The 69331-nt window shown below is 37.1% G+C and overlaps 11 protein-coding genes across 11 annotated transcripts; 4 read left to right on the top strand and 7 right to left on the bottom strand.

Annotated features, from left to right (window-relative positions):
• Positions 1 to 4647: 4647 nt before the first annotated feature.
• On the bottom strand, positions 4648 to 5513 carry LOC121049143 (nuclear pore complex protein NUP205-like). Its single transcript, XM_040505716.1, has 4 exons — positions 5505 to 5513; positions 5226 to 5356; positions 4998 to 5117; positions 4648 to 4813 (listed from the first exon to the last, which is right to left on the bottom strand). The coding sequence occupies exons 1-4, from the start codon at positions 5511 to 5513 to the stop codon at positions 4648 to 4650; spliced, it is 426 nt and encodes a 141-aa protein (XP_040361650.1).
• A 23985-nt stretch (positions 5514 to 29498) lies between these two features.
• On the bottom strand, positions 29499 to 31171 carry LOC112167768 (F-box protein SKIP19). The gene is made up of 2 exons (XM_024304843.2): positions 30675 to 31171; positions 29499 to 30363 (listed from the first exon to the last, which is right to left on the bottom strand). The coding sequence occupies exons 1-2, from the start codon at positions 31049 to 31051 to the stop codon at positions 29700 to 29702; spliced, it is 1041 nt and encodes a 346-aa protein (XP_024160611.1). The 5' UTR covers positions 31052 to 31171; the 3' UTR covers positions 29499 to 29699.
• A 1277-nt stretch (positions 31172 to 32448) lies between these two features.
• LOC112167676 (putative F-box/LRR-repeat protein 23) lies at positions 32449 to 34603 on the bottom strand. Its single transcript, XM_024304720.2, has 2 exons — positions 34204 to 34603; positions 32449 to 33430 (listed from the first exon to the last, which is right to left on the bottom strand). Exons 1-2 carry the CDS (start codon positions 34530 to 34532, stop codon positions 33073 to 33075), a joined length of 687 nt encoding a protein of 228 aa, XP_024160488.1. The 5' UTR covers positions 34533 to 34603; the 3' UTR covers positions 32449 to 33072.
• Positions 34604 to 35255: 652 nt separating this feature from the next.
• On the top strand, positions 35256 to 36827 carry LOC112167568. Its single transcript, XM_024304606.2, has 3 exons — positions 35256 to 35479; positions 35578 to 35669; positions 36485 to 36827. The coding sequence occupies exons 1-3, from the start codon at positions 35355 to 35357 to the stop codon at positions 36808 to 36810; spliced, it is 543 nt and encodes a 180-aa protein (XP_024160374.1). The 5' UTR covers positions 35256 to 35354; the 3' UTR covers positions 36811 to 36827.
• Positions 36828 to 37384: 557 nt separating this feature from the next.
• LOC112203106 lies at positions 37385 to 40268 on the bottom strand. Its single transcript, XM_040519647.1, has 5 exons — positions 40178 to 40268; positions 39683 to 39726; positions 39419 to 39475; positions 38296 to 39269; positions 37385 to 38201 (listed from the first exon to the last, which is right to left on the bottom strand). The coding sequence occupies exons 3-5, from the start codon at positions 39461 to 39463 to the stop codon at positions 37559 to 37561; spliced, it is 1662 nt and encodes a 553-aa protein (XP_040375581.1). The 5' UTR covers positions 39464 to 39475; positions 39683 to 39726; positions 40178 to 40268; the 3' UTR covers positions 37385 to 37558.
• Positions 40269 to 41015: 747 nt separating this feature from the next.
• Positions 41016 to 42106, top strand: LOC112202171. The gene is made up of 3 exons (XM_040505715.1): positions 41016 to 41180; positions 41392 to 42007; positions 42100 to 42106. Exons 1-3 carry the CDS (start codon positions 41081 to 41083, stop codon positions 42104 to 42106), a joined length of 723 nt encoding a protein of 240 aa, XP_040361649.1. The 5' UTR covers positions 41016 to 41080.
• Positions 42107 to 42239: 133 nt separating this feature from the next.
• LOC112202170 (protein BREAST CANCER SUSCEPTIBILITY 1 homolog) lies at positions 42240 to 48617 on the bottom strand. Its single transcript, XM_040507147.1, has 14 exons — positions 48434 to 48617; positions 48050 to 48103; positions 47887 to 47957; positions 47682 to 47795; positions 46708 to 47180; positions 46289 to 46402; positions 44928 to 46172; positions 44709 to 44809; positions 44245 to 44431; positions 44063 to 44160; positions 43847 to 43973; positions 43576 to 43741; positions 43313 to 43431; positions 42240 to 43056 (listed from the first exon to the last, which is right to left on the bottom strand). The coding sequence occupies exons 1-14, from the start codon at positions 48487 to 48489 to the stop codon at positions 42709 to 42711; spliced, it is 3273 nt and encodes a 1090-aa protein (XP_040363081.1). The 5' UTR covers positions 48490 to 48617; the 3' UTR covers positions 42240 to 42708.
• A 598-nt stretch (positions 48618 to 49215) lies between these two features.
• Positions 49216 to 51320, bottom strand: LOC112166862 (pentatricopeptide repeat-containing protein At4g21065). Its single transcript, XM_024303785.2, has one exon. The coding sequence runs from the start codon at positions 51230 to 51232 to the stop codon at positions 49391 to 49393; it is 1842 nt and encodes a 613-aa protein (XP_024159553.1). The 5' UTR covers positions 51233 to 51320; the 3' UTR covers positions 49216 to 49390.
• A 4693-nt stretch (positions 51321 to 56013) lies between these two features.
• LOC112168249 (BAG family molecular chaperone regulator 3) lies at positions 56014 to 58971 on the bottom strand. The gene is made up of 4 exons (XM_024305370.2): positions 58610 to 58971; positions 57968 to 58224; positions 56619 to 56765; positions 56014 to 56437 (listed from the first exon to the last, which is right to left on the bottom strand). The coding sequence occupies exons 1-4, from the start codon at positions 58821 to 58823 to the stop codon at positions 56297 to 56299; spliced, it is 759 nt and encodes a 252-aa protein (XP_024161138.1). The 5' UTR covers positions 58824 to 58971; the 3' UTR covers positions 56014 to 56296.
• A 2560-nt stretch (positions 58972 to 61531) lies between these two features.
• On the top strand, positions 61532 to 64738 carry LOC112202480 (mediator of RNA polymerase II transcription subunit 19a). The gene is made up of 7 exons (XM_040519541.1): positions 61532 to 61665; positions 62157 to 62187; positions 63275 to 63314; positions 63407 to 63558; positions 63686 to 63892; positions 64428 to 64492; positions 64654 to 64738. The coding sequence occupies exons 4-7, from the start codon at positions 63427 to 63429 to the stop codon at positions 64664 to 64666; spliced, it is 417 nt and encodes a 138-aa protein (XP_040375475.1). The 5' UTR covers positions 61532 to 61665; positions 62157 to 62187; positions 63275 to 63314; positions 63407 to 63426; the 3' UTR covers positions 64667 to 64738.
• A 2840-nt stretch (positions 64739 to 67578) lies between these two features.
• Positions 67579 to 69126, top strand: LOC112203105 (phenylacetaldehyde synthase). The gene has a single exon (XM_024344123.1). The coding sequence runs from the start codon at positions 67579 to 67581 to the stop codon at positions 69124 to 69126; it is 1548 nt and encodes a 515-aa protein (XP_024199891.1).
• The last annotated feature ends 205 nt before the right edge of the window (positions 69127 to 69331 follow it).

Raw genomic sequence — 69331 nt, 5'->3', positions numbered from 1 at the left:
TCTATAACCTTTATATATAATCATATATGTATTAATCATGTGCTTTACTTCATGTGCTTTACTTGATTGTCTATGAAGTCTAATGTATGCAGGACTATCGGAAAAGTCAGGAGCCATCTGCTAATAAACTTAAGGAACCAGTCTTCCAACCAACTCCGTAATTTTCTCACTTTTTTTATACATGTACAAACTGTTTACTTCTTTTTTCTTAGGTTGTTGGGTCAATTAAATGTCTGTGTTTTGGTTCAATATTCATGTTGTAATGTGATCAAGCTAGCTTTTGTCTGCAAAGCATGAACGGAGAGCTTTCTTTTAGGAATTTGCCAATTAGGGTTGGAAACATTTATGTAAGAGAATAAGAGACTATATATAAGACCCCATGGTTTTACAAAGCCCGTCAATGGTATACTTTTCTAAAACCCATGGCATCTATAGTTAGTGGCCTAATTGACACAAGATGAACTCTTTATATGATGTAGGGAGTCTGAATATGTATATATTTCAGAATTTCATCCAGAGAAAAAAGTGCAAGTTACTGTGAAAACTAGGTATTAGGGTCGTTTTAAAAAACCAATGTTGTACTTTAAATTTTAGGATACTTGGGTGAATGCGTAGATTTGAACAATGAAAAATTCAGAATACTTCATAATTTTTATTTTTTGGTGATTGTAAATTCATAATCTAGATTCTAGAGTGCCACATAAAATTTCCAAAATGTTATATAAGTTTTGAATTGGTAACCTTTTTATCTGAGATAAAAGTCAACTATTTTTATGTAAGAGTTGGTCCTCGATTGTTTGGTTTTGGTACTCATTGATCTATTTCTAAGGTCTTATTTAGTAGTACTATCATAGTATCATGCATGAGTAAAAAGAAATTGCAGACCAAATCTTGCATTTATGTCTATTGGTTTTTTGATGCTGAAAATTAAAATGACAAAGAAGAAGAAGAAAGAAGAAGAAGAAGATGCCTTTTGAAACCAAAGCCTGAGATGAAGAGAAATACATTGTGATCAATGATATCAAAAGCCAGCAAATAAAAAATGCATTCAACTTTTGTGTTTTATTATGTTGGTCACCTCTCTTTGTTTAGTTGATATATAGTTTATGTTAGACTTGCTTGACACATTGGTAGGCAACTAATTTAATGTCTGGATTATGTATCAAATTATGATATGAACCAGTAGCGGAGCTAGAAATCGATTGCAACTGGGGTACTCAAAAGTTAAAAAAAAAAAAATTGAAAGTTAAACTTAAAATATATCAAAACTGAAATAAAAATAAAATTAGAATAAGGTTATCGAAAGGATTTTTTTTTTTTTTTTGTTGCTAAAATAGATCAATATTTTTTTATTACATATTTTATTAACCAAATTTATAGTTTTTAGATTTTAGACAATTTTTCATAATGGAAATATAATTATCTTTGAATAGGGCTGTCAATGGGTAGTGTCGGGTTGGGTTCGTGTCGGGTCAAGGTATTTGTCGTGTCACAAGATATAAACCCAAACTCAACCCATCTAATAATCGTGTCACAAATTTAAGGGCTAAATACAGATTACTACCTTGTAGTTTGGGTCCAAAGTCAATTCAGTCCCTGAACTTAGAATTTCATCAAAAACACCCCTGCACTTTTAGTTTTGATATAATAGGTCCAATTTGTTAGTTTTTCTACAATTGAGTTATTTAACTTGTTAACGTGGCTCATATATGGCCTATGTTTTATGATGTGGTGTCGAGGTGGCCTGCATAGTCAATTTAGGAGTGAGTTCTACTATTAAAAATAAATAGTTTTTCAACAAATAATCCAACTATAACTTGAACCCATAACAAAATATTAACAAATTGGACCTATTAGATCAAAATTGAAAGTGCAGGGGTGTTTTTGATGAAATTAGAAGTACAGGGACTGAATTGATTTTGGACCTAAACCACAGGGTAGTAACCAGTATTTAGCCCAAAATTTAAACCCAAACCCCACTACTACAAAAAGTGCATCACACAACGGTGGAAATCTGTTGTGTGATTTGGACCATGTCTGTCGTCTATCTCGGTGTTGTGTGATGAGCACACTCCAACAACGGTGAAACACCGTTGTGTGTATACCATAGACACAACGCATAAGTTAAAACCGTTGCACCGATTCTGCACATGCCAATACCAGAAATTGGATGCGGCGCATTCAATTGTTGTTTCTATGGTGATCAGACAACAGAAGTAAGTACATGCTGTTGTTGGTTAACTTTTCACACAACAGAAGTAATATCATACTATTGTTGGTTAACTTATCACACAACAAAAAAATATGGCAACTGTTGTTGGTTGTTCCTTCACACAACAGATATCATGACGTAACTATTGTATGTGTGAGGCTCAGTGTTAAATTCTTCACAAGTCATACAACATATTGTTTCTATACCGTTATGTGATTTAACATGAGACAACTGACATCTATTGTTTCTGTTGTGTGAGTACTAATGAGACGACAAAATTTTATAGAGACCGTTGAGTGATTTTAGTGGTTTATTGTGTGAATGACGACAAATGTGTATTCATACAACGTTCGTTCATTATCGATATTCTACCTAAAATATTTGCATAAATATAATGCTCAATATATATTACATAATGAAGTATTCTAATTCAAGCGTCTAGTGTACCAAAAGAGCTAGCATTTGTCAATCATCTATATATACATTCATGTATCCAAAAGTGCTAGCATTTGCACAAATGTAATGCTCTATATACTTCCGATGACCTTGAAGCTTTTGCTAGGTCTAGGATCTGGTCCAGGACCTGCAGATCATGACAGAAGCTTGCAATGCTCTGAACAACATTATCTTCAACATAACCTCAAATGTCTCACTCACAATTGGCCTGCACCATGATCATATCATTGTTAGAAAACCAAATATGCAAAGAAAAACACCAGATCTTTAAGACCACCGGAATCAGTATTTTGCATCCATTTAATCTGAATAACCAACAAGATCAACGAGAACTCAAGTACCTTCCCAAGTTGATCAAATCCATCTAACTGGTTACGTAACTCCAGTACCTTCCTAAGTTGACAATGTCTACATCAGGCACTTGTGTGTATTCAAGCAATAACAAATGCAAACTCTACACAGTTGACAATTGACAGTTGTGAAAGACTATATATTCATGGTTAAGTATCAAAGAAGCAGTCAACTAGATAATCATATACCTTGGGATAGGTTGATATGCATTTTTGCACTGAGGAGGAGATTTCACATTTAGACCTTCTAGTATACCTGTGCCAAGTAGTTTATCTTCTTCCAATTGTGGGTCCTCATTTCTTGACAAAGTTCTAATAGAGATCATCTCTAAGTTGCAAATGCGGAGGCAAACTATGACTCACATGCCAATGCTCTTGCACTACTTTGCAGCTAAAACTATCAAAAACTTGTGCGGAGCCAACCCATAACGTGGTCTGTTAAAATCTACTCATAGTTAATTTCACCCAAAAAAAAAATGTTCATAGTCAATTAAGTTTTTAATTGCAATTGACACAATCATCCAAGTGAATGCATTGTTGGAAACTAAAATCATAGATGAGTAAACTTATCATGCACATTACCTGGAAACTAAAATCATAGCCAAGGCAGCACATTGATCCATGTGTCAAACTTGTAAAAGTACAAAGATGCATTCTCCTTCACATGACACCCGGGAAGGAGAACAAGACATGTGAAAGAACTATCCTCAGTTAAGAAACCATACACCCATGAAGGTATGATATAGGTATTGGTGAAAGTCAGATGCCAGGAATATTAAAAATGATTCACAGATTCAAATAAAGGTATAAATCCACCTAGAAGAAAGTCTGCCCAAGTTCAGGTAACAAAGTTTGTAAGGAATATTAGAGGTTTTTTTTTTATTTTTTTTTTTTTTTTTTTTTTTTTTTTATAACTAAAGTGGAGTAATTAGTTTAGATGTAAATACAAGTTGTCTTCCACCGGCATGCATAGCAATTTTATACAACCACCAATTGGATTCATAAATTACATTAAGTAGACAACTCACCTAGGCTGTTGAGCATGGCCACAACAATCTCGTTATTAACAGTAATTGTAGATCCATGAGCAGGCTGGTGTTCACCAATACATGCATTTGTTCTCAAAGCTTCCCTCTCACGGTCTAACAAAGAGATGCAAACTGATAATGAGCTAGTGAGAACAGATTTTCGTTGAGAGTCCTCCATAGCATGCTGAAGCAATCTTTGTATAAAACTCGGATTACAGATTTTAGTAGCAAGTCCAGGTGGAGCAAGCCTTGTTATAGCACAAAGGGTTTCTGCTGCATTAACATGCACCTCTAGAGAATCTGCAAGATATCTACCTGGTAAAGAGGACGCCAGAAATCAGAAAGAAGCAAATCCTTCTCCAAGACAAGGATTATAATCTCCAATGAGAGTTAAAATAGCTATGAATCTGCAAGATATCTACCTGGTAAAGAGGACGCCAGAAATCAGAAAGAAGCAAATCCTTCTCCAAGACAAGGATTATAATATCCAATGAGAGTTGCACAGCCTTCTCTAAGAGTTTCCCGTACACTTGATTTGCTCGTTCAGTTATAATAGTATTGACACTTGATTTCCCGTACACATGAATGCTGGATTTGATATTCAATGAGCAGCACATATGAACAGATGCACATGATGAACACATACTTTTAGAAATGCTAGAATTGGTAGCTGCATCTGGAGTGAAGATTGTGTTACTGTTGAAAGCTGAGATTGATCAATGACACCATCAATATCCTCTTCACTGATGTCATACAGACTCAACATCCTGCACATTAATTCATATGAGATAAAAAAAAATATTAAAAATTCATCCACATTCCATTTAAATCCAATTTCTACAACTTGACTCATCTCGTACACAGATGATTTTGGTTTAGGTAACAAAAGGCTGAGATTAACATATGTGAAATGTATAAAGAGAAGTCTTAAAAACTATAAGATATACTCACATATGAAAGTGCTGAAGACATGCAACAACTAATTGCCATTTCTCACAAGGATCGGCATAGGCTCTTTGAGGGAATGGCCTAAAACCATGATCATAAATGAACCTAAAAATTCCAATGAATCTGCAAAACAGAAGAACTCCTTATCATTATTCAAAATATAAGGAAAAAAATTAGACAAAGTAGAGATCAAAATTACAAAGAAATATTTAACAAATCAGCAACAGTTACCTGCGCCCTCTATCACTTAAGTCTCTTTCTTCAGATATAAGAGCATTTAACAGGTTAAGGAAGGATATTGTTGAAGGATATTGCTCTCTCCTTGCTTCTATTTCATTGACCTCAAATTGCATATCATACACCTGTAACATACATGAGTTTCAACATATACAGAAGGTATAGGAAAAGTAAATTTCCTGCCAAACTAGCCACCTGAAACCTAGCCTTAAAACAAAGAATCTAACTAGTGTCAATTTGTCAATAAAGTATGTCAGGAACCTAGCCTCTTACAATGTTCATTATCGAGAGTTCTCAGAAGAATCATTGAATCAAAAACTATCCAAAACAGCTTGAAGAATCACTAAATCAGAAACTATCCAAAATTAGTAATTCAGATTACCTATTAGTACACAGCAACTTCTTCTTCGTGTTCTAATGTTCGACTACCCATTAGTAAATAGCAACTTAGTAATTCAGATTACCAAGCTAATATACATAACAGAATGTCAGAAACACAGTAAATTTCTAAATTGGATCAAGAAGGGTGAACTGCATAATACCAATGGTGATGAGTGACTTGAGTGGTGAGGACGAGTTTGACTTGGGCTGCTTTAAGAACTTTTTCGGGTTCAACAGGATCCTTTGGTGCTCTCGTCAATAATTCTGATTCACCCAAAACCCAAAACAAAATCAGAAACAAAACACTTTACTAGATTACCAGCAAATCAGCGACTACCCATCACTCCAACAGTTAAATGAGTAAACAAGGGAATCTAAATGCAATCATATAAGAGGAAAACAAAAACAGGTGCATTACTAAAACAACATGTGTAGTGAAAGACCCAAATGAAAAATAAGCCAGAGAGATAGCAACTTAGACACGCAAAGGTCCCAAATCCCAGAACAATCAAAGCATTGATAGCTCTACTGGTCAACTTATCCAAATCATCCCCATACTCCATTTCCTCCAGAACCAGACAATTCATATTGAAGACCCACAAATTCTTCAGACCCATCAACCAATAACCGGCTAACTATTTCTTTTTAGCTAAGTTTGAAAAGAAATGTGTTCCCAGACACACACACACGCAAAATCACAAAAGCAAAACAGAAATTCATGGAGTCTGTAATAAAACTGAAACAAAGCAAATTGGGGGAAAACAAAAGAAAAAAGAGAATTAGGAAAAGATAGTACCTTGGCTAGATAATGAGCTCTGTCAGTGCCTTCGACTTTCAAAAAGGTTGAAGCTTCCCTGAAAACGAAACCTGAAATAACTTTGAGAACGACCTCCTAAGGCGGGCCTTGTTCATCCTTGGAGAGAGCGGGTTGGTTCTCGTTGTGGAAGCAACTGAGTTGGGTCCGTCTGGCGAATTGGCGGGTCAGCTGCAGAGAGGATAAGCCATTTCGATTAGGAGTCAAATAAGGAAAAGCAATGGCAGATGACAAAGGCGAAATCAGATCTAGACGATGATATAGGGACTTTACCGGATTGAGAAGCCTTGAATTGGTTTGGGTAATGCAAAGCGGAGCTTTGATTATCGACTAGGTAGATGGAGTTGGAGGCAGATTTGGAGAAGTGAAGAGCTTAGAACCCTAATTTCTCGCTGGAGACTACGAACAACTGGTGAATTAGGATAGAGGATTTGGGTCGGTATATCGGGGAAGAAAGAATAGAGGCTTAGGCTCAGCATTTTGACAGAGAGACTATCCCGCGGGGGGGGGGGGGGGGTGGGGGGTGGGTGTTCGGAGATGGGAAGGGAAAAATATGTTTGAGTGGTTGTAGCCCTCTTCTTCTTCTGTTTTCTTCCTTTCCTTCTTTCTTTCTATCGAACATATGGGATTGGTGGCCATAATTTTAGTTCATCCCACAACAGATAGTAAAAACTGTCGTAGGAGAGTATACATAAAATGATATGTGCCAAAAGAAGGAGGGAAATTTGCCGCTGCCTACGTTTGGTGGGAGGATTTCAAATCGATTTGAGTCAAAATGAAAATATTGTTGCCGCCTATGTTCCTCATTCAGACAACAGAATGACAATATCTGTTGTACAAGATTTTTCATCTTGCCCTAGGTACACCTAGTAGAAATTATCAAATTGTCATACAACGGAAATAACTAGACCGTTGTACCGTGTAGCACATTTCCACAACAGAACATGCATAATTCTGTTGTGTGATAAAGTTGGTGAACTTGTCTTCGGAGGGAATTTTGAGTTCAGTGATGGCGGGATATCTACCTCTAAATTTTGTGTCATTCATACAACGGAACATGCATAATTCTGTTGTGTTATAGAACTCTGAAGAAAAAGTTTTCAATTTGGTAGCATTCCCACAACAGAACTTCATTAACACCGTTGTACAATGGAGTTCACGTTATCAGACGACAGTAAATTTTTATTCTGTTATCTGATGGGTGTTGTGTGATGCACTTTTTGTAGTAGTGCCCAAACCCAACCTATATTAAACGGGTTACTCATTTCCAACCCACTTAACCCATTTAATAAATAGGTCGTGTCATGTTAGACAAAATGACCCATTATGGATTAACAAGCGACCCATTTAACTAAAAAAATGCATAAATTGATTAAATTCACTAAAAACTCCACAAAATGAAGAATATGTTATAAACTAGAGAAAAATATAGAGATAGAAGAGAGAAACAGAGTATGGAGGAGGTAGAAGTGTCTATTTCATTCTCATTAGACCCCTTTATATTGGAGTAATGTTTACATCATAAGGATATAACTAATGAGTATTTACAGTGGACAGCCACATATATATAATATTTATAACACTCCCCCTTGGATGTTCACCACTAAATGATATGGTGTTGGACGCGCTTAATGTTGCCTTGTCAAAAACCTTGCCAGGTAACAAAAACCCAGTGGGACAAAAACAACACTGGTCGAAGGAGAAAAAGAGTACAACGCGCATATGTCCTAGGTAGCATAATTTTGAATGCTCCCCTTGATGAGAATCTCCCCCTGATTGTTGCAAGCTTCAATCATGTATATAATAAAATACATGCACCATGTATATTGGTTATGGTGTGTCGATCACATAGGTGAAACTATGTGTGCTTTGCATAAAGGGGACTCATCATGAATTGCAATTCCTGCAAAAGGTTAGGGTAATACCAATAAAACTATGATAATAAATCTTACCTCAAGTAGAACCAATTTCATATGCTCAAATTATAGATAAAGATATTAGCAAAGAATAACAATATAAAGGAACAACAATTGACACATTTACCTTTATACAATATTCCGAACATTGAAATTTATGTATGGCATACTTAGCCATAAATAGCCATAAATATCAATTAGTGTAATTGATAATTTCATATAGGCTCAATATGAGCTTTAGACAAATTCATAACTTAGCGAAAGTTAGAATATGTTGCAACATTATGAGTATGATTCGAATTCGATTTCTTAGTCTTGTCATAGTACTCACTAAGGCAATAAGTCACTTTGACCGTAATTGAATGAGTATGTATGAGCTTTAGACTTTTGATTCCATGAGTGAGCTTTAAGCTCATTCATTCATGGACTTGCCTTTGGCAATATGAATCAGTCAAGGATTTGATTAAGCAATATGCTTATAATGACACATAGGATTTGGGGATTTGCTTTTAGTAATTTTCCTTTAAGATCTTCATATTAGCCAAGACAACATGCCATAAGTCTCTCGTCAATATAACACTGTACTTATAGAAAAGTTTGTCGCTTGGAGAAGAATGATAAGTCCCATGTCTCTATAAAGAGACTTGTGTCATAGTGATTTTAATTCACTAGAATGAACACCCTCTTGTATTTTAGGGGTTATAAAGTCCAAATATATCATCACGTTTACAATATTTAAATTCATTGGAATTGCCTCTTTCCAATTTGGCTAATATTATGATTTGTCGACACAATGAAACGTGGTAGTATATAACCCTTGATGATATTTAGTTGCTACAACAGATGAGATATCATCAATGATCATCAATTAGAGATCTATCACACATTCAAAATATATGCATGCATTAGCTATAATAAGCTTTGTTGATATCAGGTACCCTTGCCTCTTTTAGGGCATTTGTTGTCTCTCAAAGACAAATTAATTAAAGAATGTGGATCTTTGTATAACTTCATGAAGAGTGTTATAGGGCTTGTATAATCTTCCCTTATAGGGAGCTTAAAACATTGGACTTGGTGGATATATCCCACATAAATTCGGGCCGTTACATTAGTTTTTCCTCCCCCTAACGGCGGGAAGACTATCAGATTTGGCCACACAAAATATGTGTTCATAAATATTGGATTGAAAATCCATTGGTGGGTGGCAGGCCCAACCAATTTTTAGGTCAAGAAGATAATGAATTGAGATTTTTTCTCAAAATTAAAATGAGATATGGTAGATAAAATCTCACACCAATTCACATTTTTTATGAACGATATTTCTCCCCCTAATGGCTGGAGGATTGTCTCACTATAGTGACAACTCGCAACTATGCAATAAATTATAATGTCCTTATTAGGAAGGTATGCAACTGTTGTTGTATTATACAACAATGTAAAGTATGTATGTAGATGAGTTTACATGACATAGTAGATAAAATAAAGACACATTGCTCACGCCAAAATAATTTTTATTTGGCTCAATGAATTTTTAATTCATGATATGGTATATAGTAGTATACTCATAGTTGATTAATACAACATAAAGTCGGTGGAAATTTCATCACTAATATATGCAGTGGTATTCCATATATGTAATATAATATGAGCTCAGTTGGAGTCGGCCATCAATCAAGATCTGCAGCTCTTGAGATGATTGTTACCTTAATTTTTGGAAGCATCATTTGTGAAAAATTATCAACAATTGCAATGGATCATGTCCATAGTTGCATTATATGCATGCAAGACAACTATGTTTGTCATTATATTTATCATAAACATTCATGGTTCAAAATGAATTTATTAATGAACACGTTGTTCATATTATTGTTTGACACTGAAAACAAATGTCAAAATTATATACTCAAATTTGAGTTTGGGACAGTTGTCTATATGGGTATAAGCATATACTCCAATAATAATAGATTTAGGAACCATAGCCCTCATACTCAAAACATTTGATTTGAGTCTTCACAATTAGAAGCATGTTCTAAAAGTGGAGTGAACAGAAGTTCATATGTTCTCATAAAGAGAATGGACAAATGTCCAAACATAATTGGAGATCAAGAAACAAGAGGTTTCGATCTATTTGACTGTATAACAATTAGTGGAGGAATTTTAAGTCCTCATATAATTGGATTAAAAAAACATGTAGTTTCGATGTCATTAGAAATTGACAACTTTATGTCAAATTATCAGATAAGACAATAAGAGGAAATCAAAATGAAGTTGTCAAACTCATAAAAATACATAACTAAATTTTGTGTGAAAATATAATTGATATTGTTGATACCAATATGTGAGTACCATATGCCAAAAATAGAGGGATACTCATTTAGAGTCAATAATTGTCACGCCCCTGATTTTTACAACAATAAAAATCGATATATATAATCCCATAATTATACATGCGTGAATATTCAGTCATCAATACAAATACCTGGAACATCTTTCCCATAAAACAAGTACTTACTGATACACTGAATCATCCAAGATAACATACACTCGCTCCACAGAGTTATATATTATACAAATTTACGAATTTAATTGTCATCACAATAAAACGTAAATGCTCCTCAGAGCTTACTGCATAGCGGAAGTCATAACAATGGCAAAGCCAACAAAATTTGCTTCCTACCCGTTCAGCTGCCAACAAGCTGCCTCTGCTTCAGCCACGATTTTCCTGACCTGCAGGATTAACCCCTACACCAAAAGAATGGTGCACCGGGGTTGCCAAACAACAAACCCGGTAAGCTTCTTCAAGCTCGTATGAGTAACTCATGAACATCAATCAACAACTCACATCAATCTACTTAAGGAAACATGCAGCCATGATTCCTTCTAACATTCCATATCCTTTCCAAAGAAAGGACAACATGAGTCACCGCTATGACCATGCTCTATTTGCTAACTTAACCATCAAGTAGCAATTCAAGTCTCATCTAGACAATTAAAGAAGAATGCCATCTGAACTCTCCTTTAAGCCGCGAACCTATGAGTCTCAAGCAACCTCGACTGTTACTCCCATAAGCTATCATGGCAGATAAACTAGAACCCTATTGAAATTGTAATCACTCGTCCTAACCAGAACGTGATTACCTATTTCCTGCCTTGATCACCATCTGTGATCTATCACCATCTGTGATCTGTCACCATCTGAGACATATGATTTCAGACTCCGTCTAGTCAGGGAATCAACATCAAGGTCGCCATCTGCAACCTGTCACCATCTGTGACCTATAATCATTAGACCCCATCTGGTCTCAGCTCAACCATTGATCACCATCTGTGGCATATGATCTTCAGACCCCATCTGGTCATGAAGTCAAACATCAAGGTTACCATCTGCAACCTGTTACTATCTATGATCTATCACCATCTGTGACATAAGATCATTAGACCCATCTGGTCTCAAGGTCAGCCATTGATCACCAATTGTCACCATCTGTGACTAATGATCTTCAGACCCCATCTGGTCATGAAGTCAACATCAAGGTCACCATCTGCAACCTGTCACTATCTATGATCTATCACCATCTGTGACATAAGATCTTCTTAGACCCTATCTGGTCTTAAGGTCAACGTTAAGTAAGTCGCCTCCGACTTAAAAACGTTACAACATCTAGTTTCGGTTTTCCTAATCCCTGCTCACCATCTGTGACCCTTGATTCTAAAACCAATACATCTAAAATGAGTCACGCTTGACTCAAAATGTAACATCAAGCTCAATACTTTCCAAACAATAGAAAACATCTTTTTATTATAATATCGTTTCTTGAAAAGTCGCATTTAACAATAATATGAACACCATCATGCATATTATTATTCATCATAATCATTCACAAGGATATATATATATTTCATCTAAACATATATATGTAGTCATTCACTCAGGAATGCCTACTAATACCAACTATAGTTTGCAGTTAAATAATTAACGCCAAAACAATAATGGTACTCCTGTTCATAAAGGTCCTTGTGAGATTTACTCACCTTGAACTCCTGCTGCGTCTTCAATACAGAACCGAACCAAAACTATCACCAACCACTCGTCTGAATACTTCGTCAAGTACCTAATCACATATGGTTCCAACTTAGTAATGATTCACATTTGATTTAGTTCGAAACCCCTGTTTTTGAACTAAAATCCCCAAAGTGGCGCCAATCGAGGCAAAACCACATCCGAGACCTCCCCAAGTCTTCGGAATACGTCCACGATCGATGTGACCAAACCACAAATCGATCGGACGCTCGAATCCTCACGGATCAAATAAATTGATCGGTATGAAACTGCAAAAATCATAACAAATCCAATCGAACTCCAAAATTTGCATATTATATATCGAAACGCTCGTATCGACGAGTAGAAGACATATAATAGCAGAAACAGTTCCATACATGGCCAGAACACCGCCGGAACGCCGCCACAGACGGTGGCGCACCGCCGCCGTCCAAAACTCAATATTTTACAAAACTCCCAACATCAAAAAGCTTCATCTAAGCATGCTTGTGAACTTTCATAACTGGATCGAAGTCAGAAAACAAGCTTAAGGGATCGAAAACTACCTCACAAGCCGTGAACAGTAATCCAATCCGAGTTGATCCAATTTTCACGTGAATCGATCCAAACAACCACCAAGGATCGATCGGCGAGGCAGCTCTGAGCTCAACCAAGAAAACTCGAAGCCGTGCCGACGTCGGAGCTGTGTTTTCCGGCCGGGTCCGAAAACACAAGGCTGCACCGCCTTGCAGCGCCGCCGTGGAGAAGAATCGGCGATAGAGACCACCAGAGGGACGACCAGACGGAAGAGGCGACCCTGCTGGCCAAGTTTCAAGGCCGGAGACCGCCGCAGTTGGCCGGAAAAGTCGGGTCGGATCGGCCGGGTTCGGGTCGGGTCAGTCGAAAATCTTCGATACTGAGGGAGCGGACGAGAGAGAAGAGAGAGAGAGGGTATGGTTTCCGGAAATGGAAATGAGGAAAAATGAAATATTTTTCTGATTTTCCCTTTATATACTAAAATGGAAACTTCTTTCCATAGCCATAACTTCCTCATACGCACTCCGATTTACGCGTTCTGCATGTCCACGAACTCGTATCGACGCGCTCTACAACTTTCGTGAAGGAAATTTTCCGAGAATCCCAACATATAAAAAGTCAAACTTCACACGACCCCCTAAACTGTGAAATTCAATTATTATACGTACGAAAATCATTCCACTCCATATAAAATCTACGAATAAAGCATTATAACAATTATTCGTACAACTGGTCCATTATTAAATACCAAATTTAAATAACAGAAAACCAGGTCATCACAATAATTGATACATGCATTAATATAACATTATAACAAAATAATCAATAAAATTGTTGTAGTCTAATTGGTTAAAATATTTGGTTCTCACCCAAAAAGACTTGGGTTCAAGTCCCAGAGATGGAAAAATAATTTTGTTATTTTTTCACAAACGACATAATCATATGAGGTAGATATGACAAAAATAATCATAAATAATAAATGTTCGTTATGATCGCATAAAATAAATAACTATGGTGAGTATCGAATAATGGTAATAGAATGATAATAAAATGAGTTATTAATAACAATAACTACAAGATAATGGGAATTAAAAATATTATCATGAAAATTGTAACTCTTGCAACAAATTCTCATGACAAATTCGGTTATGAAAGAATTGTAATAAAGGTAATTTAAACATAATAAATATGATTAAACAGATAAAGATAAGAAAATGTAATTACGTTTAATTCTCATGACAAATTCGGTTATGAAAGAATTGTAATAAAGGTAATTTAAACATAATAAATATGATTAAACAGATAAAGATAAGAAAATGTAATTACGTTTAATCGGTGCCAAAACATAGGCTTAAAATGACTAAACAAAATAAATAGAGACAAAAAAATGCCTAAACATAGGCTTAAAATTTATCGGTATCAAGAAAACCGTCGCTGATCATGTAATCAATATGTTTTCCATTGTTCACAAAAAAAGCAGGACTTTGATATTGTTATATTCACTGACAGATTCTCCACATAATTTTAGTTTGGAGGTAATCATATGTATAGCGGAATTGAAAATCAGTGACAGATTTAAAGTTCTGAAGGCGCAAAATGCGTCAATTCATATCGTGCTCTAGATAGAACAATGGTTTTCTGGTGAGTAAATCGATCAACCAATGCTTGCCAAATCTCAAGTGGATCTTTCACCATAAGGTAATTATCTTTTAGGATCTTATCAAGATGATAACGCAAGAAAATCATAGGTTTGGCGGGATCTTACACAGATGACTTATTGTCAACTTTGATGGCATTTTCAAGGTTTTTAGCCATAAGGTGAATTTCAGCAACAAATAGTTCTTGCTAGAAATTTTAAGAGGATCATAGTCCAATTTTGTTAGATGCGTCATCTTTCTACAAAGAGAAAAAACGAGATATATCAAGATCCATAATTATAAGAACAATATGTTCTATGAAAAATGATAGAAAAATCATATACGAAACAAAGGTTTCGAAGAGTTCATAAATATGAACAATGGATCCCATAGGGAACACACGAGAACCATAGATTCTAAGACTACTCGGTCAGAGGACTCGAGTTTTGAGCAATGGAACATGTAGTTCTCATTGTCGTATATGAAATATAAATTTTCAACAATTATATTATATAAAAGATACATACAAATATATGTAAATGATTGCATAAAGAAAATTGATATTCATCTAGGAGTGAAAGAAGAAAAACTCATAGATCATTAGCCTTTGTCATAAGCAACTATGTTGCACCATAAGGCTTGTGGATCATCATGGAGTTCAAAGAAGAAGAAGAAGAAAAATAAGAGCAAATTCGTGCTGATAACGTGTTATAAACTAGAGAAAAATATAGAGATAGAAGAGAGAAACAGAGTATGGAGGAGGTAGAAGTGTCTATGTCATTCTCATTAGACCCCTTTATATTGGAGTAATGTTTACATCATAAGGACATAACTAATGAGTATTTACAGTGGACAACCACATATATATAATATTTATAACAGAATATAAATAATTATATATAATTCATAAATAATTAAATTCAATAATTATAAAGAAAAATATTTCAAATTGTCTAATCTTATGATCAAATACTCCCAATGTCCAAAATTTCAAGAAGAAGTATAGCATAATCAGGTTATACGGGTTCACTTCGTGTTGGCGGGTTGACCTGTAGCCGATCCATTTATTAAATGGGTCATGGCGGGTTGACCCATGGATGACCAGCTTTTTAATCGTGCGGGTTTAACCCGCTTTATTTCTTGCGGGTTTCAAGTCGTGTTATCGGGTCGTGTCAAAATTGACAGCCCTATCTTTGAACTTTGAAACTATATGAAAGAATACTATTAATGTTTTTTTTTGCTGAGAAGAAATAATATGTTAGAAAAAGAAAGGAATAAAAAAAATATTAGTACATTGCTGAAAAGAAATAATAAGTATTAACGTTAAAAGGAAAAAAAGAAATAAAAAATTAGTATATTGCCACTACCAACATTCGAACCAGGGACCAGCTTAACAGGCTTATATGTCTCCTACCACTATTACTTGCTGTTCTTTTAATGTCATTATGAAACCAGATAATATATATATATATATATATATATATAATCTCACTAGGGCACGGGACCCACAGTGCCCCTATGTGGCTCCGCCCCTAATATGAACATTATTGGTGTATGTGACAGAATACAGCAGCCTACACATTACTGAACTAAATAATGAAGCAACGTGTCAAAACTAATTTCTAGCCTCATACTTCAGCTTTTAAACTTCCTGCTATTTAGCTCCAAAACCACGGCAAAGTGTGGGCACAATTTCTAGTTTATATACTAAAGCAAAATGAGGAAGGCTACTATTGAATGAATAGTGTGCTTTTTGAGGATATACACTAATACACTTGCTAATGGACATCATCAACTATTTTTTGCAAACTATTGGAGCAACATTTGTAACCAAGTGAGCCTTAAACTATGACAACTTATTTTTTGAACACTGTACGACAACTTCTGTAATGTGGTGATGTTACTAGGACATGATCTACTTCATCTTTAGTTGTAAAATAGATTAATCTTTTGTTAATATAATGATCATGTCAACTATATTTTTTATGCTTTTGAATTTAGTGCTTAAACAACGTTGTGTTAGCTCCAAAACCACGCTCGCGGGCACAATTTCTAGTTTATATACTAAAGCAAAATGAAGAAGGCTACTATTGAATGAATAGTGTGCTCCCCCCCCCCCCCCTCCCCCCGCCGGAATTTTTTGAAAACTGTTTTTTTATATTTATTATTATTATTATTATTTAAAAATAAAAAAACTTAGCCCGCTCCATCCTTACACGTGTCAGTGAGAATCGAGTCTATTACTGTTACAATGTTGGATTAGAGAGAATCGAGCCCATGACTTGTATAATCCAATACTAGAAAATTTCACTGCCTTTGATCATATAAGCATGACTATTGTTGCCCCTAAAGACGCGTCGGTTGATCATCATCATCACAATTACTATATACTGAAGTTCACTTACTGTTCATTTAACAGTAAAAAATAGTAAAATGTCGGTTCTGCCCTTGCTCGGTCTGTTCGTTTAGCAGTAAAATGCTGGTTCTGCCCTTGGGTTAGGTATATTCGCTCTCTCGCTCTTCAGAATCTACGAGTCGAGTGTTTTCCTTTCGTTCGCATGAGGAGAGAGAGTGAGAGACAGGGAAAGCAGCAACGATAATGAGTTTTTGGGGCAGGTTCAGGCTTTTCTTTTGTTCTCATCATATTTTTTGCTTGGTTGGGATTCTTTCTTTCGTTAAATGGTCAGAATTTTGGTTGGGTTCCTTTGTCACCGATAATGGTATTTGGTTTCAGATTGGGTTCTATGGTTTTTGATTGGGTCTTTTGTTGTTGGTGGTTTTGAATTGTTATTGGTTTGTGCGTTTTGGAGGGGGGGGGGTTTGTTTGTCTGCGGGTTTGGGTTGTTGATGATTGATTGGAGAGGTTTCAAGTTATGATTTTGGTGTTTAGCAGTTTATTGAATTTCCTTGATTTGTGAGTTTATGATTTTAAAGTTGGTTTTTGTTTTAAGACTTTAATAGAGATTGAGAATTATTTGTGCTTTTATTTGAGAAGACTGTTGTTAACCAAATCAAAAATGAGCCAAGGTTTATACGATATATCCAGTGTGGAGGTAGGCCAACATTTCTATTGACAAATAGGAAGTTTCCAAGTCCATGCCCAAGTACTTATTACTTCTTGGGTTGTAATTGCTATTTTATTAGGTTAAGCCATTATAGCTGTTCGTAATCGACAAACCATTCCTACTAGCAGTCAGAATTTCTTTGAATATGTCCTTGAATTCATTCAAGACGTGAGCAAAACTCAAATTGGAGAAGAATATGGTCCATGGGTTCCCTTTATTGGAACTATGTTTCTATTTATTTTTGTCATCTAATTAAAATTTTGAAATTGGTAAACACCAGAGACATAGCTTGAAATGTTTTGAATCAGTGATTTTAAAGGTTTAGGCATAACTTGCTTACTGTAAATTTTATGGCAGCTTTAGACATTAGTGTTTTAAATATTAGATATTTGAGAATCAATACCAATCGATGTTAACCAATCTGATTGAATAATCTAATTTTAAAGCTTTAGGCATAATCTGCTTGATCTAAATTTTATGGCAGCTTTAGATATTAGTGTTTTAAACATTAGACATTTGAAAATTAAGCTTATGTCCTGATGAAGTGCAAAAGTTACCTGAGGAAGATGAAAAAGTTAGATATCTTCTTTAATGCCTATTGATTTTTACTGCAAAGTATGGGACACTTGCATTCGTATCTAATTGTTACTTAAAGCTAAACTAATTATATATTTTTTTAAAATATGTAAATGTTACTAGAAAAGGCGAGTGGGGAGATGAGCTGACCTTACAGGCAGCTGCGGACTAAGTTCCAGTTCTATGCAATTTCCTTTTTTTATATGTTCAGTGGTCATTTTGTGAAGATGCCTGCTTTATTCGTCACTTGAACCATTTATTTGTGAAGGGTTGATTTGGATGATCTTATGTTCCATGCAATTGTTCGCTCATCTAGATGAGAAGCGAACTGTATTGTAATCATAAGAAGCGAGGAAATGGTGGACCACAATTAATGAATTAGCATCACTGATCATAAATACTTGGTCTACACTGCAAACCTCACTTAGTTACAGGTTTTGATTTCACACACAGGCCTGAAATCCACTTCTTTGTTGGCTGCTTTCCATTGAGTAATATAGTATTATTCTGCAGAAATCACGATCCAAGTTTATCTTTGTTTCGTTTGTTTATAGTTGTGATTTAATAGTCAACCTGTAGTTCTGATTAGAATGATTTTTGTTTCATTTGTTTCAAGCCAATGCAATTTTCAGCTTGCACTTTTGGGCTATGTTTCAAAGATTATGTTTTATTTTATTTCAACCTCAAAGAATACAGCAAAGGTCATTTGATAGGTTTCCAAGTTCAGTTTACAATGTTTTCAGTTTTAGTCATTTCAAAATTTCATGAATTCATCAGTCTTCTAAATTTGTGCACCTTTGACAGCTTGTGGAGCAATATTTGGGATGAAGTGTTCTGCATTAAGACCTTGAACACATCTGGTTATTTACTATATACTAAAGTTCAGTACTGTTCATTTAACAGTGATTTGGCTCCACATGGATTGACGGTTGTGCCCTTGCTCTTTTTCCTCAATTACAATTTTTCTCTTTCGTTGGGCATTGACTGTTTTGCCCCTTAACTCACGTTGTGTCGTCTTTTCATGCATGGTTGCGTGGCCTGTGCAGACTGATTTAGAGCGTTCTAGATTTGTTACGTGGCTTGCGCAGAGAAGAAGACTGATCGGAGAGAGAAGGAGAAGGGGGGGGGGGAGAAGAAGAGGAATCTGGGTAATTGGATGAACACTTGGATTTTTAGGTTTTCAATTCATAGTTTCTTCTGGATTTTGTGGTTTGATGTTTGGTTGGTTTGGCAGGTGAGTGAAAGAAAGAGAGTGAAGGTTGGCAGCGATTTCAAACTAGATTGATTGATTGATAGGGGATTGGGTTCCTTAATTTCTCTGCGAAGAATTCATGTCTTTTTTTTTTTTTTTTTGGATGGATTGATTGATTGGGAATTGGGTTTTCTACATGTTTGTCATTAATGAAATCGATATCTGATGGCTTTCAGTTCTCCTTACAGTTTTATATCCATGCATATTTTTGGTAGTCTCTGTATATAGAAATTTCTCCTAAAAAACATCGGTTTTCTCTTCTTTTGCTTAATTTCTTACCAACCTCAAAATAGAAGATATTTATTTGTTTTCTGTAAATAAATTCAAACCAAACCAAATCTGTAAATTGATATGGGTTTTGATGTTTTAAGGGTATTGTTTGTTCTTGAGCTTGGGATTTCGGTTATTGATTAGAAGAGGAAGAGGCTCAGGGTGAGGTTTTGATTTGAGGTGATTTCAAAATTTTGGCTTTCAGTTAATATATGGGTTTTGATCTTTTGAATCTTTTCTTTGTTGTGGAATATTGATAGTTATTTTGTTTTGATTCTGTAGGTTCTATGCGAAAAGGTACCTGGATTGTTTTTCTGCCACTGTTCCTGTTTTTGTTCTTTGATATTGGTCCGTGGTTCTATCTTCATTCAGGTATGGAATCTTTGTGTTATTACTGATGTTTGTTATTAGCATTGGTTTACATTAATTACAATTCTAAGGAGTAAGTATATTTAGGGGATGATTTGCTGTCAATGCAATACATAACCAACCATGCGTGATTTGGGATGTACTGATGTTAATGATTGGATCCAATCAGAAGGTCTGCCCCTGCATTTAGTTTTTGGCTTAGATGTGTTTAGGGGAAAAATTCAACCAAAGAACAATTGTCACCAGGATATTAACCAGAGAACAAAAAAACTAAACTTCCAATCTAAATTATTCTGTTTCTATGACTAACTGATGAGGACATCATAACCAAACCTTTTAAGGTTTATGAGCAAAAGAAATGGAAAAGGAGAGCAGCTAGTCATTCCCTTTCCATATGGTTTGATTAATTGCTTTCATTCTAGAAGTCTCTAAGCACCTCTTCAGTTTCAATGTGGAATTTTAAGGCTTGTTTATTATTTCAGTTTCAGTTAGGAGTTTAAATTCCTTTATTAGGTCTTTTATGCTTAAGTTTTGTGAAGTGTAACAGCCCTAGCTATGAAAGAGTCTTTAATGCTAGTTAATATGAGCTATCTGCTCAAATATAAATAAGTGTAAGTGCCAAGTGGCCAGACATGTCGTGATGAATAAAAATTTCAAAGTGTTTCTGAGTTTGCCAAAGATTGGAGTGTTGGTGTGAAGCCTTGTGTGTGAGTGAGAAACCTGGGAGGGAATCCTAGTTCTTAGTTTTCACTTTCTACCCTACAAAAACCTGTGTGTTAAAGCCCTATACTTTAGAGTTTGTTGATCCTGGTGTCTAGGCAGTGATTGTGCTGCATCAGTTTTGGTATCAGAGCTGGACAAGCTCTGGTGTCTCCTAGCTCCAGCCAAAAGAAACTTCATTTAGCCATGGACCTTGAAACTTTGGCTAAAGCGATAGAAGGTTTAGCCGCCCAAATTGGTCATCTTGAGACCAGAATACAAGATCAAGCCGTTGCTTCTGACCGTCGTTTGGCAGAGATTGAAGCTTCCATCTACAATGAAGAAGAGAGTGTACGTGGGGGACCAAGGATGCAACCTAGAAGGAATGTTCGCAGACAAAATGTTCCACATAACAATGGGCAAAATGGACATGATCCTGAAGAAAAGGCAATGAAGTCTATGAAGATTGAAGCTCCTAGTTTTGATGGCCAGCTGAATGCAAAGGTTTTCTTGGATTGGTTATCAGACATGGATCATTATTTTGAATGGTATGAGTTGTCTGAAGATCGCAGGATAAGGTTTGCAAAGATGAAGTTGGTGGGCAAGGCTTGAGATTGGTGGTCTAATGTAGAAAGACGAATTGCGAGAGATGGTGAAGATCCTATTGCTCATTGGGATGAGATGAAAGAAAGGCTGAAGGAGAAGTATGTTCCTTTGTCTTACAAGGAACGCTTGCTTGACCAATGGCAATCTCTTCGTCAAGGAAGCATGACAGCTGCTGATTATATTGATAAGTTTGAAGAATTTATGGTGAGATGTAACATCACCGAAGATCCATCAGTAACTCTTGCTCGTTTCAGAACCGGTGTTCGTCCAGAACTTCAAAGAGAGCTGATTCCTCATGATGTACATTCATTAGAGCGAGCTTATTAATTAGTGCTGGAATTGGAGCGCTACTTGAAGACCCCTACAACCCCTGTGTACAAGCGGGTTGATCAGCGGAACTCTGAGTTTCGTCCTAGCATCTCTGGAACAAAACCGCCTCTATTCTCTAAGGGCTCCAATACTTCCAATTTGCTAGTGAAAGCTGAAAAAGAAAAGGGATTACAATCTGGTATGCGAGGAGGGGGATCTATAAGGTGCTATAGATGTCAAGGTTATGGTCACTATGCTGGTCAATGCCCAACTAAAGAGCAAACTCGAAGTTTGTTTGCAGCAAGCACAGAAGAAGAGGCTGATGCTCAAGGAGAATTGGAGGAAGAATTTTATGAGCCTGAAATTCCAGCTACTGATGATGATTTGGAGGGTGAACCTATAGACATTGTTCAACCAAGAATGGCTGTGGTTAGATGCACTTTGACTCAACCTAAGAGTACTGAATATTGGTGGAGAACAAACATTTTTCACACTTATGTCAAGTGTGGAGACAAAAGTTATAAGGTCATCATTGACAACGGAAGCTGCATCAATGTTGTCTCCCCTCAAACTATCTCTAAACTGGGTTTGACCGCTGCTGATCATCCTCAACCCTATCGTGTGGCATGGATTGACAAGTCTTCCATTCCCGTGACACAGCGATGTCAAGTTCCCATTCAGTTTTCATCTTACAAGGATACTGTTTGGTGTGATGTGGTACCGATGGACGTGGGACACATTCTTTTGGGCAGACCATGGTTGTATGATCTGAATGTAACCATTTCGGGCCGTGCCAACTCATGCTCCTTTATTCATGAAGGAAAGCACATCAAGTTGAACCCAATCCAGCCCAGACCAATACCTCAACCAACACATAGCAAGGGAGGACAACAACCAAAATCCCTTAATATCATCAGTCCAAGACACTTTGCAAGGGAGACAACAGGTGATTCTGTTATTTTTATATTGATTGCAAAGGAATCTCACCCTTTGACTAGTTTGGAGTTGCCCTCGGATGTGAAATCAATCCTTGAACAGTTTACTGATGTATTTGCTGAGGACCTTCCAAATGAACTTCCTCCTCTCCGGGATATTCAACATGCGAATTTACCACAGTATCGGATGAATCCAACCGAGCAACATTAATTGAAAAGGCAAGTTGATGAGCTTCTTGCAAAAGGGTTCATTCGGGAGAGCCTTAGCCCATGTGCTGTTCCTGCCCTTCTCACATCAAAAAAGGATGGCTCTTGGAGAATGTGTGTGGATAGCAGAGCCATCAACAAAATCACAGTCAAATATCGGTTTCCAATACCGAGACTTGATGACATGCTAGACATGATGGCAGGAGCTACTATCTTTTCTAAGATTGATTTGAAGAGTGGCTATCACCAGATCCGCATCAGACCTGGAGATGAATGGAAAACAGCCTTCAAGACAAAGGATGGTTTGTATGAATGGTTAGTCATGCCATTTGGACTAACTAACGCACCCAGCACTTTCATGAGAGTTATGACACAAGTTTTGAGGCCGTTCATGGGTAAGTTCTTGGTTGTCTATTTTGACGATATTTTAATTTATAGCACATCCAAAGAGCAGCACCTTAATCACTTGAAGCAAGTCTACACAGCTCTTAGAAGAGAGAAGTTGTTTGCAAACCTTAAAAAGTGATCATTCATGTCCAATGAAGTTATCTTTTTGGGATTTGTTGTGTCGTCAAAGGGAATGCAAGCAGATCCAGAGAAAGTCAAGGCTATTGCTGATTGGGCAGAACCAAAAAACATACATGAGGTGCGTAGTTTTCATGGATTGGCTACCTTTTATCGTCGATTCATTGCTGGGTTCAGTTCTATCATGGCTCCCATTATTAATTGCATAAAGAAAGGGGAGTTTCGGTGGACAACTGCAGCTGCAAAGGCATTTCAGGAGATCAAAACCAGAATGATTAATGCTCCTGTTATGCGCCTTCCTGATTTTACAAAGCCTTTTGAGGTTACATGTGATGCTTCAGGTGTTGGAATTGGTGGAGTTCTAAGTCAAGAGGGGCATCCTATTGCATATTTCAGCGAGAAGTTGAATGAAGCCAAGAAGAAGTACTCTACCTATGACAAAGAATTTTATGCAGTGGTTCAATCCTTGCGGTATTGGAGACATTACTTGCTGCCACAAGAATTTGTCTTGTATTCTGATCATGAGGCTCTGCGATATCTCAATTCACAGAAGAGATTAAACCCAAGACATGCAAAATGGGCTGAATTTATTCAAGAGTATACTTTTGTGCTGAAGCATAAATCTGGAGTGGAGAATAAAGTAGCAGATGCTCTTAGCCGCAGGAACTCACTTTTACACATTATGAGTGTGGAAGTGGCTGGATTCAATAATCTGAAAGAAGAGTATTTGAGTTGTCCAGACTTTGGAAGAATATATTCAGCTCTCTTGGAAAAGCAATCCAAAAGCACTGAGTTTGTTCTACAAGATGGGTTTCTATTCAAAGGAACCAAACTTTGTATTCCTTGCACATCGGTGAGAGACTTCCTAATTTTAGAGCTACATGCTGGTGGGATCGCTGGACATTTTGGGAGAGACAAAACCATTGCTCTTGTGGAGGATCGCTTCTATTGGCCTAGTCTCAAACGTGATGTTGCTAAAGTTGTTGAACGATGCCGTACTTGTCAGTTGGCAAAGCACAAAAGGCAAAACACAGGGTTATACACCCCGCTGCCTGTCCCACATACTCCTTGGCAAGATATTAGCATGGATTTTGTGCTTGGGTTGCCTAAGACTACACAGCGACATGATTCCATTTTTGTGGTTGTGGATCGTTTTTCTAAAATGGCTCATTTCCTTCCTTGTTCTAAGACATTTGATGCTTCTGAAGTGGCCAAGCTTTTCATGGATGAGGTTGTTCGGTTGCATGGTTTGCCTAAAACTATAGTGTCTGATCGTGATGTTCGATTCATGAGTTATTTTTGGAAGACTTTGTGGCACATGTTGGGCACCAAACTCAAGTTTTCATCTGCTTACCATCCGCAAACAGATGGGCAAACTGAAGTGGTGAATAGAAGTTTGGGAAATCTGCTGCGAAGTTTGGTTGGTGAGCATATCAGGTCTTGGGATTCAATTTTACCTATTGCTGAGTTTGCATATAATAATTCAGTTAACCGGACTATAGGCATGAGTCCCTTTGAAGCTGTTTATGGTCACAAGCTCAAAGCTCCAATAGATCTCATTCCCATGACGGTTTCACATAGGCCATCACAGTCAGCTAATGAATTTGCAAGTCATATTCATGAGCTGCATGCTAAGATTAATCGTCGGATTAACAGGAGCAATGAGCAATATAAAAAGGCTGCTGATGTACATCGAGCATTCAAGGAATTTTCAGCGGGAGACTTTGTCATGGTTCGAGTTAGACCTGAACGTTTCTCTAAAGGAAAGGCAAAGAAGTTACAAGCTCGCAGCATTGGACCTTTTAAAGTATTGCAGAAGGTTGGAACCAATGCATATGTGTTAGAACTCCCTCCAGAAATGGGAATCAGTTCTACTTTTAATGTGGAGGACTTACTACCCTATAGAGAACCTATGGTGTCTATGTTGCCATTTTCTTCTGAATTTTCACCAATCACCCCACCTTTGCCTCGTTCTAAAGTTCCTAAGAGAGATGTAGAGGAAAACATTGTGGATGAGCAGGTTGTTTCGACAAGACAAGGTGGCTACTAGAAGTACCTAATTAAATGGAAGGATAGACCAGATTCTGACAACACTTGGGTAACTAAGGAGGAGCTGCAGCGCAACGATCCAGATATTCTGGAAATATACTACAGCTTTATCTCACCGGAGGCGAGTTCTTCCCAACCGGGGAGAATTGATGAGGACATCATAACCAAACCTTTTAAGGTTTATGAGCGAAAGAAATGGAAAAGGAGAGCAGCTAGTCATTCCCTTTCCATATGGTTTGATTAATTGCTTTCATTCTAGAAGTCTCTAGGCACCTCTTCAGTTTCAGTTTGGGTCAGTTTCAGTGTGGAATTTTAAGGCTTGTTTATTATTTCAGTTTCAGTTAGGAGTTTAAATTCCTTTATTAGGTCTTTTATGCTTCAGTTTTGTGAAGTGTAACAGCCCTAGCTATGAAAGAGTCTTTAATGCTAGTTAATATGAGCTATCTGCTCAAATATAAATAAGTGTAAGTGCCAAGTGGCCAGACATGTCGTGATGAATAAAAATTTCAGAGTGTTTCTGAGTTTGCCAGAGATTGGAGTGTTGGTGTGAAGCCTTGTGTGTGAGTGAGAAACCTGGGAGGGAATCCTAGTCCTTAGTTTTCACTTTCTACCCTACAAAAACCTGTGTGTTAAAGCCCTATACCTTAGAGTTTGTTGATCCTGGTGTCTAGGCAGTGATTGTGCTGCATCACTAACTATTGTTACCAATTCTTGAAATGTTTTGCAGGACTGCATACATGGCTCCATGCACTCTAAACAAAAAAGGTCAATTAAATGCTCTTCGTCTTTGTTTACACTATTTCCCAACTGCCTCATTATATGTTTTTCATAACTTTTACTTAAATGGTCTTATCTCTCTGATCTCTAGCAGATTGCATAAAGAAATCCACCATGCTTGCCAAATAAATTTTTGATATAGATCAGTGACATGTAGAAAAAGAATGATTGTTCTAATGAAAGTTGGCTACCTCTGACTTTAGAGACTATGAGTAAATGTAAATTTTCAGAAATTCATGGTTTCCATTATAATCCAAATACTTTTAACATTAAAAAAAAAAAATTACATGGCAGGTATTGATTTTGTATGCAACACTATGGCAAAAGAACTCAGAAAAATTTCTTCCAAACTTCAAGAAAAAAGGGTAACATGTTAATGGAGTCAATGGACAACTGATCACAGATCACTTTCAATTTGACAGACACATCATGAGGTTGGATCCTGAAGAACCAAAAACAAACCACCTCAACAAATTGTATGTTGCTTTCATGAAGGGTGCGCTTTCTGCTCCATTGAATATGCTTTAATCTTTCTTTTCTTTTTGTTCTCTCTCTCTCTCTCTCTCTCTCTCTCAATAATTACAGTATTGGTTCATCACAGCCTCAATCAACCATTACAGAGTTCATTGAGCACAAACTAGAAGAAAAAGTGAAGGAAAGAAGTGAAAACGTAGGACAAAATGTTCTTAGACGATGCAAAATAATCTGCTACCTCCAATACAAAAACAGCGTCACAGGCTACATTCATAGCAACTTTGAATCAAGCTGCCACATTCATTTGCAAGAGTTACCACAATATTCATATCGGTGAGTCTGATTCTATGTTAAGAAAACAATAGTGGTATTTTCTTTAGTAAACCTTTTCAATTTTTATTACGTAATTAAAATGATCTGACCTATAATTCAGGTCAGATTGAAGAGATACTTGGAGATGGGGCATGTTGATGGAGAGCTGACTCTCGAGAAGCTTATCTGCTTTGCGTGCATTTTGGGTAATAAGCTAAGCTAACTAATCCATTTTTTATCAATTACACTTGCTTTCAACATTTTTTTCTAATACAAATACAAACATGAAACAAATATTCATATCATTTTGAATCAAAACTACTCAACATGAGTGACAAATGATTAACTATCAATAACTCTAATTCATGCAAAATTCAATAGCATGCTGTTAGTGTTTTTGCATTTTCATTGTGTTCAAGTGCAACTTCTGTAATTCCTCATCATAGACTGAAACTTTAGTCAACCTATTTTGAGCTCTCTGCATTTGTTTTATTTTACTCAGATATTGTCAAATTTTATCTATCCATTCATTAATATTGTTGTTACCATTTCTTTTTTCTTTATCTCACTTTAGCCACTGAAAATCTAATCCATTGTTTTCTGCGTATTTAGCCCTTGAAGAATGGTTATTTCAGGAAATTCAGAAGACCAGATTTTTAAAACTCCTAGAGACACCAGATTTCAAAGCTTAGAGCAACTCCAACAGATTCCCTATATTTTGATTTTTCTCTACTTTAGGGAAAATAAGCCTCTTTTGCTCCAACAGATTCCCTATAACTATCTCTATTTTAGGGAAAATGAGGAGAGAGAAAACCAAATTCCCTATATTTACAGCAAACTCTAAAATTTTAAAGAAGAATATGAAGATTTTATAAATTACTGTAAACTAGGGAATCTGTTGGAGTTGGAGAAGAAAAATAGGCTAAAGGTTTAACTTTTGCGTCTCTATAATACAAAAATTATAGGGAAGCTGTTGGAGTTGCTCTTAAGAAGTTGTGCTCCAAGGTTAGCATAATCATTCACTATACAAATCAATCACCATCATGCCTCACTTCATAAATTGCAGTCATATCATAGATAGCCCTTCATGCTTAATAAATTTTGTCAAATGTACATTGCAGGGACTGAACCATAATCTGTATCAATCTTCAGTGAGATTGGTGGAACAACAAGCCACGACACCTCAAATTTTCAAGCCAACATCCATCAAGCACTTCTCATTATTGTCTTCTATTTATAGCATCATTAAACTATACATATCAAGTTTGATTTGAAGTTATTAATTTCAGTGAGAAATTTGTGTAACGTGTTCTAATCATGCAGCTAAAAAATTCAAAAGCTGTACTGACCTCAAAGGCTACGTACACGGTACACCTTCTGAATTCTTTACCTGCATGATTAAAACAAGTTACACATATTTCCACCGGAATCAATAAATTCAAACCAAACCAAATCTGTAAATTTCAACAAAACATATAAATCTCAGTTAAATATATTTCAGTTATTCCAATAACATATAACAATAATTCCAGCAGCAAAGCGCTGGCGTTCTTTCTAGTCATTTTGTAGGTAAAGGTTACCATTGAATGAATAGTGTGCTTCTCATTTTGCCCCCCAATTTTCTTTGCTCTTTGATCCTTCTGTCCCTGATTGCAATTTTTTTAAAACTTTTTTTTTTTTTAATAATTGTTATTTTAAAAAAATCTTAGCTCATCCCATCCTTACATGGGTCAGTAAGAATCAATCCATGACTTTTACAATATTGAATTAGTCAGAATCGAGCCATTGGATTATTGTATAATCCAATAGCAGAACATATGGAACTTTCGCTGCTTTGATCATCTAAAGAATGACTAGTGCTGCCCCTGAAGACGTTGGCTGATCATCACCATCACATCATTCTATAGATCTATAGATAATTATTTATGCACAAGCTATTTATTTATGTACAAGCTATCTCAGCTTGGACGAGCAACAAAACGAAGTGCTGTGGAAATTTGAAGCTTGGATAATGACAGCAACGTCAGCTGTGGCAGCTACTCTCGCCCTCCATTCAGAGCACATGTTTAACTGCCAACTTGAGATAAGAGCAGCTTATTCTGAAAAACAAGTCTCATGCACCAGACGGCCAACAATCACAAAGTAAGAAAAGGACTTATGTCAGCTTAAATGTGTTTTTGTTACATTCACGACCAGTCTGCTAAACTGATTCCAAATTTCAATAAATAATAATACATTGTCATCAATAATGCAAGTACTACTAAGTACTAACTTCGTTGTCTGCCCAATGTGGAAAGTTGGATGAGAGTTTGAAAGAACCAAACTTTCTCTTGGGCTAGCTGTATTTGACTGATGGCAACCAAGGTTTGTACTAAGGACCAACATCATAGAGTAACAAGCAGAAACTGAAATGAAGACTTATTTGTAAAAGCAGACGTACCCTTTCTTAGTATCCTGGAAAATCCAGATGCGGGGCAAAATCAAGAAGATTGAAACAAAATCTCACAAAGCTGAATCATCAAGAAAAACTTATTAATGTTATCAAAACCTTGCGGAATGAGAATTGAAATTTTATAATTCTGATAAACTGCTCCATTGCAAATAACCTCAAAAATATGCAATAAGATCAATGTTGCTACCAATCCAGAAATAGGTCTTTTGTAAAGAAATTCTAGATGGATAAATATATTTTGATCGCTTTCCTCCGCCATCTCAAACGTTAGCTGCTAGGAAGGGTATCCATATCACCAAAGTCATACAAGTCAAGCCTAGTAAAATCATCACAATCCTCATAATCATAGTCATAGAAATCACTCCCACTTGAAAATCCATACTCCTCATAATCATCAGACAACAAATTACTGTCAGAAAAACCATATGGGGAGTCCCCATCATTATCACGTGATTCGTAACCATTAGATATAGCATCAAACTCATAGTCTTCAGTGGAATCATAAGGAAGCTGTAACCTTTTAATTTGTCCGGTCAATCTTTTCTCCAAATCTCCCTCCAGGTTAAGGTTGAAACAGTGGCGCAGATCAAGTGACTCAAGATGAGGACAACAATCAAGAATTTCCCTCAAGCCATCATTCGTCAGCTTATTCCCAAAAAGCTGGAGGTGCTGCAAACCTCGCATTGTTCCTGCTACGGCAAGTGCATCATCATTACACTTATCCGGCGGGAATTGGTACCAGTGGTTGTTCAGTTTCACAGACTTCAAAAGCGGACAAGAGCGTCCAACAACCTCTAGAGGTTCGTGCGAAAGTGTGCACAACGAAATTTCAAGGTCCTCCAACATCGGAAGCTTCAAAGCCACTTCACTCAATCCCTCATCCGTTATGAAATAACACCGCACTATTCGGAGGCGTCTGATTCCACTTGATCTATCAAAAATTTTCACCTGAGTATGTCAGCTTTTACACAACGCCACAAACATATCAATCTGATTCCAGTTCAAGTATTCAAAAACTATCGAAATAAACGATATCACAAAAATTTCCAACACTGATTGTTCTACAGGGATACTCTGTTCATGTGCTATCTAATTTCTAACTAGTAAAGCTAGCATAAAGCATGAAACTTTTCATCAATCTAATCAAATTGCAGCTACAACTGAGCTTGATCTCACTAAATTGAAAGCTTCAAAAGCAAGCACTAAGCATATATGGATGAACCAAAAGCTTAGGTTGAATACCTATCAGTGATATACTTGAGCAGCTCATCGCTGCCGAAGTACTCGACGGTGATATCGACGAGCTGACCACAGCTCCGATCAACGGCGTGGCAGCACATCTTCTCCAAATCGTACGTCATGTCGTGTAGGTCGCCGTCGTTGCGCATATCGATGGTGCGCCACATCAGTGGGTCCTTGCAGATTGCGCGCCACGATCTGCAGACCTTCTCGGCGGCCGTCAGGATTTCGATCGCTCCGAGCCGCGAAAGTATCGAAGCGGTGATCTCCGGCGGGAGTTCGAGCCAGTTACGGTGGCGGGCGGGGGTGGATCTGGACGACGACGGCGGCGAGGGTTTGGGCTTTGAGCCTAGGGTTTTCTGGTTGCTTTTGTTGTCCATGAGGATTTTGAGTATTTGGGGATTTAGGGTTTATCTGTGAATATTTCGAATTGGGGATTTTTGAAGGGGTTTCCAACCCTAAGAAATCACTTTTAACGCCTCAGAGATGCAGATCTGATTTGCCTTTTTCGACAAAAAAAAAAGTAGGCCGATTTTTCTACTTTCTAAATCTACCCAATAAATATTCAGATATTTAAGTACAGCCTGCCAATCAATTTTACATGCAAAATTATATTGCCATAAAAATGACGTCAGTAAGTTGTGGCCTGTCAGTTAGCTAGTCTCACTAACACAGTGAAGGTCACAGGTTCAAATCTCACCCACATCATAAATGGGGTGGGGTGAAGAGTTACATTGTCGTCCGGAATAAAAAAAATAAAAAAAAATCATAAAAATGACATGAAAAGTCATTGTAAATTAAGATAATGATAAAAAAAAATCATAAAATTTAAAATTGTGTTTTCTATTTGTACTCAACAGTTCACTATATTCAGGTAAATAACATGATTTTCTTCTGGCAAAATCCTTGAAAACAAATTTCACTTTTCATTGTAGTTTGTTCATCTCTTAGGTTTGATATACATGGTATTGACAAAGTTGTGAGTGCAATCATGATTTCACTTTTCATTATAATTGCTTCATCAACAAACACCAAAACTTATTAAAGTCTTCGATAATCAACCACTGAATAAAATTATTTTGTTCAGTAGTGAACCACTAAAATAGACTACTTTGTCCGGTAGAGAACCACCGAATATAACTACTTTTTTCGGTAAGAAATCACCAAATGTTACCAGTATTTCACCAAAAAAAATCACCGAATATGCAACAGACTTGGCATTTCTAGGCACTAGTACTACTGCACGAGACTCCATTTACATTCACTGCTCAAACTGAGATTGAGGCTTTCCAATCTTACTTGGAGGGTAGATTTTCAACTTGTTCCAAAGGGCAGATTGAGCGTTCCATGCATATAGACCAAAGTGCAAAAGAAATCCAATAAGTCACTTCCCTTTTCATAACTTTTTAATCTTTTATAGATCCCAACTCATCAATTATGCATTCCACCTTCATCAAATGTTGTTTTAGCGGCCAGGCCAACTTTATAAAAATAAAAAAAACAGATTAACCAAACTTTATTTGTCTAAGGACACATTAACAAGACTTGTTCAATAGTTCCACGAAACTCCTGACATATATTGGGTATACATAGAGATATATAGTCATCCTCAGTATCATCATCGTCGTAATCTGATGGAGTAGTCATCTTCACTATTTAAGATCATTGGCATATATTTGAGTAACTATCGTCATTATTAATTATTGGCGCCCTGAACTAAGTAGTCATTCTCATCATCAAAATCAATTTTTTTAAAAAAAAAATAAGAAGCGGTCCCATAATGGACTACCCATCCCAGTGCCATTATTATTAGTAATACTGAACCGGGAAGAATACAATTACTAGAGGAACAAAGATCAAAAACCTCGTATGTGAGTTCAACTATCCTCAAAATGAACATCTTAAATAATTTCAGGAGTCGCATCTATTGTAACTTGCAAGGTGTGTCAATTTATTGGCTACTCCATTTATTTCACAATAATCAAATATGTTTAAGATAAATGATATTCAAAGCCTTCATATAAAAACGACAATCATCTAGAAGACAACCTAGCTCAAGACGATCCACCTCCTCGTTAGTCGATCAGAGCCTTAATGAGCCTTGCGCTGTCACTCAAATTCATCTAACTCATAATCATCGTATCTAGGTAGTCCTCCTCATCATCAAACTCTGAGTCTTCATCCTCCTCCTCATCAAAATCTGAGTAGTCATCCTCATAAGGTGCTATGTGACAATTAACTGTAGTTGAAGAAAGATAGTCAATGTCGTCAACGGAATCGTTGGGAAGCCGCAAGCTTTTAATTTGTTCAGCACATCTTCCCAAATCTCCTGCTAGATTAAGACGGTAACAGCGACGCAAATCAAGTGACTCGAGATTAGTACAAGAATCAATAATTTTCCTCAACCATCATTAGTCAGCCTATTTCCGACAAGCTTGAGGTGGTGTAAATCCTGCATTGTTCTTGATATAGCAAGTGCTTCCACATCACATGTTCTCAAACTTTCCCTCAAGTCATCGCGTGTTGTCAAACTTAGCCTCGAGTTCTGTTTGTTGAGCATAAATCTAAAACAGTTCAGTTTGAATGATTTCAAGAGAGGACAGGCTTGTCCAACCACTTCCACAGTTTTATGTGAGATGTAACCACCACATACTGAAATTTCAAGGTCTTCCAATACAGAAAGTTTCGAAGCCACTTCACTGAAGCCCTCGTCTTTTATGTAACAATTCACTAGCTGTAGGCTTCTGATTCCTCTTGAACTGCCGAAAAGTATGTTGTAGTCGAATATGTTAGTCACTCCTCAAAGAAATTCTGAATATTATATATGTGTGTGTGTGTGCGCGTGTGTGTGCGCGTATGAAAAGTCCAATGTACGTACATATATACACACTGGTATGCCAGTAATTGCGAGCATTGTGAAGTAGTGAGACATATCCGTGCAGTGCAAAGGTGTAATACATATTTTTCATACCAATAAAGAAAAGGGTATAATATATGCAGAAGACAAAGAATAAATGTATTCAAAGCAAGAAACTCATAAATGTATGCATATTGCATCCACCGATCTATAATTTACCAATAGTTCCATACAGTTGATTACCATTCGGTATCACATTCTTTTATGTTATATTCCAATCTAATATACGTATGTAATTCCAACTATCCTTTAGATTTACTAATTTCATTCAATTCAAGTAGTTTGCGTGGCAAACCAACAGTTCTGCTTCACACAAAGAGCAAAAATGTCATACCTCATTTTCCTCCCCACAAGATCGAAGAGTGCCAACTAACGGTAACAATTTGGAGTTTATGAAATTTTTAAGTTCAAGGAGCAATGGAGCAGTTTGTGGAAATTGAAAAAAATTGCAAACTATGTAGAGCAGAAATTCTTGTCATTGAGGACAAATAAAAAAAGGGTAAAATATACGCAAAAGACTAGTTGAAATGTACTCACAACAAGAAAATTCATCAATGTAAGTTGAAAAACCAAGACAGTAATTTAGCTAAAAAAATGAATTAACTGACTAATTACCTATCAGTTATGTACTTAAGGAGTTCATTGTTACCGAAGTTCTGGAGTTTGATTTCAACAAGACTACCACAGCTGCGATCAATGGCGTGACGGCACATCTTATCCAACTCGAAAGGCTGATCGCTTGGGAAGCTCCACTTATTACTCATGTCAATTCTGCGCCACATCGAAGGCTGCTTGCTGATTCTGCGCCACGTCGTGCAAACCTTCTGAGCAGTCTGCAGGATCTCGATCGCTCCGAGACGTGCCAGTATCGACGACATGACGTCATCTTGGAATTCAGTCCAGCTTCGGCTTAAGAGCCGGCGCCGGTCAGGTACATCGGACATGAGCGTTTCTCGCTGCAGCTTTGGTTTAGGATTTGATTATTTGAGACTGATCACTGCGTTAATTGCTTTAGGGTTTACAAAGAGAGGTATTTGGGCCAGACGGATGAACAGTTTGCTTCTGGGCCGGACGACACATTTTATATAGTTTTTTTTTCTTTTTATGTGGTGAATTTAATCATAATGTAGAATTGTAAATATTAACTAGATCATTATTCTTATACAACTGTGGATATATTATTAATTATATTGCTTTTTTATTTTCCACATCTTCAATTCGATTAGACGTTGATGATGGGTCAGTAAAGATAACAAATCAGAATTTTTTTTTTATTACGAGTTACGATACACTTGTTAGTTCAACAAATATGTTTAAGTATTTCTTCAAAATAGTTTCATAAATTTCTCTTGGTGTCCATAGCAAACAATGTACATGTAACTCAAATTCTAAACTGCAAATCAACTCATAATGCATCGGGTTGGAAGCAGGCCCGGCCCTGCCCAAGGGCAGGCTTGGCGACGGCCCAGGGCACAAAGAGAGTGGGGGCACACAGTTTTTATATATAAAACTATATATATGTAGTTATGTACAAAAAAAAAATATATATATATATATATATATAATTGTATATTGAATTACCTATAATTATATATGTTAGGAGTGGAGAAATTGTCTGCCATTTGCTATTAGTTTATAGGGTTATTGGAAAAAAACAGTCCACAATGTGCAGAAAAAGTGACCGGCATTTGAGCACGCCTCTATTGAGAATTGGTATCATGCGTGTGAAAAGCATACTACCGGCAAGACTGCAAGAGTGAAGAGTCATGGCTGTCTTGCTCTCTGCATCTCTCCCAAGTCCCAAGTTTAAACGGGCAAATCTTGAAACCCAGCAAGCGTTTTCTTTAAATTGGTTGCAATGGCTGCTCAAATCCAGATTTCCATTTTCCAGGTATTGTTCTATGTTTCACTGTTTATCAATTATCATTCAAAGTGATTTCTAACAACCTGCTCATTCATCAGTTTTCCATTTTGAATTTTCAATATTAGGTGCAACTCAGCAATTGGAAGGTGGATATGCAAGTCAATCTCGATCAGAAAAGAAAAAACAAGAAAGAAAAAAATTGATTCCAAATTTCCAGGTTTTATTGTTCTATCATTTCTATCAGTTCTATGCTAAAGTGTTTATCATTCAAAGTTTAGTATTTTGGCTTGCTTGTTTGAGTATTGTCTAGCTAGTTTCATTGTTTCAATAATGTTTCCTCAGAAACAACTCTCGGGTTCTCAAAAAAGAAAAAGAAAGAAAAGAGACGAATAAATTATTCAATCTCAACGGGGATTTTTAGATAAATATTTTGTTAAAGAAACAAATGAATCTGTTGAAGATCATGTTGAGAATTTAGTAAATGAACCTGAACTACAAATTCATTCTAATGAGTTTGTAGAAAATCAGAACGAGGTAAATGAAGAACCTGATGATATAGGTGAAAATGAAAGTGACGAAACAGAAAATAATGAAAATCTTTGCCATGATGAAATTATTGCCAATAAACTTGAATGCTTGAAATCATCAGCTGATTTGAATATTTTTGATCCTAGAGTCTGGGATAGTCTAGATTCAAAAATGAGAGACTTGCTTGTAGAAAAATGGCCTATTACAGAAACTAATATCAACTTTCCTAAGGATGAAAGGGAACAACAATCTGCTCAAGAGTCTTTTAGAACTGATTACTTTTTTATTTTAGTTGATATGGCTCTTTCTCAATTAAAAAGCAGGTTTCAACAATGAAAACTTTTGAATCTATTTTTGGCTTCTTATTTGTTGGATCAAAGTTAGCTCACTTGGATGATGATGAATTGAAAAGTTGTTGTTTGAATCTTGAAAATGCTTTGAGAAATGGTGATGGTTCTGATATTGATGCGAAATATTTGCTTATGGAGTTACAAATTTTGCAGGAGATGCTGCCGAATGAGGCATATGAAACAGATAGGTCTTGGACATCCATTCAAATTATGGAGTTTGCTAAGAAAATGGATATGTTTCCAAGTGTTATGGTTGCCTACAGGATTTTATTGACTATACCGGTGACGGTAGCATCCGCTGAAAGAAGTTTTTCAAAATTGAAGTTATTAAAGTCTTATCTTCGGACTACCATGACTCAAGATAGGCTGAATGGATTAGCTATTTTAACCATTGAAAGAAATATGTTGGCAAATGTTGACTACAAAAAGATAATTGATGATTTTGCTTCAAGAAATGCAAAAAGACATCATTTTAGATGATTTGTAACTCCTTCATATTACAGGGTTTTGGTTTTATGTCCCCCATATTGTGTAATGTTTCTTTATGTAATAGCTCCTAAAAAAAGATTTAGAGTATGACATTTGAGGCTAGTTGGGCACAAAAAAAAAAATTCACCCTGGGCATCAAAAAGCTCAGGACCGGCCCTGGTTGGAAGTGAACGATCACATATGAAGTTTATTAGGAAGGAGTAGGCACTCTAGGTTTTGTTTCTTTAATATGAATAAATGAACCATTGAAAAGATTAAAGTTCAAACGGATGATCGGTGCAATATGTCCGCCAATGACTTATGATGCCATTCATTCTAGCGCTTGTTTGGGCCGCATTGACATATTAGAATCAAAACGAAAGGAATTAGAATGAGAACGAATGAGTTGAGGCCGGAAAACCCAGAACTTGGCGGTAAAATAGTTTGTACGTGATGGTCACAAACTACAACATTCAAGGGAAATATTATCCATCCACTAATATTCTTCATTATTAAAGCATTTTGTGCATTGACATAAGATCAACGTACATCACTGCCACATCCCATATATTTTCCAGAGAAATTCTTTACTTTCATTGATGAAGCCTATTAGTGTTCACAAGATATATAGCGCAAGCTTTCTGTAAAGCATGCCACAAGATCAATGTCATTGCCAGCAAATACATTTACATAGAGCAATGTATTAAGCTTTTTGTATATCTCCTCTCTTACAAACTCCAGCCCTCCTCTAGATCGATCTCTATTTCAAATAGAAGTCGAAAAATTGACCTTTAGCTTTTCCAATTGAGAATTCGTAGTCATCATCGACGTCATAGTCATCATATTCGGTATCAGAATCGGAAGTAATGTCGTGACCTGACCAAAAGTCAAAGTCGCTCGCTTCACGATCATATGCTCCAAAAGACTCAGTTGATTCAGAATCATCATCAGGACAATCATCTGGAAGCTGCAGTCTTTTAATTTGTTTAGAACATCTTATTTCCAAATCTCCTCCCAGATTAAGATTGAAACAATCCCGCAGATCAAGTGACTCAAGATGAGGGCAACAATCAAGAATCTTCGCCAAGCCATCATTAGTCACTGCATTCCCAAAAAGCTGTAATTGGCGTAAACCATGCATTGTTTCCGCTATGGCAAGTGCATCTTCATTAGTAGCCCTACGTTTGTAAAATCTCTGCCAGCTGCCATTATACTTGAATGTTGTTAAAAGAGGGCAAGAGCGCCCAATCACTTCTAGAGTTTGACCACTTTGACGCGAGTATGACCTTGGTGATCTTGAAATTTCAAGGTCCTCTAGCAGCTGAAGTTTGGAAGCGGCTTCAATTAATCCCTTGTTTGTCACATAGCAATTTTCCAAACGGAGACGTTTGATTCCAGGTGAACTGTTGAAAATTTCAAAACATGTTAAACATTATAAAAACATAGAAGTACACACAAAGAAATTCTAAACAAAACAATAACAAATAAATTGAATACCTATTAGTGATATACTTGAGAAGTTCATCGCTACCAAAGTTCTGCACATTGATATCAACCAGATTGCCAGAGCTACGATCAATGGCCTGGCGGCATATCTTCTCCATCTTTAGGGAGAAAAAAACTCCAGAATAACCATCATTGCGCATGTCAATTGTGTGCCACATAAGACTGTCCTTGCATATTTTGCGCCAACTCATGCAAACCTTCTGAACAGTCCCTAAGATCTCGATTGCTCCTAGACGTGACAATATCAACGCGGTAACATCATCTGGGAGCTCCGTCCAGTTTCGGCTAGTTGACTTGGGGCTGTTAGGGAAGTTGCTACCCCATACACCATAATCAATTGAATGTGCCCAAGAAATAGGAGTCCGAAGGTCACTATAAGGATTTGGAACATACACAAACCCTCCAGTGTATCCATACCCATAATGAGCTCCATAACTAAACCCTCCAGTGTGTCCATAACCATAATGAGCTCCATAACTAATGCAATAAGGATTATACTGCCCAAAATTTTGAATATTATTATCAGACGTATACCCTAAACGGTATCCATACCCATAAGAAGCTCCATAACTAAAGCAATACGGATTACAATGCCCGAAAGTCCCAAGATTATAGCAATCATAAGGTTTCATCAGCATGTTATTCCTATTCTTAGAGTGAGCCCTCTTTGCCTCCACAGACTTATAATTCAATTCATGAAACCTCTTGCGCAACACATCATCCACAGCCTCCTCTGAATCAAAAGTGACGAATCCAAATCCCCTAGGCATGTTGTTTTCCCTATCATACATTACAACCCAGTCTGTAATTTTACCAAAATTCTCAAAGTAGTTCTTGAATTCTTCATCTCTTAGATCATGTGGTAAACCTCCCACAAAAATCCTTTTGGAATTATAACCTTCAGCATTTTGGTCCTCCTGGTTTTTGTTTTTCTCACCCATTGGGGTGTATGGTTTCACATCGATCTGCATAATTGTATACGATTTAAAACCAATAACCAAACAGAATAGCTCTGATGATCAACCAATAACTCAATAATTTACATAAAACAATGAATAGAAAAATACCAACATATACATGAACGTATAAATAAATAAATAAAATTGTAACTGACCATGTTCAAAGATACTGTGATTCCTTCCAAGCCTTCGTAAGACATCGATCGATGGATCTGTAAAGGTAATAGATCAAAATTTCTTTTGGTTATTACGAGTAACTTTGTTTACAATAATCAAACACTTGTTAATTGAACAAATATATTGAAATGTTTCGTCAGAGCAGTTAAATTTCGATCATGAAACTCCTTGGACTCCATGGCAAACAATATATATGTAAATTAATTAGGAGTGGGAAGGTCTAGGTTTTCCTTCTTTAATACCTAAAAAGGACTTCAAAATCTGAGCCACTGGTATGATCAAACGGCTGAAACACAAGAAGAGAATCATAATTAACTACATATGATAAATAAAACTCCACCAAATACTACATTTATCACTTAAAAGAAATTTGTTGCTACAAGCATCTTGTGCAAGTTTCTCATCCAGTGTTGTCATGAGGTTACAAGTTTAGGGTCTAGGCTTGGGCTAAGTTTGAGAGACAACATGTAGGGCTGGTGTTAACAGTTATTTACTGAAGAAAAGATTAACCAAGCCTAGATAACTAGTGCTAATATAGCTCTTTCCTTGTGCCTATTTCGCTTTAAGGGGTTTGGTTAATAGGTAAAACGTAAACCTTTGTATGATCATCATGGCAATTTCCTATTAATTGATGCATTTTAGATTTGAACCCACATCACTGACTATCTGATATGTGAAATTAAAGCCTTCCATGCAAGAGATATATACATCTGAAACTGATACTCTTAGAGACGTACCATGTATCATGAATGCGAGGACTTTTGAATCCCCAAATTCATGTGACGACTATTCTATGAGATATTGAGATCATAACAATTTAGGGCTCTCCTTTGCACTCCAGTACAAGAACATAAGTTGGCGTAGTCCCACCTCCGGCGTAGAAACTCCAGCATTCACACTCAAAAGGAATTAAGCAAACCCTAAATGCCTATCTAACCATGCTTGTGATGGATCGATCTTACCAAAAAGAAGGTATAATAAGTTCTGTAATAGAACATATCATAACGCAATATAATGTTGTATTCGATCATATCGATAATGTATGTGTTCTCTACTATGTTGAGAATGCTTAATTGACATTGGTCTCATTTTAAGCTGCCACGCATGTAGTTAGCATGAAACGACATTTTCAACGGAAACAGAACTGAACAGTATATATATATATATACACACACACATACATGACTGCATGAAATAAGATGTACAACAATAATTGATGATGTGAAATCCCCCATTTTGTTCTAAGAAAGTCAAAGCATCCATTGCCAAAGAAAATGTCAAACTAATACCAATATTTTCGCATGATTACAACTATGAACCAATAATTCTCAAAACAAGCCAAAACCAACAGAACATAGAATATTACAGAGCCTGGGAAACAAAAGGGAAAAGTTTTTCAACAGGAGAGAGGAGAGAGAGAGTGCGAAGGCAGTCTCTCTTTTGGATCTCTCAAGTAGGTGGAAAAAACATATAATACAACATATATAATATCTTGAATAAGGAGAAAACAACCTTTACTTCTGTTGATTTTGATGCGCCATTGTGTCATAGAAGTTCATTCTTAATTACATCTTAGTCTCTAGATTTATTTCCCCTGAAGATTGAAGATCCTTGGTCTTGTCCTTTCGGGAGAAGTATATATGATGAGTCGAATTCGAGCATTTTCGTCTCCTTCAGTATTACCACCATCTTCTTCCACAAGTCAGATAGAAGTCCGGCCAGAAGATCATAGTTTTGAAGGTAATTTATACAATGCCTGTGTTATATAGTCACGAGTCATGACAACCATTTCAGAATAGCATTACATTCGTACATGTATATACAGATAATAAAAACAATTGTGTTTTTATTCTGGCCACGAGTTACAAAAAAATTTCCAACATCATGCATATAATACATGTATGAAACAGATGTTAGAATTATTAATTTGATTTGCTTTTTGTCTATTTAGGCATTGCTACCAATGTTAAGTTACTATTGAAGCTAATCCAAGATCAGAATGAGGCAAAAGACAATGATGCCAGAAAGACACAAAGAGTGGCTGGAATGATATCAATAATTGATGATGTGAAATCCCGGATTCAAAAATCTCAAAATGGGGGGAGAAAAGCCGAGCTGAGGCGCTGTAATACAGATCTTAAGCCACATGCTCCTCCAAAGGACAAAAGGCCTCACGAGCCAATAACTGATGAGAAGGAGAAATTGAGAAGATCACTAAGTGCAAGCTTGGCAGCAAGAAAGAGCCTAGAAATTATGTGTTCAAGTTTGGGAAAGGAGAAGGAGATTATCGCAACTGAGCTTGCAAGGAAGGTTCAAGAATTTCATGGGATGGAGGAACATATCAATGATCTTAGAGTGCAAAATGAGAAGTTGTTGGCAAAAGTAAAAGCTTGTGCAGCAGAGCACAAAGAGAATAAGTGTGGCGGTGAGGAAGAGAGTGATACCTATGGGAATGCAGCGCTCCAGGAGCGGAACAAGGAACTTTCGGAGCAACTCCTTAAGTCCCTTGATGGGTGTAGATCCCTAAAGAGGAAGATTAGAGCTGCACATAAGGAAAATGATGCAATGCACCTGGCAATGGAGGAGATTGGAATGGATATTCAAGATGGACTTGACCGAATATGCTGCCTCAAGGAAGGGATTGTGGCAGGGAATGCAGATATTGAAGAGGAGCTTTTGGCATTGGAGCATCTGTTTGAGTCCTGCTACATGAAGGTCTCGGAACATGAGCAGAAGAAAATTGAGAAAAACAAGGCCGAGGTGAATGCTACTTAATTAGCTTCTGTCATCCCCAAAGAAGGAAAGGTAATTAGAAACCAGAAATGCCTGGTCTCTCCACTTTTGCAGTTTTGTTGGGTTGTCAATAAAAGACAACAAACAACTTGGAAAACTTATAACAAAAGAAAGAAGCAGTTGTAATTTGTCAGAAGTAGAAGAGATTAGTGATGCTGGAGATTGTTGTTCATGAACAATCAGCTAGTTCAGGTTTCTAGGTTGTAAACTTACGATTTTTCTTCTCATTTCATGTTCATCCTGGATATCAACAAGGTTGATAATGGAAGGATGTACATAATTTTGGAAGCTCTTGTTTTCATTCCTATCTTTCAAAAGTGCAGAACTTTGGTGACTATTACCTTCAAGCATTGTTGGCTGCATCACATAATTAACTTTATTATCATTCAATAATATAAATATATATATAACTGATTCTGGAGAATTTGGAGAAGTTCTGATACATGTACATAACTTCTGGGAGATTTATATTCTATTAAGAGAGATTTTGTAACTTGCAGGCTGCAACAGAGTTCAAAATCCATGAATTGCTTACTACATTGGCTTCAGCAGAACTTGCCAAAGACTTTGCATCCGCCTGCCTTTGGTTGAAAATGGTACCCTTCTTGCTAGGATGACATTGATCAGGTAGCTCAAGACTAAAGATAATGAAGGTTCGACATTCGAGGGGACTTCCAGACGACCCTTTCTGGCTCTCTGGAACAGGCTTTCTGTGCAAAACAGTTCCTCCAGCAGCTATTACAAGGTCTTGTAGATAGCCCTTGTATGAAGGTACAAAATCTCCCATGAAGTAAAACTTAAGCCCATCAAAAAGCTTTGGTTCCTGCATGTAAAAGAGTTTGTTAAAGAAACACAAGGTATTATCACCATGTCTGCACAACACACCAAAAAGTAACCTCCTCATGCACTGAACAAGAATTAGATGCAGAGACAAATGGCATGGCCCTTGAAGGATTACAAGACAAAAGTTCAATTAAATTACATGTATTTGGCGAACAAGAAAATGTATATATAGATCCTTATAACTGCTGAAGGAACTGAGTTTTTCATATCATAGTTGAACACAAGAAAAAACTAACCTTGTTCTGCAGTCTTAGTCTACCAAGTCGAGGGCCATCCCTGATTCCATAAATGTCAACGCTAATTTCATAAGGCTCCTCATTCACTAGTTTCATGGCTTCCATGCAAGCTTTAATCCCTGTAGAGAGAGAGAGAGAGGTAGATTATGATATGATTTTAGTAATAGACACATGTACAAAATCACTTATTTCAGGCTTTGCACTACAAATGTAAAATCCAAATGCCTGAGGGAGAACATTGAAATAGAAAGAATAATACTCACATCCCATGCTCAGTATCCACTTCCCCTCCAAGATTCCCAACAATACTTTAAGGGTTCTTCTGCATGCTCCATTTTCATCTATTGGCGCAACAATATGTGTGATACTAGAGTCCCACTTCTTTAAGACTGTAACTCCAGATAATTTTTCAAATTCTGCAACATATTCCTGTTTGTAGACAACAAGGAATATTGGAAATATTTAGCCTATTTTACTACCAAAAAGGATAAGGAGAAAAGAGAAAAAAGCAAGCACTTTAAGCAGCTCTATTACCTGCTCTGCATTTGTGAGAGTTGAACAACAGAGAACCAATTTCTTGGATGATCCACAAAATTTCAGATCCTGACAGATATTGCTGTCTTGTTTAACAGCAACTTTATTATGATCAGCACCAGGTTGTCTGCAACAGGAAAAGGAAAAAAGATAAATGAGAATCTTGTTAGTAGAAATGCCAATATTTCAGATCTTTTGAGTAAAAGGTGTACATACTTTCTAGGGTTGCTCTTCTTCCTCCTTGCTTCAGATTCAGAACTTTCATTTGGCAACTTAGAAGAGGCATGAATGGGGCATAACATAACAAAATTATCCTGATTCAAGACATGTAGAATTATATTATAGATGGAAATTGAGAATATGGGATGATACTAACACTTCTTTAAAATAATACATACAGAATCCCATCGACATTCAGGAGTCATCTTTGCACAGCTAACATGAAAGCTCTTACGACAACTCTTCTCATAACACCCAAGAGATGCTCCTTTAATTCCACAGCAACAACATTTAATTCTACGACTTCTAGTTAGCTCAGCTTCAAGATTCATAGCAATATCATCTTCAAAATATACGTTGGGAGCCCTGCACATAATGATTATCACTTTATAAGCAGCAAGCACCTAAAGGAAATCTAGATCAGGCTTTCACAATCAGTGTCACATGTTTCAAGTAAGAAACCACTAAAGTATAAATCTGGTTTAAGTATTAGATCAAAACTTCTCCTCATTTGACGCTAAGTTGAAAAACTTTTCTTTTTTTTTTGGGTGAAAAGAAATTCTGGTGAAAAACTTTATATAAAATAACAGCAAGATTCAAACTCTAAACCATGCTCTTGGTTCATTTCTATGATTTTATTTACCATTCAGTGCAGTTCCTGTGTGAATGTATAACCTTGGACCCTCCATTGTGATCTGCAGCAACAGGCTTGCCATTATAATAGTGAACCATTTCTCCTGATGCCTGCAAATTAGGTTTTAAAAATGAATGTCAGCTTTGAATTCTTATAGAACATGCAAGATGAGGAGGGAACTGAACTATAAGTCACCCAAAAGATACATAGGGAAGGAAGCGAGGAAACCTCTGATTCTTCTGATGAAAGACAAAAGGCACATTGAATGTTACTAGTAACGGCATCACATCTCCTCAAAACCACATCATTCTTCAATGTAGGAAGCTTCTGCATTGATGATCGGTCAGTAAAAATTCTAGCATTGGAATTGCCTTTGCTCTTCTCAGAGGGTTGGTTACCATTTTCATTAACATTATGTTGACCCTCTCGAATCTCAATAACAGCCTCATCTTTTGAATTGTCATCAAAGGAAACTCTCAACTTTTTGGTAGTTTTTCGATCACATGACTTGGCTTCTCTAGCACATTTTCTGACTCCTGATAGTTCCCTGCTAACATTTGTAGGGAGATTTCTAAGGGGCAACTCAGTTGGAGCATTCTTATTTGCTTGCTTCTTGATCTCTGATACCTCCTTATCCTTTGAGTCATCACCAGAGGAAACTCTGACCCTTTTGTTGAATTTCAATTCTCGATCAGATGACTTGGCTTCGCTAGCAAGTTTTGTGGATACATTCTTGACGTTAGAGACTTTCCTGTTATCATCTGTAGGGACAGTTACATGGGACGACTCAGTTGTAGTATTCTTATTTGCTTGCTTCTTGATTTCCGATACCTCATCGAGTATGTTGGGCATAGAGACCACCTTTTGTTTCCTTGACCTTACAGAGCGACACTGGTTCTTGGCATTTATCTCCGTACATATTTTCTTAGCCTTCTCCTGGGTAAAAGCTTCATCACTGCCTTCATTCTTTTCTAGTGAAGTAGGTAATTCAGTTAACCCCTTCTCAGCACTGCCTTCATTCTGCCTTTCAGCACCAATAGAGAGGATGCAAACACTTTCACATGTTGGCTTAGTTGCGAGCCGAGACGGATGAGCTTTCTTATTCCTTTTGCCAGCCTTGGCCATAGAACTGTCACTATTCTTGGAGCCGTGTTCTTGATAAAAATCTTCAGAACCCTTCAAATTAGCACTACTATTCTCAACCAGGTCCATATGACTTGTAGCACACTTTCTTTTAGCTATTTTTCTTGCTTGTCTGCCTCTCTTGTTAGATGGTTTGCAAAGAAATTGATGATTAGCATCTTCAGTTTTATCATGTGGAAGATCAGGCAGCAAGATTAAGTTTCCACTACTCTGTCTAGAATTTCCGGACCTTTCTTTTTCAGCAGTGACTTGTTCACCTATTTTCTTGTTTAGTAAAGCTTCTTTTAGTTCCTTCACTTGAATTCTATCAATTTGATCACTATCCACAACCTGCATATTAATTTTATCTTAGTAAAAGCCACGTTTCCTTTGAAAATATTGGAGGACATGACAACAGTAGAATTAGCACAAAGGTGAAATTACATCATATTTAGATGACCAGATACCTGCATCTTAGAAGGACTTGCAAAGAGCTCAGGGGAGCACGGCCTTTGCGTCCATTCGAACATTTCACTATCAAAAAAATCAGCAACATTGGAAGATTTCCCCTGCACTTTGCCCTACATGAGATTATCAAAGCTTAAGATAACTTTATGGCATCATGAAGATTTTATTGAAAAATTGCAAAATCCATGACATAAAAGAAATTGGCATCACCCAAGTGCCCTTTTATTTTATTTTTTTATGTTCTTTTTGGTTTCAGATCAGTGTGTAAAGGAGCAACTTGTCAACTTATTAATTTACTAAGTAGCACCTACTGCAATCAAAATCTGGCAGAAAATTTAGACCTAACTGCATGACCAATTAAACAACAGCTCTAGTCTTTTCAAAGCTAGCAATAACTAATAACAGGTTATACACTTACCAGTGGGCTCAATCTAGAACAGTCTTCATCATCTGACTCCTTGATATCACTGAAAGTAGGAACATTGGGAGATGGAATATCATTAAGCTGATCACCACTAGAAGGCTGACTCAAATTTTCAGCATCTTTGTCACTCAACCAAAAGAAAGGTGAAAGCACCGGTTCTCCCTTTTCATTTAAAACAGGCTTCTCCTTTAGTGTTGTAGACTCCTCCTTTGACTTTTCATCAATAAAACCACCCGGTAACTGTTTAGGCCGTGTAGGGGTTTCTGAAGGAGGACATTGTGGAACCTGAACCCTTTTCTTGGTTGGAAATGAAGGCTTAACCGAAACAGATTCAGAGTTCTTTAGATTGGATTTAGTTTTCCATGATCTTTTCCCTCTTACGGTTCTCCCGTTCCCAGCTCTATTCTGAGAAAGTTTAGGAGGATCTTGATCATCAGGGTTCTCACCTTCAGCTTGCTGCTTTCCATCTATTATAAAGGCAACGGCACAGCAAAAGAACCATAAGTCCATAAGTAGAAATAGCAAGTACCTTAGCATGAACTTGTACTAAAAACAGTGAGATTAAGAAACATCAAAAGAAAATAATTATACATTCAATGTCCTTGATGCCAATTTTATCCTAAAACTTCCAACACACAATCAACTGACTACAGTCTGATATATTGGAAGTATACACCCAGAACTTAATGAAGTGAGTTTAGCATCCTACAAGCCCCATCATTTGGGGAAAAAGAATGAAGTGAAATAGCTTCCTAACACATTTCAGGTAATGACAGCTGCATAACATAACAGATAGATTAAATGTTATCATGGTAACAGAAAGAATGGAAGTCTGGCATCCTTCAAAGCCTTTGAGAATAAAACAATTTGCGTATCTGTTGCAACACAGCACTTACAAGTTTAATTACACCAACATACACCGGCAATCTTAAAACTACCGCATATAAAATGCATGTGCAGAAGAATACCTGATGATTTAGCTGACGGCGCACTTTGAGTCATAAACATGTTAACACCCGAAGCATCCTCCATGCTTTTGTAAATACTAACCAAATTGTCCATATGAGGAGCAGGGCGAACCTCTGTACAAAAATCATTGATGAAAAGTTAAAAACTACATAGATAGTATGACAAACCCCATTTCAGTCACAAAATAAAAGAGTGTTATCATACCTCTCCGCTGATATGGGATCTTACAAACAGGGCAATTGGAACCAGATTTCATTGATTTCACAATACAAGAGCTGCAAGAAATAGCAATTGGTTCCGAGTTTCAATACAGTGAAAATCAAACCAACATTTATATGCAAAACAAAACAACAAAGAAGACTCTTACTTGCAGAAGACATGATTGCAATTCAGCGAAACGGCTGAACTAAACAGACTCAAACTGCAAAACCAAAAAGAGAAAAATGAACCCATTAAGCGAATACAAAGAAATTTCAAGAATCTGTACACCCAGAATCAAGCTAATACATATAAATTGAGATGGGTACTATCAAGGCTTAAAAGGGTCTGTTTGGGCTTGATTTCAACACAAAAATCTTGCATTACTGAGATGGGTATTTCAATTTCACAGAGAACAGCAAGCAGATAGTAAAGGGTACGAATTGGGCTCTGTTTAATTGGGTATTTCATCATCAAAAATGGTTCTTTTTCATCTACGAAATGATAAAGAAAACACATAGAATCGAAGTTTTTGGGTATAGAGAGGGTTTACCATATTGGGCATTTGAGTTCTCTGCCCATTTTCTCGAGGTGCGCCAGATTGCCCATTCCGGATTTCTGATCAGAGAAAGAGAGAGACGGAGAAGAAGTAGAAGACGGAGGGTTTTGTTTTTGGGGTTTTATATTGAGATTTATATCTTCCAGGAGAAGCTTGGGTTTTGAAATTAGACCCGCCAAAGTTTCTGAATCTCAGGCGCCCACTTTCGCACTTTTGGCGGGGTTTTCAAAATTTTGACATGAACTTCCAATGTGCTATTCTTTGGTATAGAGCCACTGGATTTGGAAGGTGTTAATGGCTTTCCTTAAATCTTCTCTTTATTAATCCTTGAAGAGATTAGAATTAACTAAATGCGTCGAGGGAGACATAAAACCTTGACCTCGAGCATCAATACAAGAATCCTCATAGAGAACATCCCGAATAATAACAGGAGTCTCCTCTAACCATACATCAGAGATATAATTAAAACTAGCAAGATGCACTAACCTATTGACCACACCATTTGCTTCACGAAAGATGTGGCTAACCTAAAAAGATATCCTATTAATCCTTGAAGGGATATCCTTTTTCATGGACAAAGTAATTATCCTTTTCTTATTTTTTATACATAATTCTTATTCTTTTCAAAATTGTAAAAAAAGGGGGTCTAAATGTTAATTGTTTTAGAGGTTGCAACTATCCCAAGAGAACTGATTTGAAAGTTGGAACAGAACTGGCCAATAACTTGGAACATAAAATTGTTTATAAGTTATAACTTGGAGCAAGGGTATATATACCAGCAAGGACAGTAGATCTCGGCTTCTATTGTCTTCCAAGACTAATCAAACTCCAAGGTAAAAGAACGGTCATCTTTGCGTGGTCATATTCAAATCTTCAATGGCAGAGATGAAGCTGCCATGCCACCACAACTTTTGTTATTTGAAGTTGACTATTACAAACAGATTACTCATGTTACCAGTAATCACTACAAGAACAAGAACCATCTCTAAAATGGTGAAATCGGCTACGATCCCTCACAACAATCTCCCGATCATAAACTTTTGAGATGAGCTTAAATGCAAGATGACAATCTGCACAAACTCTCAAATTCTTCCAAATCCTAATTGGTATGCCTGGTGCGGTAACTAGGAGCATGAATGCAATTGCAATTTTTTCACTGTGATAGGACAAAGCATTTTCTTTTTCTTCCTCCTCTATGTCTGCAAGAACATTCTCCGTATGAGGCACATAACCTTTCTGTTTCAGTAATTTTGTAATCTCTACCAGCTTTGCATATATCTCATCACTTTGTGCATGAGATCTGTCACCCATAGTAAACTCGAAAACTCTGTTCCTTAACTCAACAATACTATAGCCCGGAGTTTTCTTCACACCTTCACTAAGCATTGTCCTCCTCACCTTTTGCACATCCGACCATCGACGCTCAGATGCGTAGAGATTGGAGATCAGCACATAATCCCCACTATGTCTAGGTTCTAACTGCAGGATGTGGCCTCTTGCAATCTCCCCTAGAGCCGATTGCCCATGTATGGTGCATGCTCCTAATAAGGTCCTCCAAATAACAGCATTGGGGTGAACAGGCATGTCCTTAATGTATTCATACGCTTCTTTCACCAAGCCTGCTCTAGCTAACAAATCAACCATGCAACCATAATGTTCTATTCTGGGCACAATCCGATACTCCTCTTTCATCACTCTAAAGTACTCAAACCCTTCATCAACCATCCCGCAATGACTACAGGCATACAGAACCCCAACAAAAGTTATCTCAGTTGGCACCAATCCCTCTCTTTTAAACTCTTTAAAAAGCTCCAATGCTTCCTTACCAAACCCATTAACAGCCAACCCAACAACCAAAGCAGTCCACGAAACCACACTCCTCTCCTCCATTTCTTCAAACACCTTCTGCGCCTCCCTTATGCTTCCACACTTTGCATAAACATCCAGAAGCGCATTACTAGCATGCGCATTCCTTGTCAAACCCGCCTTCAACATATACACATGAACCCTCCCACCCAAAGCCAAAGCTCCAAGCTCGGCACAAGCGCACAACAAGCTAACCATGGTGAACCCATCCGGCTCAACACCCTCCAAACTCATCTCCCTAAATATAGTCAGAGCCTCATTGGGCCTTCCATTCAAAGAAAACCCATTAATCACAGAGTTCCAAGCCACCAGGTCTCTCTCAGACATTGACTCAAACACCTCGTATGCACTCTCCACCTGCCCACAAACGGCGTACAAGTGAAGCAAAGCGTTCTTAACAAAGACCAACGACTCCAGCCCATTTCTCAGAGCAATGGAATGTATCTTCTCACCCTCTCTCACATTTAACAACTTAGCCACAGCCTTCAAGAGAAAAGGGTATGTATGCGTATCGGGTTCGACAGAATTCACACGCATTTGGTGGTAGAGTTGAATTACAGGCATTGGGTTTTGGCTCTCGGCGTAGCCTCTAATCATGGTGTTCCATGTGAACACATTGGGCCATTGGATTTGGGAGAACACTTGGTGGGCAAAGGACATTGGGGATGAGAGTGACACTGCGGTGAAGATGAGGTGTTTGCCCATATCTGGGTTGGAGAGAGCGACGCCATGTCGTAAAGAGAAGGCGTGGATTTGTTTGAGTTTGGAATTGGAGGAGGCACAGCTTTGCAGGAGAGCAATGCATTTTTGGAGGATGAAGGGGAGTGGATTTTGTGGGCGGGTTGGGGAAGACAAGCTTGAAACTGGGTTGTGATGAGTTATGGTAGTTGAGATTGTGTGGGTGAGTGAGGGCTGCTTTGGGAGCATCACAACATGTTTGTGTGAGAAAGGGCTTTGCTATTGTTAGTTAGGGATGGGTGCTTGAGTGACCCAACTACAATGAGGTTCAAATCAAGTGCTCTCTGTTTTTATGAGTTAAGGTTAGTTTCAGTCCATTTTTCTTTTGTTAAATATATAAAAAAAATTTAAAAAAATAATTCATGTATAAATAACAACTTGGTTTTTTCATTGATTTAGAATTTTTCAGTAGTGAACATTAATTCTTTACTGTTCTAAATATATCTAATTCTAACATAGAATTACAAAATACAAATATAAGGAAAATTAACAAAATTCAACCACAAATGCAAATTGATATCATCCAAGCAAGTTAAAAAAGCCCCCTAAGTATCCCAACCCAGATTCCTGTCAACCTGCACGTAGCATGCCCCTCATCAAATAAATAACTTTGAGTAGGAATTACAGTATCCCACCAAATTTATAACTTCCTCTTATATTTCCCTCACTCAAACACTATCCCACCAAATTGTTATCTCCCTTCTAAATCTCTCTCCCCAAAACAATGCTGGAAGCGTATGTGGCAAGTTTTCAACTGTGCAAACAATAAAATCTCCATGCTCACCAATTAAAAATTTGTTATCATTACATGTTTAATTTTCTTTAATATTTTATTTGAGACTCAATGCGATCTACGTATACACATTAAATACTTTAAAATGATAAATCTCTTATAATTTATATTCTTTCTATCATGTTTTGAGTATGATGGTCATTTTTTAATTATGCGTGTTCAAAATGACCATCATACTCAAAACATGACTTCATCATATATAAAGCATGAAACATTACTGTGTGCTGCTATTTTGTTAACATAATCTATAATGTTTTGAATTTTATTTATTTGCAGACAAATGAAATATATCGGGAAATATCAGGACTAACAACAATTTTCCGGGATGTGAACCCATCTCTTGGAAAAGCAACTTCAAAAAATAGCCTCCTCTCATTGGACTACAGCCTTGAATCGTAACTCAGGTTTCTAATAAACGATCTATATTCAGAAGCAAGAACTATAAGATATAAATAATAAATAAAATCATCTAATATATTTCATAATGCTAAAGTGTTGAGGGTATGCATGGTGATGGTATGAGACAAGGTAAAGGAAAGAGCTCAGCAGGTGACGTCTTGTTAGCAGGGCTGTCAATGGGTCGTGTCGGGTTCCGTTCGTGTCGGGTCAAAGTATTTATCGTATCACAAGATATAAACTCAAACTCAAACCCAAACCCAACCCATTTAATAATCGTGTCAAAAATTTAAACTCAAACCTAACCTATTTATTAAACGGGTTACCCATTTCCAACCTGTTTAACCCATTTAATAAATAGGTAATGTTGTGTTGGACAAAATGACTCATTTAAGGGTTAACAATACGACCCATTTAACTAAAAAAATGCATAAATTGATTAAATTCACTAAAAAATCCACAAGCCGAATAATATAAATAATTATATATAATTCATAAATAATTAAATCCAAAAATTATGAAGCAAAATATTTCAAATTGTTTAATCCGATGATCAAATACTCCTAACGTCCAATATTTCAAGAAGAAATACAGCATAATCGGGTTATACGGGTTCACTTCATGTTGGCGGGTTGACCCGTGGCCAACCCATTTATTAAATGGGTCATGGCGGGTTGACCCACGGCCGACCCGTTTTTTAATCGTGCAGGTTCAACCCGCTTTATTTCGTGCGGGTTTAGAGTTGTGTTATTGGGTCTTGTCGAAATTGACAGCCCTACTTGTTAGGGCGAAAATGAAGAGATTTAATTCCCTTAAATCTATACAAAAATAATGTAGAGAATCACAATGTCTCCAGGTTATTTGGTTACTGATATGTAGTTGATTTAGTGTTAGACAGAGCATGCTAGATACAAATTCTTATAGTCAAGCAAGCACAAGAGAGGAAACCCCTAGTGTTGATGGCAACTCTCAACACTGTGTCAAGCATCGACCCCGCAAGGCGGTTGACGAGGATTTTTGGATCGTTAGACAATTGCAAAACAGGTTTGGGGGGTCGATTGATCTCTCTTGATTGACAGTCGCCTAGTATCAACACCGGTTTCAGATATGTGTTACTTACACGGTCAAGGAGGAGGTGTCGCATATCGGTGTCAGGGTTAGAGATAGCAGATCGACGTCGGGTTTCTCTACTAAGGTTGATTTTGCTGGTGGTGCTCTAGAGGCTTGCTTGATCAGCATCGGGCGAGGTCGAGAAGCGTGTGATTGTAGATCTCTTGCTTTCTTCGTTTGCTCAGGTTGATGGTGTAGACCCAGGTTGATTTTGACACATAATTGATGACATGATGCTGTGTTGGAAGGGCCGGCCGTTAGAAAACTTGACGGCGTGCCAGAAGATGGCCTACTTCTGTTAGGGTTGCTTGTCTGTGGGTTTGGGCTTTTAGGCCTAGACTCATGTATGGGCCAGCTGGACATAATTCATAGGCTTTCAAGGAGAATATCTTGTCACCCTCACTTATTATTTAGTGGATTGGGATAGTCTGGCCTAAGAATTGGACCTTCTTGGGCTTTTAGGCTGGTCGGTATATGGTGTTCAAATGCCTATCTACTCGGATCAAGGCTTCTATTAGAGTCGGTAACTAACCTAAATGGTCAGCGCACCTGAAGCGGCGTATGAATGAGGAGTAACTCCTATTTATTTGCTAGGAAATGGCTTTATGTTGGTACTACAATTGAGTGATTGGCTAATAGGAGGCTAGCTAATGATTATTCCCTTATTTATGTCTTTATTAGTAATTTGACATGAGTTAACAAAATCAACTATTATTTGAAAAAACGGAGAGATCCAAATGCCAAATTTGGAGGTATGAAACTATGAATAGAAACTCCCTCTGATTTTAAGGGGAAAAAAAGTACTTTGGAACTGATTTATGTTATAAATGTCCTTTGAAGTTTCGAATTACTATTTCTAAATTTGGTGTTTTGGCTGTTGGAGCTCTTGGTGTGGCTTATACTTTTCATTTGACATCTCATGGAAAATAGCATGCCAAGATTGGCAAATTATGCAAATGATCAGCATATACCAAAGAGATATAGTGTTTGTTTAAGCAAATAAAATCTCATATTTTGAACATAAGATGATAAGAGTAAAAAATACCCAATTTTCTCACACATGTTACAATTAGATCTTAATTTCCTCTAATATCTTACTTTTAGAGTTTATACAACAAGTAATTGAATTTGAATCAACTCAAAATCTCTTACTTACAAATAATAGACTTATTCCACTAGACCGATGATTTTGGATGTGTTGTTGTTTTATGAGTCTATCAAATTGAAACTATGCACATTTAGAACAAAATCTGTAATAATTGAAAGAAATGGCCTTTTTTTTTGGGGTGTGAAATTTGCACTTCCCTTTTTGTAAACTACACTCCTCTCTTTTTTTTATAATATTTTTTTATTGATGATGAGTGTTCAATTTCCAAAATTGCCCTCGTCTGGTCTCTCTGTCATCCCTTCTCTCTCCCCCTCCTCCCTTCCCGAGAATAGCTTGATTTCCTGATAATCTGTGTTTCTCTCTTCCATGGCTCTACTCCCTTTAACTTCATTTCCTTTCAGAAACTGTCAATACCATCATGACAAGAGCAAATCCATCACTTGTGCTTGGGTCTGAGTAATTAATCATCAACGTTCGGATAAGCTATTCTTTGAGTTGTTTATCTTTCTTGGCACTAGATATATATTATGGTTTTCTTAGATTGTTCTGGGCACTTTCTACCTTGATTGCTACATCAAGCAATTCAAAGGAGGTGTCCTCTAGCGGCCAAAAGCGAAGGGAGGACTCTTTCTTTTTTCTTTCAATTAATTTCAATGATATCTAATCTCTCTACTTATGGGTTTTACATCAACAAAAGATTGAATCTTTTTCAGTGTGAACTCCCAGTTCACTTCAACCTTTCTGGATATTGCTTCTTCCATGGCCATCAAAGCCTTCAGCTTTCTGAGTCCAATAAGTAAATTTTTATCAGATTCTATCTGGGTTTTCTCTGATTATGGAAATTAATCCGGTTTTTGGAGAGTGTGATTAGATTTTGAAGTGAGGTTTTGCTGGAAAAAATAATTGCAGTGGGGTTCGAATCTGGCCGATCATAGCAATCTTGTTCCAGATTATCAGGAAATCAAGCTATTCTCGGGGAGGGAGGGGGAGAAAGAGAGATGACAGAGAGACTAGACGAGGGTAATTTTGGAAACTGAACACACATCATCAATCAAAAAATATTATAAAAATAGAGAGGAGTGTAGTTTACAAAAAGGGGAGTGCAAATTTCACTCCCCTGTTTTTTTTGGGGGATATAACAAAGAAATGACATTTGGGTGTATAAGAAAGTTGTTTACACTCACATATTTAACCTGAAAAATATAATTTGTGCTGCCATTTTCCAAACATATTCCCATTTGCAAATTATTGAAACAGAAATTGACACCAATAATAATGTTGAAACAATGAAAACTCATGGACCAAATATGGATTTGAACCTTTTTCTCTACTGATCGAAAGGAAGGGTAGAACAGTTGTTTCCTACATCTTATATAGGTGTTCTCTTTTATATGAACTTGTGTGCTTATCACAGTTTGGATCATAATCGCCGATTACGTGAAATCATGTCAGCGTATTGGTACAAGTCAAACATCAAGCAACAAAGTATAAGGATTGATGCTCACGACTTGACACGACCATAGGACCATACCTTAATTATTGGCAACATTTATCTTCTGGATCAAATTCAAACACTTCTTGGTCTACCAGCGCCACTTCATGAGGGGTACAAGTTCAACTTGAGGAAACTGTCCACAAATTTCTGGCATAATAGTATCAAAGGGTCTTGACAAAAATGCATTCTTCTAACTGTATATGTAACTTATAATAACCAACACTTATTGGCAAAGTTAATGGAGGAAAAGCTATAAGTACAGGTAGGTATCTCTCTTTGCTGCTCTCGAGCTAATTACATAGAATGAATGAGCAAAGAAGATCGAAAGATGCGGTGGTGATCGAACAAAGATTAATCAAAGAATTCCCATTTGGCTGTAGTCGGAGGAGGATCAAAGGTTTCCCACTTGGTTGTCACAACCACAGGCTTTACCTTTGCATTTGATATCTTCATCGCATCAAGAGTTTCAACACATTTCTGCACCCTCTTGCCCTGCAAAAGCAATTTTAAAAATTAGCCACTTCTCGTTGGAAAGGCTTGATTCATAAGATTTTTATTAGATTTTCTGGTATACAATTTGTATTAAAAAGCAAGAAATATCGAGACCAGAAGCGGATCCAAATAGTCTAGTGATAAACTAATGGCATGCATCATAATTTTAGAAAATATATACCTGCAAACTCTTTTGAGCAGAAGCATCTCCTTCTGCAGAAATGTTGTCCAGCTTGATTGCTTGTCTCATAAGCATCTCAATTAGTGTGGTGATCTGAACTTCTGGTACCCTGACTCCATTTGAGATAGATTTTTCAATAGCAGAGACCTATTAAAAAAGAAACTAGATAAGGTTAAGAATCTATACCTTTCATATAGTGTAAAGATTTAAAGGTATGCATGCATGGTGATGGTGTGAGACAAAGAAAAGGAAAGAGCTATGCAGGTAAAAGGACAAGAGAGAACAGAATTAGATTCCCTAAAGTTTCCTAAACTGGTACATGAATGATGTCTAGAATCACAGTGAGAATATTGGGTTTTTTGGAATATCTACCTAACAAGTTTTCTTTTTGACAGAAGGATCTGGTGTTTACTCAGATATAGACAAATTATGCAATCAAACATTCAAATGTGGTAGCACATCAAACTACATTTTAGGTGTATATACCCAATATGAAATTACACCATGTACTTAGTGGGCAGTAAGCTTCACCTAAAACCGAAACCTTAAAATAGACACTTCAACTTTCCATAATATTGTTGGGACTTGGGAGATCAAATTCAAGTGTTTATTAGACCCCAAAATCAAGTCTTTATTAATATGAGGAGTTTATCAACCAAACTCATTTAACAGTAATCCCTAACCCACATTGAATACTCAACCATAGTGTTCTCTATTCAACTTGTGTTTATGCATGGATTTCAACGGAGGGAAATAATATATGTGCGTAACTGGTCGTTAGCCGTTAATGTACATGACTAATTTAAAAAATCTCATGTACATTCACCAAACAAACCTTCTAGACAAGTCATTACGCTTAGTTCTCAGCCACATATAGACAACTGAAAGGAGCAATAACTTCGAGACTTTAAAATAACAATCGGATGATTCGGATAAAAAAAAAAAATTGAAAATTCCCGAGAATCAGCTGCAAATTGATCCAAACTACCAACAATATCGAATTAATAGCATGCATGCTTTAACAACCATGCAATCACTGATTTTAACTGATTCACTGCCAGAAATTAAAATCACTCTCAGTGTTGCCGCAGGTCATCAGAGTCCCATCTCATAATTAGGTCTCAGAAAAAAATAATGGAAGGGTCCACGTTGGTCCATCAACCACCAGAGCACATTTCACTTTCAGTCTTTCACAGTTCGATGCAAACAGACCCTACTAAACCCACAACTTCATGCTCAACATTCTAACACGTTAATCCCAGCTGTCTCACCCACTTTCTTCACTCAATCTCAAAAAAAAAAAAACAGAAAAAAAGAGAGACTAATAGTGAGGTGTGGGTTTTGCTCACCTGCTCCGCGAGCTTGTCGACCTCCAAGCACACGTCCGAGATGGCGCGATGAGCGGTCTGGATCTTCGCTTTCCTCCGCATGTCATTGGCTCTTCTCTCGATGCTCGCTGGGTCCTCGATTAGCATGACTTTTGATCGGTCTTTGACTCCGCACATGTCCAAGTACTCCCTGTTTTCTCGCTCTTTTCCCCTGAATATTAGCCTCTGGTCTCCGGGCTGTAACCCCGTCTCTGCCGTAAGAACCTTCTTCAACTCCCCTGCAAAGTCAAAATTACCATTCTATCCTCAGCGTTGATCACAGTTTCGCCACCGACATTGTATTCAAATGGACGCCACCGTCATTCACACGCGCGTTATAAAGTAACTTTCCCTCCAAATAAATGTTCATTACTCGTTTGGTTGACGTGAAAAGCGTGATAATTACTAAGTTACCTCTATTCTCTAGGAATCAATCAAGTACACAAAAAAGTTAGATTCATCTTCCTTTAATTAGTGTCGCTAATGAATTCTAATGTTACTCTAAATGAACGGTTTTGCTTATGAAAATGTAAACTTGTAAAGTAATAACTCGTTAATCGTCAGTTCACGCACCAAAGTGAATCTAAGAATTGTTTAAAGAAAATATGGATGAATGTAACGTACCAAAGGTGGATTGAGAGCTGGCGGAGATCTCGTACCGGAGAGCACCGAAAGCAATCCGAAGCCGTAAGTTCGGAACCGGGGCAACGTCAGATGACTTGTCGACTCTTTTCTGGACCAACATTCCTCCCGGTCTCATTTCCCACTCAACTTCCTCGTCCTTGGTCGTAGAAGACGGCATGTCCCTGCCGTACGGAGTCGACCTTCTCTTCATCATTTTCAAATCCCGACCAAACCTTCCCGGAAAAGGGTCCTCAAACACTCGAATCTTTGTGTTGGGGTTTATGGTTTTTCTAGGCGAAAATATCTCACGACGGCGCGAATGAATGCGCTGTTTTCTGCCGACACAACCAGGGTGTCAAATGTGGTTAGGGTTTTTATAGTGCCGGGCGGGGCTGTTCTTTCGGTTCGAAAGCTTAAGGAAATTTACTGGGACATTATTCCACCAATCCGAGACATGACACGTGTTCCTGTCTGTCATTTTAGTGTGGAGTGACAGCTAAGCGCAGAAGAGAGAGAAAGCTCTACCGACAATTCCAAGCAACCACACCCCTACTTCCATTTTTGTAACTACTGACACGTGGATGATTCTGACTGGAATGTGACTGTGCTGGGTGGTCTTCGTTTTCACCGGAGAGATAGGTTTGCACGTGACGTTAGGTGGGGCCGGCAAAAATGACTCTCAGCTGGAGTAGTAGAAACTTTGTAGACCAGAGAAGGGTTTGGTGTGAGTGTGTGATGGAGGACCGTCCGATGGCGTATAAAGTCATTTGATCGGAGGGTGGAGAGTGATGTACGGCTTCAAGGATTGTTGCTTAGATTAGTAACAGATTGATGTAAGGGGATAATTAACGCTTTAACAACTCTCTGGTTGGTGTGTATAATCAAGATTGATTAAGCATTTGACCAATGCAGCTTAACGTATTCCGGTGAGTTAAGGTGGCGGTCCAATTTTCATAATTGATGTAAATCAACTTAGAAATAAAGGAATGAGATCGAGTAAAGTGTTCTTCAGAGGGTTTAGTAGAAAATGTGTACGGGCGAGTGTTCTATTTGATATAAGAGCATCTTTAGCAGACTCTCTATTTTTGCTCCTTAGCTATTTTGGAGAGCATGTTTAGTTTTTTATATATTTTAGCTGTTGCACCAGACTCCTAAGTGGCTCTCTATTATAACTTTTAGCTATCTCGCTCCTAAATATAGAGAGCGAGATGAGGCTCTCTATAATTTAAAACATTCATTTTGAGTTATTTTATATAACATATAAATATATTTAAACTATTTAATCTTCATTTAAAATATAATATAAACTCAAAACAAGCTAGAATAGAGAGCACTGATGCAGACGTATTTCTAAAATGGCTAGCCAAAATGACTATTTAGCTACTTTAGCTAAAATTTGACTCAAAAATAGCTAGCATTGCTAAAGATGCTCTAAGGTATCGGATTTTACAAAAACATATTGCTGAAGCTTTTTAAGCCCTAGGATGGAAATAATTATTTTTAATTTTTGGTAAAGGTGAGGATAATCAAGGTATTTTACTTTCACTAATCATTTAAAAGTGATGTCGAATCACCATCACCATCTAGTAGAATGTTATTGATTGAATCACCATACTATTTAACTCTAAGAGGTGGATATACATCGTTTCAAAAAAAAGAAGAAAAAAAAAAGAGGTGAATACATCATTTATACTTGATAAATGAGTTGACGTAATAAATAGTTTGATTTCATAACATAAAAAACTTCAATAACCCTTTATTGGTGAAGTGAGATTGCTATATAAGCAATAACATGTCAAGGTAGGGATGAACAAAGCATCAACCATAGATTCTCAGCGCCCCTCCATAACTTAACTAGGTGGGGAAAGGGCCACGATTGAGACTGGCATTGCCCATCTTCTACTGAAGGTAGCTCAATTATCTGCTGATGACCAATTTTGATTGCTAAATGAGGTCAAATGGTTGTATAACAACAGGTACTTCTACTTAATTAAGAATCCAATTCATCAAACACCCGCAAAAAAATAGACCACACTATAATGACAAATGAAAAGTGTACCTTTCTTTTTTCAAACGAAAATTGTAAAGTACTTTTAATTTATATAAAAAAATGGCATGGGTAGGTTGATGATTAAGAAATGACGGACATGGGTCATGGGGTAGTTCATAGTTGCAAGATGATGAAAACGACAAAGGTACCAACTATTTGAGTTACCAAAAGTGACATATCGTACCAATTGCCATCAACGAGTTGTCTCCACTTTCGGATTAGTTGAACTACTATTAAGACCTCTTCTTTTTTCTACTTTCAATTGGAAAAGTTGAACTTGCCCTGTTCATGATCGTCAATGATTTCTCTAGTTTTAGGACATAGTAGATCGAGACCAAATGGTAAATATTCCGCTTTTCATTCGTTAAGACACATTTGATGTTTAAAGTGGGGAAGATAAAATCTGAAATGAACCGGCCAGTTTGATATGGCTTTGGCTTGAAAAATGCTACTTACCTAGAACACATTGATTGCTTTTGATTCGGTTCTTGGTTTGCTGCTTTAAACCACGGTTTTTTTTTTTCTTTTAAAGAGGATCAAAGAATTTCACTCTTACCCCTATAGTGACTCAAATCCAGGATCTGGATCCTAAGTAGTGGGCGCTCTAACCACTGAGCTAATACGACGGGTTAAATTCAACTCTTCATCTCGTTTTCTTTTGGGTTGTGGAACTGGAACCGAACCCAACCGCCTGATTGGTTTCATGCTTCAGCCCACTAGTAAAGCTAAAGCTAATGTTATTGGGCTTCATGCTTCAGCCCACCAGTCCACACAGAAAGTGTGATGTCACGTTTATCATATTTTGGCGGGAACAAATCCCGTAAATCCGATAGGACGCAGGAACAGGTACTACCGCTCGTAGGAGATCAAAACTCAAAAGGGAGTTTCTCCCTCTAACTCAAAACCTAAATGTTAAAACTTCAACTCAAAACCTAAATTATCGATTATCAGCGATCAGCCCCCAACCGCCGATCTCCAACATCCAATACGGCGTGTCGTTTTTCAGGTCTCGCTCTCTTATCTCTGAAGCAATTTTTGATAGACGTAATATCATTGAACCTGAAGCAGATTAGATGAACAACGAAGAAACTTGGGTTTTGCTTTGAATCTTTTTTTTTCATTTTTTTTCATTAGAGATTTCTTTGTTGTTTGTAAGTTTAGCTTTGTTTTTTCTAATGGGTCTTTGATAATATATAATGGGTAATCGGCATTGGTTCTCAATCGTAAGATTTTCTAGTAAAGTTTGCAACTTTAATTTGATTTCTTTTCAAAATTTGTTTCTGGGGGTTTTAAGAGAGTTTTATGCTAGAGATCCTCTTAAAGTAGGTTTCTTTCTGCTAGTTTTTGTCATGCTGTTACTGAGATATTGATTTATTTGGTTTCAAATACCTTATGGTTAAAATGCTTGATAGCCACTACATTGCTTATGTTTCATTAACTTTTTTCTTCGAAGTTAAATGATGGAAGAAGTTGATTGGAACTTTTGTTGTTGAACAGATGGATCTTGACGCGAAAAGGTTTGGAAGAGGTAAGAATGCTTGGATGACGAGAGGTCTTTTTATGTTGATTATTTGTTTTTTGTATGGGCTTGACTGCTGTTAAGTTTATGTATTTGCCGCATAAGATTTTAGTTATGCAGTCCTTCATACGGCGCTCTTATTATTATCTTAGGCATATATCCAAAATATTGTTGAACTGTTTTAGTTTGTCTCTTTGTTCTCATGTCTGTGAACTTATCACTTCCTATTTATTCATTGCCTCTGAAAGTGTCCTATAAGTTATGGTTGTGCCTATAGTTTTTTAAGAATTTGTTCAAGAAGAAAAGTAAGGACAAAAAGATGGTACAATGCGTCACATATAAAGAATTATAGTCTCTTCTTGTGTATGCCACTAAAAGGCCTTTGAGAACCACATAAAATCTATGTCTTTTCATCTAATATACTTATTTTCAAAGATCTTTCTGTATGTTGTTTGAAATCATCACTTTGTGGTACAGCCATTTGGGTTTGTTTCTGGATTCACTGTTCAGAGCTTCACGTATGGAGAATTTCACGTGAAGTTTAAACTCAGTGATATAGCAATTTGAGCTTTACTGGACCCTTTTGATCGTGAAATGATCATTTGGAAGAGTTCTCAGCAGTTTACCACTCAAACATATTGTTCTTTGAAATTTGCTGTATCTGGTCACATGAGTCTCACCACCCACACTCAGCAAGCACACAGCAATTTGGACAGAGTTTAGATTCATGTGCATTATGGTTTATCTATGGTTGTAGTAATAGTGGCTTCATTACCCTTAACTTCTTTTTAATTTGTGTGTACTGTTAATCTATTCTATGTGTCGCCCTATGCAAAGTAAATCTATGCTTGTAGTAATAGTGGCTTCATTACCCTTAACTTCTTTTTAATTTGTCTGTACTGTTAATCTATTCTATGTGTCGCCCTATGCAAAGTAAATCTATGGTTGTAGTAATAGTGGCTTCATTACCCTTAACTTCTTTTTAATTTGTGTGTACTGTTAATCTGTTCTATGTGTTGCCCTATGCAAAGTAAATCACCGTAACTCCCGCTGCATTTTTATCAAGGAGCTGTCTTGAACCTTGAATGATTATCAGGGCCTCGGGAACTTGGTGGTGCTGCCAATCTCATTAATCAGTATAAGCTTTGGCCTTATCATGAATTCTTTTGCAAAAGGTCGCTTCCTTTATCAGAGACTCATTATCTTCATAATGTGGTGGGAGACACAGAGATCAGGAAAGGGGAGGGGATGAAATTGGATCAGCTATTTGAGAACACCCCTTATATGAGAGAAAGGAATGCAAACATACATCCTTTCGATTTGGGTATGCTTAGTGAAGCTTTCCGAATAAAGGAGACAACTCCTGTTCATTTACCTTCCGTAAGACATCTCATACCTATGTGTTTGTTTGTTTGTTCTGTTGGTCCTTTCTTTTTGGGTGGGTAGAGATGGCTGCTCGGTGTTTTGAATTTTGTGATATAGAGGCATTTCTGCATGGTGATAACAGGCCGAGAAAGGGATTCGTACCTCAGTGGTGAAGTCAAAGGGTGAGTTAGAAGACAAGGAAAGGAAGCATAAAAAGAACAAAGACAAGGATAAGGATCGTAAGAAGCACAAAAAACGTCGCAAGGACAACCTCGGTGATGCTGATTACAGCAATAAGAATGTTACTAATGGCTTGAAAACTGTGCAGTTGAAGGAACAGCCAGATATGGTAGGCACATAACTCGTTTTTATTTCCCATCTATGGATCGCATGGCTTGACTACTACCCTTCTCTATTGTTGACATGATTTTGGAGCCAAACAATTGATGACACCTTCTTAGATGGTTGGTCATTTATACATATGCATTGACTGGGATGTAGCATGTAGGATGTTTTGGTCAGTGACATGGTAATCATTAGCATGGTTCTGTGCCACTTGTGTTCATCTTTAAGTTTTTTAAGAAAAAGATATTGGAATTTGTAAGTGGTACAATGGTTTGACTGTTCTGTTCAGTTTGTTGTGATGGCAATGTTTGTATGAAATATTTTGGATCACAATGATTTGGGACTTCATGACAGTGCATTATACCACAATTCAACATAATGTACTCTCCAAGTTGTTCCATTAGATTAACTTCAACAGAAACTGCTGCCTTAACATGATTGTGTTTAACATGAGTTGTTTCGAGAAAAAAAAGTAATTTAATTTTACATCTCCTTGGATCTACATTCCTGATGCCTTTTATTTATTTACTTTTTCACAGTTCATTCAGAAGAGGAGGCTCAATGGTTATGAAGATCTTTCTGTCCGTGAAAATAAAAGAGTGAGGTAATGGAGGCAACACAGAGCTTTTGAGAAGGATTTTTTTGCTGTTAATCACATTGTTATTTGCTTATATACTTCTCTTTTGTGAAAATTCATGTTGTTGTTATACTTTTCCTTTCATTTTCTTAATTGTGAATATTTCTTGTCAATTTTATCATCATCAGAATCCAAAGATAACTGAGAATGGCAAGCTAAAGGTGACTCCTTGACGGGTTGAAAACACATTGCTTAGATTTGTCTGGATTTTATGACATGCTCAAAAATTTTCAGGTAAATATTCTATTAATTTGATCAATTCAAGAGAACTAGGAAAACTATAAAAGTATTGTAGACCATGTAAATCTTGAATCCTCTTTGTCATGAACACAATAGCTCGGTTCTTATGTCAAATTGATAGGAATATAACACAAAATAGTATGGCTTTATAGTATACGAAGAAACCCACTGCTGGGTTGGGTCATTAGTTGGTACCATCAAGTTTAGTACAGTTTGTATTTGTGTGTCTTTTACAAATCATACTAAGTAGGAGAACTAGTATTGTTATGGAAAGTTTGAGTTGATAGAAATAGGCCCCCTTCAACTATATTCCCTTTTATAACTGAATAAAATTTGGGATTGTTTGTGTAGAACTGAAGAAAGTATCTGTGTGTTACTGGGAAGTCTAGGAATTGTGAAAGGCCTCATAAACGATCAAGTTGTGATACCAAGTTTGTGATCACTACAGAGAATTAGCAGCTTGCTCTTTCTATTTGTTGTTGTTTATCGATGACCTAATATGTTAGTTTCGCAAGTAATAAGTTTCATAAGAAGAGTCATTAGTGGTAAGTTTGTTATAAAGTTGTTCTCATTGAACTTGCTCTTAAATTCAACAGTTTTCATTTTGTTCTTGTGTTTCTGCAGTCAACAACTACTCTGGATGTTACCGTCTAGGATGAGTCCACCGTATATTAGTTGGAGCATTGAAGGAGGCATTGGTCAGAGCTGTTTTCTCCCATCTTGCTTTGTTTATTTGAATTTTGAAATCTGGATTTGGATGGCAATGTGGACATCGAATCAATTCCAGATTTATGGATATATTGATAGCCATGTTGATCACAAACTACAAAACCAGCTGCAGATGAGATATCTTGTCTGACTATTGAAATTGAGTTTGATATGAGGAGAATCCAGCGGTTTCTGATTGATAATTTTACCATGTCACCCTTTTTTTTTGGGGTGGGGGTGGGGGTTGGGGTGGTTGCATTGAGCAGAATGAGGGTTGGCATTCCAATATTGATCGCCAAACACAGAAGTGGCCATAAGAACTAGAAGGTTTTTTATTCTTTCATGCCAAAGCTGCCAACAAACAACTAAGCTAGAATTTTACCAGTGTATTGTTCAAAGAAAAAAGAAAAAAGAAGAATTTTACCATAGTGAACCATTTGCTGGACCTTCTAAACCCACGTAAGAAGAACTAATTAAGAATGGAATACTTGTCTCGTTAGCACCGAACTAGCTGTTGCATCATGAATTCAGACTATTCAGTCCATCCCTGAATTGATTCTACATACCTGTAGAAGTTCAATTATGTAGGGAGCTACTGTACTTTAGTAAAGAATCATATCTTGAATCATTTTGGCTAAAAGAAAACGTGCCATCTACATGAACCACTGGTTTTTTTATTTTCTTTTTTCTTTTCAAGTAGAAACATGAAAAGTTTAAAACTGAACACAATCTCTGGAGGCCCATACCAGTAAAGAGCAAGCCATACTGGAAAATGAATTGGCATTAACCCTGCAATAACTCCACTTGTAGAAACTCCAATCATTGATGATCCTTTCGTATCATCTACATAGAAATCCTATTATGTCCTTCAACTTTTATTTTAAATGCAACAAGAGTCGTTGATAAGAAATAGATTAAAAATTAAATCAATGAAAAACTGAATCATATGTTTATGCGAGTTGAGAGCTATACTAGAAAATAAAGTGGCATAGAAAAAGAATCAACTCACAAAACCCCCACACCAACTCTGTCTTTAAAAACTCCAACCAAATTTATAGTTCTGAAAAAAAAAATCCAATCAATTGATGGACTTTTATTTTTATTTTATATTTTTTAAGGAACTAAATTGAAATTATTTTATGCATCTAAGTTGTGCAGACAGTCTTTTAGACAAACAAATTATGTGACATAATGTCATAGTGACTCTGAATAAAAGAGTAAAAGATTCATCGAGTATTAGGTATATAAGTCGTGTTCACCTGCTCAATGAATTATTTGCTCAGTTGTGCTCAACCGCCGTTAGACTTAAATTATAGGGTGGAGAACAATAAAAATAGTTGGAGTTTGCTTATTTTCTTCTCTATTATCCACCAAAGCCAATGAATAGGAAGTTGCCAAGGTGCAATTAAAGGAGAATCTAGATAGTCTAGCACAAGTGACGAGTCAACTTCTAACCAAATGTACTTCCCATTCATGTACCAAGGAAGTTCAATAGCCTATATAAATGTCATAACCTTCGTTGCTATGGAACTAGAATTTAAATCTTGGAAGTAATTCAAAAACCAAGAACATGACTCTTCAAGTCACCAAAAATAGCACCAAAACCTCCAATACTTGCTTCATGTTTCCAAGCACCATACGAGTTAATCTTTACACACCTAATGACGTCAAACAACCTCAATCACTCTAGGGGCTCTCCGTAATCTACATTCTGCTCCAAAACTCTATAAGATGTGTAGATCTTGAACTTAACTATTCATTCCAGGCTGAACATGTTGGAAACTTGGAACACTTAAGAGTTTCTATATTAGGTAAATAAAACAAAAATAGATTTCTTCATCTTTTTGTGTTTTGGTCAAAGATTTCTTCATCTTTAATTCTTTATTAACCAAAAAAGATAACGAAAAAAGAGAAGGGACACGAGCCTTGAGAGTTGAGAGTGGAATAGCTGTTTCTTCATCCTACATGCACCTCTATATATACTCTTCAATATACCGCAAATTTAAAGCACAACTTGTCGAAAACCATTTTAAGCAGTTTCTATCCTTCGATCTTCTCTATCTTCTTTTGTAGTTGTTTTTAGTCCACTCTCTGTTACTGTTCATATGGGCAGCCTCCCGTTCCTCCATGATCCACTTGAAAACAGCTCTTCCCACCTGACCAAAGCCCTAGACACTGAAGAGTTCAGGAAACAAGGCCATATGGTCATAGACTTCATTGCAGATTATTACCAAAACATAGAAAAATACCCGGTTCTAAGCCGAGTAGAACCCGGGTATTTGAAAAAATGCCTACCAGAGTCTGCTCCATATAATCCTGAATCGATACAAACCATACTCCAAGATGTTAAAGATCACATTATTCCCGGCCTAACACATTGGCAAAGTCCCAATTTTTTCGCATACTTTTCTTCGACTGCAAGCACTGCTGGGTTTCTTGGCGAAATGCTCATAACTGGGTTCAATGTAGTGGGGTTCAATTGGGTTTCCTCGCCGGCTGCAACCGAGCTCGAACACATGGTCATGGATTGGCTCGCAGACATGCTTCAGCTTCCCAAGTCGTTTCATTTCTCTGGTAACGGTGGCGGTGTGTTACATGGGAGTACTTGCGAAGCCATTGTTTGCACAATGGCAGCTGCCAGGGACCAAATGCTAAGCCGAATTGGTAGCGAGAATTTGGGAAAGCTTGTTGTGTATGGTTCAGACCAAACACATAGCACACTTCAAAAAGCTACCCAAATTGTTGGAATCAACCCGGAGAACTTCAGGGCCATCAAGACTACAAAGTCAACTGGATTTGCACTATCACCTGCAATGCTAAGACTGACAATAAGTTCAGACAGAGCAAAAGGGCTAGTGCCACTTTTTCTATGTGCCACAATGGGCACAACCGCAACCACTGCTATAGATCCATTGGGGGCAGTGTGCAATGTAGCCAAAGATTATGGCATGTGGGTTCATGTGGATGCTGCATATGCAGGAAGTGCTTGCATTTGTCCAGAGTTTCGTCATTTCATTGATGGCGTTGAGGGTGCAAACTCATTTAGTTTCAACCCGCATAAATGGTTATTTACTGCAATGGACTGTTGCTGCCTTTGGGTTGAGAACCCAAGTGCATTAATAAATTCACTGTCGACGAATCTAGAGTATTTGAGGAACAAAGCCAGTGATACAAAGCAAGTTGTGGACTACAAAAACTGGCAAATAGCACTAAGCCGGAGGTTCCGGGCATTGAAGCTATGGCTTGTGCTAAGAAGCTACGGCGTGGCTAACCTTAGAAAATTTATTCGAAGCCATGTCAAAATAGCCAAGATTTTTGAAGGGCTTGTGAGAATGGACAATAGGTTTGAAATTGTGGTTCCTAGAAACTTCTCCTTGGTCTGTTTCAGGATTTCACTATCCGCAATAGTTAGTGATGATCATTATGATGGTGAGGAGTACAATATGGTAAACGAGATCAATTGCAAGTTGCTGGAGGCCATCAATGCATCAGGCTCTGTGTTCATGACTCATGCTGTGGTTGGAGGTGTCTACGTGCTACGGTGCGCAGTTGGTGCAACTCTAACTGAGGAAAAGCACATTCGAGAGGCCTGGAAGGCGGTGCAAGGCCAGGCACATACAATTCTCTCAGCATGTATTGTTGACTCTGCATAATCCTGGGAGATCTCCCAGCTAATATATAGTTGTTGGACACTGCGACCCAACACTAAATTATTTGTACCATTTGAGATTTTGAGTGTCTTTTATTTAATCATTCTAGCCTCATATATGTGTGAGATGCCGCCCATCTCACACTAGATGCCGATCGCAAATGGTACCAAATTTTCCTCACTTCTTCAATTTGTTCACATTTATGTGT

The sequence above is a fragment of the Rosa chinensis genome, chromosome 5 (assembly GCF_002994745.2).
Source record: "Rosa chinensis cultivar Old Blush chromosome 5, RchiOBHm-V2, whole genome shotgun sequence".
Lineage (NCBI taxonomy): Eukaryota > Viridiplantae > Streptophyta > Magnoliopsida > Rosales > Rosaceae > Rosa > Rosa chinensis.
This window is presented reverse-complemented; position numbering and strand designations above follow the sequence as displayed.

Excerpts from the sequence above, each read along its gene's own strand:
- LOC121049143 (XM_040505716.1), bottom strand. Across the intron at positions 5,118-5,225 it reads TTAAGTGATAGAGGGCGCAG|ATTCATTGGAATTTTTAGGT; the intron begins GTAACTGTTGCT and ends TCTGTTTTGCAG. Across the intron at positions 4,814-4,997 it reads TGTCTTCAGCACTTTCATAT|GATGTTGAGTCTGTATGACA; the intron begins GTGAGTATATCT and ends ATTAATGTGCAG.
- LOC112167768 (XM_024304843.2), bottom strand. The coding sequence starts at position 31,051 with ATGGACAACAAAAGCAACCAGAAAACCCTAGGCTCAAAGCCCAAACCC. Across the intron at positions 30,364-30,674 it reads CTCAAGTATATCACTGATAG|ATCAAGTGGAATCAGACGCC; the intron begins GTATTCAACCTA and ends AATTTTTGATAG.
- LOC112167676 (XM_024304720.2), bottom strand. The coding sequence starts at position 34,532 with ATGTCCGATGTACCTGACCGGCGCCGGCTCTTAAGCCGAAGCTGGACT. Across the intron at positions 33,431-34,203 it reads CTTAAGTACATAACTGATAG|TTCAAGAGGAATCAGAAGCC; the intron begins GTAATTAGTCAG and ends ACTTTTCGGCAG.
- LOC112167568 (XM_024304606.2), top strand. The coding sequence starts at position 35,355 with ATGGCTGTCTTGCTCTCTGCATCTCTCCCAAGTCCCAAGTTTAAACGG. Across the intron at positions 35,480-35,577 it reads TCCAGATTTCCATTTTCCAG|GTGCAACTCAGCAATTGGAA; the intron begins GTATTGTTCTAT and ends TTTCAATATTAG. Across the intron at positions 35,670-36,484 it reads AATTGATTCCAAATTTCCAG|AGATGCTGCCGAATGAGGCA; the intron begins GTTTTATTGTTC and ends AAATTTTGCAGG.
- LOC112203106 (XM_040519647.1), bottom strand. The coding sequence starts at position 39,463 with ATGTCTTACGAAGGCTTGGAAGGAATCACAGTATCTTTGAACATG. Across the intron at positions 39,270-39,418 it reads TCACAGTATCTTTGAACATG|ATCGATGTGAAACCATACAC; the intron begins GTCAGTTACAAT and ends ACAATTATGCAG. Across the intron at positions 38,202-38,295 it reads CTCAAGTATATCACTAATAG|TTCACCTGGAATCAAACGTC; the intron begins GTATTCAATTTA and ends AATTTTCAACAG.
- LOC112202171 (XM_040505715.1), top strand. The coding sequence starts at position 41,081 with ATGATGAGTCGAATTCGAGCATTTTCGTCTCCTTCAGTATTACCACCA. Across the intron at positions 41,181-41,391 it reads AGAAGATCATAGTTTTGAAG|GCATTGCTACCAATGTTAAG; the intron begins GTAATTTATACA and ends TTGTCTATTTAG.
- LOC112202170 (XM_040507147.1), bottom strand. The coding sequence starts at position 48,489 with ATGGGCAATCTGGCGCACCTCGAGAAAATGGGCAGAGAACTCAAATGC. Across the intron at positions 47,958-48,049 it reads TGCAATCATGTCTTCTGCAA|CTCTTGTATTGTGAAATCAA; the intron begins GTAAGAGTCTTC and ends TATTTCTTGCAG. Across the intron at positions 47,796-47,886 it reads GATCCCATATCAGCGGAGAG|AGGTTCGCCCTGCTCCTCAT; the intron begins GTATGATAACAC and ends ATTTTTGTACAG.
- LOC112166862 (XM_024303785.2), bottom strand. The coding sequence starts at position 51,232 with ATGCTCCCAAAGCAGCCCTCACTCACCCACACAATCTCAACTACCATA.
- LOC112168249 (XM_024305370.2), bottom strand. The coding sequence starts at position 58,823 with ATGATGAAGAGAAGGTCGACTCCGTACGGCAGGGACATGCCGTCTTCT. Across the intron at positions 56,766-57,967 it reads TCGACAAGCTCGCGGAGCAG|GTCTCTGCTATTGAAAAATC; the intron begins GTGAGCAAAACC and ends CTTTTTTAATAG. Across the intron at positions 56,438-56,618 it reads CTGCTCAAAAGAGTTTGCAG|GGCAAGAGGGTGCAGAAATG; the intron begins GTATATATTTTC and ends TTGCTTTTGCAG.
- LOC112202480 (XM_040519541.1), top strand. The coding sequence starts at position 63,427 with ATGAAATTGGATCAGCTATTTGAGAACACCCCTTATATGAGAGAAAGG. Across the intron at positions 63,559-63,685 it reads CTCCTGTTCATTTACCTTCC|GCCGAGAAAGGGATTCGTAC; the intron begins GTAAGACATCTC and ends TGGTGATAACAG. Across the intron at positions 63,893-64,427 it reads TGAAGGAACAGCCAGATATG|TTCATTCAGAAGAGGAGGCT; the intron begins GTAGGCACATAA and ends ACTTTTTCACAG.
- LOC112203105 (XM_024344123.1), top strand. The coding sequence starts at position 67,579 with ATGGGCAGCCTCCCGTTCCTCCATGATCCACTTGAAAACAGCTCTTCC.